The sequence below is a fragment of the Meriones unguiculatus genome, chromosome 6 (genome assembly GCF_030254825.1).
Source record: "Meriones unguiculatus strain TT.TT164.6M chromosome 6, Bangor_MerUng_6.1, whole genome shotgun sequence".
Taxonomy (NCBI): Eukaryota; Metazoa; Chordata; class Mammalia; order Rodentia; family Muridae; genus Meriones; species Meriones unguiculatus.
In genome coordinates this window covers 64,021,700-64,093,788 of record NC_083354.1, presented here as the reverse complement: position 1 = coordinate 64,093,788, position 72,089 = coordinate 64,021,700, and the positions used below count along the sequence as shown (strand labels likewise).

General features: G+C 42.4%; 1 pseudogene; it reads left to right on the top strand.

Annotated features, from left to right (window-relative positions):
- Positions 1 to 22,767: 22,767 nt before the first annotated feature.
- On the top strand, positions 22,768 to 55,387 carry LOC132654867 (baculoviral IAP repeat-containing protein 1b-like; annotated as a pseudogene).
- Positions 55,388 to 72,089: the final 16,702 nt, after the last annotated feature.

Genomic DNA, 72,089 nt, shown 5'->3' with positions numbered 1-72,089 from the left:
CCTCATATGTATATGTGTTTGGGGCTGACCAGTTGGGACTGGATATCCTATCAGGGGCTTGTCCCTCTTTCAGCAGCTGTTCACTGCCCAGACTTCTTACAGCGGGGAGGCCTTGTGACATTCCCTCATCTGCACTGGCATGTCGAGCTTGTGTCATTCTGCAGGTCTTGTTTAGGTGGGCGTATTGTTGATATTTCCCAGGGGCAGCTTCCCTGCCACAGAGGTAAATGAGCCCCTCACTGTAGAGGCTCCCGGCTTTTCTGAGGGGTAGGAGTGCTGATTGCTTTTCTCCCGTGGCAGCCTGCATAATACCTTCAGATACCATGAGAGCTAATCGTCAAGGAAGAGGTTTCCAGACCTCTTTGAGGCTGATCCCTCCAAGGACTATGTCCAAAGTGTGTGACATCTTTAGCAGTAGGGTCTTTTACAAGTTCTAGAAGGAAACCAAGGGCAAAGGCAATAACCTGCTTTTGGGATTCTTGTGGGAGACTCAAAGGGAGGTTATACATGTCTGGCACTGGGATTTTTATTAGATATTCTATAACTCTTTGGAACAGCATCACCTCATGTTTTATAACTTAATTTAAATTATATACACATACATACATATATATGCAGTTTTAAAAACATAAAATAATGTTTCCTTATGGCTTTTTCAAACATCCCTAGAGTTACTTATCCACCATCCCTCCCTTTCCCTCTGAATTTTCCTCTATCTCTCTCTCTCTCTCCCCCCTCCATTTTCCCCTTCCCCTCTTCATAGCATCTGTGTCCTATCCCCCTCTCTAGAGCCCCCTCTCCCCCTGCCCATGGCCTCTTCCTACCTGCCTGGGTTTTGCACTTACTCCAGGTTATAGATTCACATCTAAGGTTCAGAACTGGGGACCACAAATAAGAGAGAACTTGCAGCATTTATCCTTCTGGGTTTGACTCTGCTCACTCAGTATATTTTCTGCTTTCACTGTTTATCTGCAGATTTCATGGTTTCATTGTTTTGCGTCTTTAGAGCTGAATAGAGTTCCACTGCCTGTGTGTACCACACTTTCCTTATTCACCCATCAGCCAACAGAGATTTAGGCTGTTTCTGTTCCCTAGCTATCGTTACTAGAGAAACCATGAACGGGGCTGAACAAGTCTGTGGAGTGGCTTGCTGAGTCCTTTGGGCACATATGCTAAGGAGGGGCATAACTGGGTCAAATTGTAGGTTGATTTTTAGCCTTTTGAGGATTCTCCACGCTGGTTCCCAGAGTGGTTGCACCAGTTTGAAGTCCTGACTGATGGCTCCCTTTCCCCAACATTTTCTCCAGCAACTGATGTTTTTGATCTTTCCCATTCTGGCAGGGGTAAGATGAAATCCCAAAGCAATTTTGAATTACATTTTCCTAACTGTTAAGGATGCTGAATACTTTAAAGATATTTTGTGACTATTTTTACTTATTCTTTATTGATTTATAGCTCATTTCTTGATTGGGTTATTTGTTTTCTTCATTTTTTGAAGAATTAATAAATGGACAAGATATGTTGTATTTAAGTATTTGTGTGTGTGTGAAATGACAACAGTCAAAGAAAAAACAGTCATTAGTTTGGGAAGGATTAAAGGTGGAGAGATTAAGGAGGAACTAGAAGGAGAAAAGGGAGCTGGGGGAATGATGTAACTTTTTATTAACTAAAGCTTTAAAAAGAAAGAAAATTCTCCACAGTGTTGTCTATTGGCTAATATGATGAAAGTATGTTATTTTTAAGAATTTAATTGTTATTTATTTTTTTCCTAAATTTTTTAATTATTATTATTAATTACACTTTATTCATTTTGTATCCCCCCATAAGCCCCTCCCTCCTCCCCTCCCGATACCATCCTTCCTCCCCTTTCTGCATGCATGCCCCTCCCCAAGTCCACTGATAGGGGAGGTATTTCTCTCCTTCTTTCTGATCTTAGACTATCAGTTCTCATCAGAAGTGGCTGCATTGTCATCTTCTGAGGCCTGGTAAGGCTGCTCTCCCATCAGGGGGAGGTGGTCAAAGAGCAGGCCAATCAGATTATGTCAGAGGCAGTCCCTCTTCACCTTACTATGTAATCGACTTGGACACTGAACTGCCATGGGCTACATCTGTGCAGGGGTTCTAGGATATCTCCATGAATAGTGCTTGGTTAGAGTATGAGTCTCTAGGAAGTTCCCTGTGTTCAAATTTTCTTGTTCTGTTGCTCTCCTTGTGGAGTTCCTGTCTTCTCCAGCTCTTGCTCTTTCCCACTTCTTACATAAAATTCCATTCACTCTACCGGACAGTTGGCCGGCATCTGCTTTGATAGTCTGCAGGGCAGAGACTTTCAGAGGCCCTCTGTAGCAGGTTCCTAGGTTGTTTCCTGTTTTCTTCTTCTTCTGATGTCCATTCTCTTCGCCTTTCAGGATGGGGATTGAGCATTTTGGTTAGGGTCCTCTCTTTTGCTTTGTTTGTTTAGATGTACCGATTTTAGTGAGTTTATCCTATGTTGTACGTTTATACGAGTGAGTATATGCCGTGTGTGTCTTTTTGCTTCTGGGACAACTCACTCAGGATGATCCTTTCCAGATCCCACCATTTACCTGCAAATTTCATAATTTCCTTAGTTTTCATTGCTGAGTAATACTCCATTGTATAGATGTACCACAATTTCTGCATCCATTCTTCAGTTGAGGGGCATCTGGGCTGTTTCCAGCTTCTGGCTATTACAAATAAAGCTGCTACAAACATGGTTGAGCAAATGTCCTTTTTGTGTACTTGAGCCTCTTTTGGATATATGCCTAGGCGTGGTATGGCTGGATCTTGAGGAAGTGCTATTCCTAGTTGTCTGAGAAAGCGCCAGATTGATTTCCAGAGTGGTTGTACAAGTTTATATTCCCACCAGCAGTGGAGGAGGGTTCCTCTTTCTCCACAACCTCTCCAGCATGTGTTGTCACTTGAGTTTTTGATCTTGGCCATTCTGATGGGTGTAAGGTGAAATCTCAAGGTTGATTTGAGTTGCATTTCCCTAATGGCTAATGAGTTTGAGCATTTCTTTAAATGCTTCTGTGCCATTCGATATTACTCTACAGTGAGTTCTCTGTTTAGCTCTGTTCCCCACTTTTTAAGTGGATTACTTGGTTTGCTGTTTTTCAGCTTCTTTAGTTCTTTATATATACTGGATATGAGTCCTCTGTCAGATAAAGGGTTGGTGAAGATTCTTTCCCAATCTGTAGGCAGTCGCTTTGTTTTGATGATGGTGTCCTTTGCTTTACAGAAGATTTTCAGTTTCAGGAGGTCCCATTTATTGATTGTTGGTGTTCTGTTCAGGAAGATCTCTCCTGTACCAATGAGTTCTAGGGTATTTCCCACTTTTTTTTCTAGCCAATTTAATGTGTCTGGTTTTATGTTGAGGTCTTTGATACACTTGGACTTCAGATTTGTGCAGGGTGATAAGTATGGATCTATTTTCATTTTTCTACATGTAGACATCCAGTTGGACCAACACCATTTGTTGAAGATGCTATCTTTTTTCCATTGTATGGTTTTGACATCTTTGTCAAAGATCAGGTTTCCATAAGTGTGTGGGTTTATTTCTGGGTCCTCTCTTCGGTTCCATCGATCCACCATTCTGTTTCTATGCCAGTACCATGCAGTTTTTAAAACTGTTGCTCTATAGTACAACTTAAGATCAGGGATGGAGATACCTCCAGAAGATCTTTTGTTGTAGAGGATTGTTTTAGCAATTCTGGGTTTCTTGTTATTCCATATGAAGTTGAGCATTTTTCTTTCCAGGTCTGTAAAGAATTGTGTTGGTAATTAGATGGGAATTGCATTGAATTTGTAGATTGCTTTTGGTAAGATGGCCATTTTTACTATGTTAATCCTGCCTAGATTTCTTTTGGTAAGATGGCCATTTTTACTATGTTAATCCTGCCAAGCCATGAGCATGGGAGATCTTTCCATCTTCGCATATCTTCTTCTAATTCTTTCTTCAGAGACTTGAAATTTTTTTCATACAAGTCTTTGACTTCCTTGGTTAGGGTTACACCAAGGTACTTTATGGCATTTTTGGCTTTTGTGAAGAGTGTTGTTTCCCTAATTTCTTTCTCATCCCTTTTGTCTTTTGTATACAGGAAGGCTACTGATTTTTTTGAGTTAATTTTGTATCTGGCCACTTTGCTGAAGGTGTTTATCAGCTGTAGGAGTTTCCTGGTAGAGTTTTTGGGGTGACTCACGTATACTATCATATCATCTGCAAATAGTGATAATTTGACTTCTTCCTTTCCAATCTGTATCCCCTTGATCTCCTTCAACTGCCTTATTGCTCTAGCAAGGACTTCCAGCACTATGTTGAAGAGATATGGAGAGAGTGGGCAGCCTTGTCTTGTCCCTGATTTCAGTGGGATTGCTTTAAGTTTCTCTCTGTTTAGTTTGATGTTGGCTATAGGCTTGTTGTATATTGCCTTTACTATGTTTAGATATGTGCTTTGTATCCCTGATCTCTCCAATACTTTAAACATGAATGGATGTTGGATTTTGTCAAATGCTTTTTCAGCATCTAGGGAGATTATTATGTGTTTTTTTTCAGTTTGTTAATATGGTGAATCACATTGATAGATTTCCGTACATTGAACCACCCCTGCATACCTGGGATGAAGCCTACTTGGTCATAGTGGATAATATCTTTGATGCGTTCTTGTATTCGGTTCGCAAGTATTTTGTTAAGTATTTTTGCATCAATGTTCATAAGGGAGATTGGCCTGAAGTTCTCTTTCTTTGTTGAGTCTTTGTGAGGTTTAGGTACCAAGGTGACTGTGGCTTCATAGAATGAGTTTGGTAATGTTTCTTCTGTTTCTATTTTGTGGAATAGTTTAAAGAGAATTGGTGTTAGCTCTTCTTTGAAGGTCTGGTAAAATTCTGTGCTGAAGCCATCTGGTCCTGGGCTTTTTTGGGTTGGGAGACTTTTGATGACCGCTTCTATTTCTTTGGGGGATATAGGACTATTTAATTGATTTACCTGGTCCTGATTCAGCTTTGGTAAGCCATTAAGTTGCTTGAATGAGCTGTCTCTAATTTCTTCTTGAAGGCACTTAGTGCTATGAACTTTCCTCTTAACACTGCTTTCATTGTGTCCCACAAGTTTGGGTATGTTGTGTCTTCATTTTCATTGAGTTCTAAGAAGACTTTAATTTCTTTCTTTATTCCCTGACCCAGCTGTCATTTAGTAGCAAGTTGTTCAGTTTCCATGTGTGTGTAGGCTTTTTGCTATTTCTGTTGTTATTGAGGTCCAGCTTTATTCCATGGTGATCAGACAGGATACAAGGGATTATTTCAATCTTCCTGTATCTGGTGAGGCTCACTTTGTGACCAACTATATGGTCCATTTTGGAGAAGGTTCCATGAGGTGCTGAGAAGAAGGTAAATTCTTTTGTGTTTGGGTATAACGTTCTGTAAATGTCTGTTAGGTCCATTTGATTCATGACCTCTGTTAGAGACATTGTTTCTTTGTTTAATTTCTGTTTTGTTGACCTGCCCTTTGTTGAGACTGGGGTGTTGAAGTCTCCCACTATTAATGTGTGGGTTCTATATGTGGTTTAAATTTTATCAATGTTTTTTTTACAAATGTGGGTGCCTTTGTATTTGGGGCATAGATGTTCAGGATTGTGATGTCTTCCTGGTGGAATTTTTTTTTTTGATGAGTATGAAGTGTCCTTCCCTATCTCTTTTTATTCATTTTGGATGAAAGTCTATTTTATCAGATATTAGAATGGCTACTCCTGCTTGCTTCTTGGGTCCATTTGCTTGGAAAGTCGTCTTCCAACCTTTAACCCTCAGGTAATGTCTATCTTTGTGCCTTAGGTGTGTTTCTTGTATGCAACAGATTGCTGGGTTTTGTTTACATATCCATTTTTTTAAATCTGTTTCTTTTTACTGGAGAGTTGAGTCCATTGACGTTGAGAGAGATTAATGACAAGTGGCTGTTAGATCCTTTGATTTTGATGTTGGCTGTGGTCATAAGGTTGTGTGCTTGGTTGCTTTTTATTTTACTGTAGTAAGGTTAATTATTTCCTGTGTTTTCTTGAAAGGTGCTAATTTTTGGGGCATGTATTTTTCCTTCCAGTGTCTTCTGTAATGCTAGATTTGTGTGTAGGTATTGTTGAAATTTGTTTTTGTCATTGAATATCTTGTTTTCTCCGTCTATGAGGACTGAGAGCTTTACAGGGTATAGAGGCCTGGGCTGACATCTGTGTTCTGTTAGGGTCTGCATGATATCCATCCAGGCCCTTCTGGCTTTCATAGTCTCTGTTGAAAAGTCAGGTGTGATTCTAATGGGTTTGCCATTGTATGTTACTTGGCCTTTTTCCCTTGCAGCTTTTAGTATTTTTTCATTGTTCTGTATACTTACTGTTTTGATTATTATGTGGCGGGAGGATTTTCTTTTCTGGTCAAATTTGTTGGGTGTTCTGTAGGCCTCATGTATTCTAATTGGCCTCTCCTTTAGCTTGGGGAAATTCTCTTCAATGATTTTGTTGAAAATATTTTCTGGGCCTTGGAGAACGGAGTCTTCTTTTTCCTCTATACCTATTATTCTTAGGTTTTCTCTTTTCTTATTGTCTTGCATTTCTTGGACGGTCTGTGTCAGGATATTTTCGGATTTAACATTTTCTTTGACAGATACATCGATTTCTTCCATTGTATCTTCTACACCTGAGATTCTTTCTTCCATCTCTTGTAGTCTGTTGGTTATGCTTACCTCTGTAGTTCCTGTTTTCTTCCCTAGATTCTTCCTTTCCATTATTTCCTCCATTTTTGTTTTCTTTAATTTTTCCAGTTCTATCTTCAGGTCTTGAGTTGTTTTGTTTACTTCCTTCACCTGTCTTATTGTACTTTCCTGTTTTTCTTTTAGTTCCTTCAACTCTGTTTCTTTTATTTCATTCAATGCTTTAAGCATTTCCTTTTTAAAGGCCATACACTGTTTGGCTGCAACTTCCTCTATTTCTTTATGTATCTTATTTGTTTCCTCTGTTATCATCTCCATGAGCATAGTTGTTAGGTCATCTTCTTTGATTTCAGTTATGCTGGTGTGTCCAGGGCTTCTTGCCTCTGGGTAACTGGGTTCTGGAGATGCCATATTGCTCTGTCTTTTGTTGCTTGAGGTTTTATGCTGGCCTCTACCATTGTGCTATCTTAGGTGTTTGGGGTTATTTTCTGGTGGTTCCTGGGGATCCTGTGGTGGAGAGAATCCCCTTGGCAGAAAGCAGGTTTTTCCTGAAGGAAGTCTTCTCAGCTTTTTGGGTATAGTCCCTGGATGGCTGGCATTTTTTTCAGGAGTTGCTGCTGCTCACCTCAGGGATAGAGACCTGAGTGGTAACTGGTCTTTGCTAGTCGAGAGGGTTCTCCTCTCACCCAGGGAAGTCCTGAAGACAGCTGCCCTGTTTCTGGTTTTTTTTTTTTGCTGTAAATGTAATGATCAGCTGCTGTGACCCAGTTGGACATCTGGCGTGCAGCAACTGTTTGTGCCTGTGTCTGGAGCACAGCTGAGTGATGGCGGCTCAGCCTCGCTGGTCTGCAAGCTTTTTCCAGGGAAGGATTGGGTGATTTAAGTCAGTACAGTTTCCTTCCTTCCTTGTGGATTCTCTGGAGACAGGGTCTCCCAATCAATTTTTTGCCCTGGAGCTTACTGCTTTGCCTCTGCCAGCTAGCTCATGCACAGAAACTGCCTGTGTCTGCCTTTCTAGCCTTTGGGATCCTGGGCTTCTGCCTAAAGTGGGTAATTTTCCCGAGACTTTTTCGGGGTTGGGGTGTTGGCTGAGTGCTCTGAGATCAGACCAGCCATTTCCCTCCCTGTGTGTTTGCACCAGACAGTGAAACACAGTCTCTGGTGCCCTGGAGCCCACAGTTCTATCTGGGGCAGCGAATCAGGCGCGCAGGCAGGACTCTGTGCCGGAGCCTGGGTCCCTGGCTCTGGCTCCTGGCTGGCTCCTGGGGTGCCTGCAGAACCCAAGTCTTTTCCAGGGGATGTCTGGGTGACCTAAGGTCGGTCCCAATCGTTTCCTGCACTGTTGGGTTATCTCTCGACTGAAAATTTCAGTCTCTGATAGTGTGGTGCATACGGTTCAGTCTGGGACCGTGACCAGAGACACTGGCTTATGGTTCAGGGCTGGGGCTGGGGCTGGTGGCCGGCGGCCAAGCATCTGGCAGAACCGGGATCTCTTCCGAGGTTTAGCTGAGTGAGTTAAAAGCTGATTGAATCCCCCACCATGGGGTATCCTCTCACCTGGGAAACAGAATCACCTGTGTTTTATCGCTGTGAGTTCTGATTGCTGGTCACTATGCCGATCCTGCTGTGCTGTTGCTCAGAATGAGAGTCCTCCCGGCGCCGGCATTTTGCCCCCTCTGTTATTTATTTTTTAATTTAATTTAATTTTATTAATTACACGTTATTCACTTTGTATCTCCCCATGAGCCCCTCCCTCCTCCCCTCCCAATCCCACCTTCTTTCTCCCTTCTTCATGCATGTCCCTCCCCAAGTCCACTGATAAGGGAGGACCTCTTCTCCTTCCTTCTGATCTTAGACTATCAGTTTTCATCAGGAGTGTCTGCATTGTCATCTTCTGTGGACTGGTAAGGCTGCTTCCCCCTCAGGGGGAGGTGATCAAAGAGCAGGCCAATTAGATTATATCAGAGGCAGTCCCTCTTCCCATTACTACGTAACCCACTTGGACACTAAACTGCTATGGGCTACATTTGTGGAGGGGTTCTAGGTTATCTCCATGCCTGGTACTTGGTTGGAGTATGAGTCTCTGAGAAGACCCCTGTGTTCAATTTTTCTGGCTTTGTTGCTCTGCTTGTGGGGTTCCTGTCCTCTCCAGATCTTACTATTTCCTACTTCTTACATAAGATTCCATGCACTCTGCCCAACAGTTGGCCATAAGTCTCAGCGTCTGCTTTGATAGTATGCAGGGCAAAGCCTTTCAGAGGCCCTCTGTGGGAGGCTCCTAACTTGTTTCCTGTTTTCTTCTTCTTCTTCTGTCCATCCTCCTTGCCTTTCAGGATGGGGATTGAGCATTTTAGTCAGGGTCCTCTCTCTTGATTAGTTTCTTTAGATATACAGATTTTACTAGGTTTATCCTGTTATATGTCTATATGAGTGAGTATATACTGTGTGTGTCTTTCTGCTTCTGGGACAGCTCACTCAGGATGATCCTTTCCAGATCCCACCATTTACCTGCAAATTTCATGATTTCCTTATTTTTCATTCCTGAGTAATACTCCGTGGTGTAGATGTACCACAATTTCTGCATCCATTTTTCAGTTGAGGGGCATCTGGGCTGTTTCCATCTTCTGGCTATTACAAATAAAGCTGCTACAAACAAGGTTGAACAAATGTCCTTTTTGTGTACTTGAGCCTCTTTTGGATATATGCCTAGGAGTGGTATGGCTGGATCTTGAGGAAGCGCTATGCCTAGTTGTTTGAGAAAGTGCCGGATTGGTTGTACTAGTTTACATTCCCACAAGCAGTGGAGGAGGGTTCCCCTTTCTCCACAACCTCTCCAGCATGTGTTGTCATTTGAGTTTTTCATCTTGGCCATTCTCATGAGTGTAAGGTGAAATCTCAGGGTCGCTTTGATTTGCATTTCCCTGATGGCTAATGAAGTTGAGCATTTCTTTAAGTGTTTCTCTGCCACCCGATATTCCTCTACAGAGAATTCTCTGTTTAGCTCTGTTCCCCATTTTTTAAGTGGATTACTTGGTTTGCTGTTTTTCAGCTTCTTTAGTTCTTTATATATACTGGATATTAGCCCTCAGTCAGATAAAGGGTTGGTGAAGATTCTTTCCCAATCTGTAGGTAGTCGTTTTGTTTTGGTGACAGTGTCCTTTGCTCTCCAGAAGCTTTTCAGTTTCATGAGGTCCCATTATTTGATTGTTGCTCTTAGAGCCTGTGCTGTTGGTGTTCTGTTCAGGAAGTTATCTCCTGTATCAATGAGTTCTACGGTTTTCCCCACTTTTTCTTCTAACTGATTTAATGTGTCTGGTTTTATGTTGAGGTCTTTGATCCACTTGGACTTTAGTTTTGTGCAGGGTGATAAGGGTGGATCTATTTGCATTTTTCTACATGTAGACATCCAGTTAGACCAGCACCATTTGTTGAAGATGCTATCTTTTTTCCATTGTATGGTTTTGGCAACTTTGTCAAAGATCAGGTGTCCATAAGTGTGTGGGTTTATTTTTGGGTCTTCTGTTCAGTTCCATTGATAAACATTGTTGGAATAATGTTTTTTTTAATGTACACACCTTACCCTTGTTCATTCAAATATTGATTTCTCCCCCACCCCCAACTCTCTGGTTTCAGTCCAGATATTGCATTGTGATACTCATTCTAAGCATCCTGTCTCAACTCTAGTGTAAACAGGACAAAATAAAGCAACTAGATACAATGTAATGAATGGGAGGAGGCAGAGGACAGGAAAGAGGGGAGGAGCTAGAGAGCAGGAAAGGTGTGAGAAGAGAAGGAGGAGAAGGGGCATGAGGAGAGCTAGGAGAGCAGAGCTGGAGGAGAGATCTTGGAGGACGTGGAGCATGAACCAGACCTAAGATTTCACAAAAAGCAAATATAATGTGGGAAATCTAAATGTTAGGAAACTGAGGGCTTGGAGGTTTAGGAGGGAGTAAATATTGCCCAGCATTGTGTTCTAGGTTAACTAAAAATCCAGTCTCTGTGTGGTTATTTGGTTATACAGCTGCTGAGGATTAACAGCAGCATTACCAGAAGATAAACCAATAGTAAATATTAATAACCACTTAAAACACACCATTCTGTTTCTAGGCCAGTAGCATGCAGTTTTTATTACTGTTGCTCTATAGTACAGCTTAAGATCAGGGATGGAGATACCTCCAGAATATCTTTTGTTGTAGAGGATTGTTTTAGCAATTCTGGGTTTCTTGTTATTCCATATGAAGTTGAGAATTTTTCTTTCAAGGCCTGTAAAGAATTGTGTTGGTAATTTGATGGGAATTGCATTGAATCTTTAGATTGCTTTTGGTAAGATGGCCATTTTTACTATGTTAATCCTGCAAGACCTGACCATGGGAGATTTTTTCATCTTCTGACAACTTCTTCTAATTCTTTCTTCAGAGACTTGAAATTTTTTTCATACAAGTCTTTGACTTCCTTGGTTAGGGTTACACCAAGATACTTTATGGCATTTGTGGCTATTGTGAAGGGTGTTGTTTCCCTAATTTCTTTCTCAGCCCTTTTGTCTTCTGTATACAGGAAGGCTACTGATTTTTTTTTTTTTTGAGTTAATTTTGTATCCGGCCACTTTGCTGAAGGTGTTTATCAGCTGTAGGAGTTCCCTGGTAAAGTTTGTGGGGTCACTCATGTATACTCATACATGATACTCATGTATCATCTGCAAATAGTGATAATTTGACTTCTTCCTTTCCAATCTGTATCCCCTTGATCTCCTTCAACTGTCTTATTGCTCTAGCAAGGACTTCCAGCAATATGTTGAAGAGATATGGAGAGTGGGCAGCCTTGCGTTGTTCCTGATTTCAGTGCTATTGCTTTATGTTTCTCTCTGTTCAGTTTGATGTTGGCTATAGGTTTGCTGTATATTGCCTTTACTATGTTTAGATATGTGCCTTGTATCCCTGATCTCTCCAAGACTTTTAACATGAATGGATGTTGGATTTTGTCAAATGCTTTTTCAGCATCTAGGGAGATTATCATGTGGTTTTTTTTTTTCTTTCAGTTTGTTAATATGCTGGATCACATTGATGGATTTCTGTATATTGAACCACCCCTGCATACCTGGGATGAAGCCTACTTGGTCATAGTGGATGGTATCTTTGATGTGTTCTTGGATTTGATTTGCAAGTATTTTGTTGAGTATTTTTGCATTAATGTTCATAAGGGAGACTGGCCTGAAATTCTCTTTCTATGTTGGGTCTTTGTGAGGTTCAGGTACCAAGGTGACTGGCTTCATAGAATGAGTTTGGTAATGTTTCTTCTGCTTCTATTTTGTGGAATAGTTTGAAGAGAATTGGTGTTAGCTCTTCTTTGGAGGTCTGGTAGAATTCTGTGCTGAAACCATCTGGTCCTGGGCTTTTTTGGGATGGGACCTTTTATTTCTTTGGGGGATATAGGACTATTTAATTGATTTACCTGGTCCTGATTCAGCTTTGATAAGTCGAATTGATCAAGAAAATTGTCCATTTTCTTTAGATTTTCAAATTTTGTGGCATATAGTCTTTTGAAGTAAGTCCTAATGATTGTTTGGATTTCCTCAGTGTCTGTAGTTATGTCCCCTTTTTCATTTTTGATTTTGTTAATTTGGATGGTGTCTTGAAGAGTTTAATTTAGCCAGAATATAACTGCATTTTCAAATAAAGATTTTGACTGGGAACTGAATTCAGGTACCAGGAATTATCACAGAATGTACACCTGGCAGAAAACAAAGTTAACTCTCCTAGCAACAGCCTCCAGGAAATATAACAGAATAAATGCTTCCTAGAAAATAGAGACAAACTCCTTGGCAATAATCAATGGGAATCAATTGAGAATTGGGTGGGAAAATTCTCCCCAATGTTTCAGATTTGGTTTAGAAAAATAGCCATTGTGATTATATGCCTTAGCCATTGTGATTGTGTGCCTCAGAAAAGGTCACCCTGCCCTGCTAAACTTCAACGAATTCTGTAATGCCACAGCTTGTGCCCCCCTGCTTGCTGCCATGGAAACCCCCTGCTCACAGACTTTCCCTTTAAAAATCCTGTTCACTCAGAGCTCAAGGTCCCACTTCTCTACTGCTGCGTCAGTGAGACTTGGGTACCAAGTTTGATCGCTCTCATAATAAAGCTCTCTTGCAATTGCATCAAGTCATCTCCTTAAGATTACTTGGTGGTCTCTGAAGGTCCCGTGAACCTGGCATAACAGTCTCTCTGCCTTTTAGTTAGCTTGGCTAAGGGTTTGTCTATCTTGTTGATTTTCTCAAAGAACTAGCTCTTGGTTTCATCGATTCTTTGAATTGTTTTATTTGTTTCTAATTGATTGATTTCAGCCCTGAGTTTGATTATTTCCAGCCATCTGCTCCTTTTTGATGTGTCTGCTTCTTCTTTTTCTAGGGTTTTTAAGTGAGCCATTAAGTTGCTTGAATGAGCTCTCTCGAATTTCTTCTTGAAGGCACTTAGTGCTGTGAGCTTTCCTCTTAGCACTGCTTTCATTGTGTCCCACAAGTTTGGGTATGTTGTGTCTTCATTTTCATTGAGTTCTAAGAAGACTTTAATTTCTTTCTTTATTCCCTGACCCAGCTGTCATTTAGTAGCAAGTTGTTCAGTTTCCATGTGTGTGTAGGCTTTTTGCTATTTCTGTTGTTATTGAGGTCCAGCTTTATTCCATGGTGATCAGACAGGATACAAGGGATTATTTCAATCTTCCTGTATCTGGTGAGGCTCACTTTGTGACCAACTATATGGTCCATTTTGGAGAAGGTTCCATGAGGTGCTGAGAAGAAGGTAAATTCTTTTGTGTTTGGGTATAACGTTCTGTAAATGTCTGTTAGGTCCATTTGATTCATGACCTCTGTTAGAGACATTGTTTCTTTGTTTAATTTCTGTTTTGTTGACCTGCCCTTTGTTGAGACTGGGGTGTTGAAGTCTCCCACTATTAATGTGTGGGGATCTATATGTGGTTTAAATTTTATCAATGTTTCTTTTACAATTGTGGGTGCCCTTGTATTTGGGGCATAGATGTTCAGGATTGTGTTGTCTTCCTGGTGGAATTTTCCCTTGATGAGTATGAAGTGTCTTTCCCCATCTCTTTTTATTAATTTTGGTTGAAAGCCTATTTTATCAGATATTAGAATGGCTACTCCTGCTTGCTTCTTGGGTCCATTTGCTTGGAAAGTCGTCTTCCAACCCTTTACCCTCAGGTAATGTCTATCTTTGTGCCTTAGGTGTGTTTCTTGTATGCAACAGATTGCTGGCTTTTCTTTATGCATCCATTCTGTTAGTCTGTGTCTTTTTATTGGAGAATTGAGTCCATTGATATTGAGAGAGATTAATGACCAGTGGCTGTTATATCCTTTGATATTGATGCTGGCTGTGGTCATAAGGTTGTGTGCTTGGTTGCTTTTTGTTTTACTGTAGTGAGGTTAATTATTTCTTGTGTTTTCTTGAAAGTAGCTAGTTTTCTTAGGTTGTATTTTCCCTTCTAGTGTCTTCTGTAACACTGGATTTGTGTGTAGGTATTGTTGAAATTTGTTTTTGTCATTGAATATCTTGTTTTCTCCGTCTATGAGGACTGAGAGCTTTGCAGGGTATAGAGGCCTGGGCTGACATCTGTGTTCTGTTAGGGTCTGCATGATATCCATCCAAGCCCTTCTGGCTTTCATAGTCTCTTTTGAAAAGTCAGGTGTGATTCTAATGGGTTTGCCATTATATGTTACTTGGCCTTTTTTCCTTGCAGCTTTTAGTATTTTTTCTTTGTTCTGTATATTTACTGTTTTGATTGTTATGTGGCGGGAGGATTTTCTTTTCTGGTCTAATTTATTAGGTATTCTGTAGGCCTCTTGTATTCTTATTGGTCTCTTCTTTAAGTTGGGGAAACAATCCTCTGTATTTTTTATTTATTTCAGTGATTTAAGCATTTCCTCTCTAAAGGCCACAAACTGTTTGGCTGCAACTTCCTGTATTTCTTTACAGATGATGATAATCTGTTTGAGTTTATCTTCCTCTAGGTCTTTTCGAATTTTATTTGTTTCCTCTGTTATACTCTTCATGAGCATACATGTTAGGTCATCTTCTTGAATTTCAATTATTTCTTTTCTGGTCTAATTTATTGAGTATTCTGTAGGCCTCTTGTATTCTTATTGGCCCCTCCTTTAAGTTGGGGAAATTCTCTTCAATGATTTTGTTTAAAATATTTTCTGGGCCTTGGAGCAGGGAATCTTCTTTTTCCTCTATTCCTATTATTCTTAGGTTTTGTCTTTTTATGTTGTCTTGAATTTCTTGGATGGTCTGTGTCAGGAATTTTTTAGATTTAAGATTTTCTTTGACAGATACATCTATTACTTCCATTGTATCTTACACACCTGAGACTCTTTCTTCCATCTCTTGTAGTCTATTGGTTATGTTAACCTCTGTAGTTCCTGTATTCTTCCCAAGTTCTTTCTCTCCACAATTTCCTCCATTGGTGTTTCTTTAATTTTTCCAATTCCATCTTCAGATCTTGAGCCATTTTTTTTATTTCCTTCATCCTTCTGACTGTATTTTCCTCTTTTTCCTTAAATTCCTTCAGCTGTTTGTTTGAACAATCCTCTGTTTCTTTTATTTCTTTCAGTGATTTAAGCATTTCCTCCCTAAAGGCCACAAACTGTTTGGCTGCAACTTCCTGTATTTCTTTATAGATGGCCATAATCTGTTTGTTTTTATCTTCCTCTATTTCTTTACAGATGGCCATAATCTGTTTGAGTTTATCTTCCTCTATGTCTTTTTGCATTTTATTTGTTTCCTCTGTTATATTCTTCATGAGCATACATGTTAGGTCATCTTCTTGAATTTCAATTATGCTGGGGTGTCCAGAGCTACTTGCCCCTGGATAACTGGATTCTGGAAATGCCATATTGCTCTGTCTTTTGTTGGTTGAGCTTTTATGCTGGCCTCTACCCATTGGGCTATCTTAGGTGTTTGGAATTAGTTTCTGGTGGTTCCTTGGATCCTGTGCTGGAAAGAATCCTCTTGGCAGGAAGTTGGTTTTTCCTGAAGGAAGCCTTCTCAGCTTTTTGGGTATAGTCACTGGATGGTCAGTGTTTTTCAGGAGTTGCCACTGCTCACCTCAGGCATAGAGACCTGAGTGGTAACTGTGGTCCTTGTTAGTCGAGAGGACTCTCTTCTCACCCAGAGAAGTCCTGAAGACAGCTGCCCTGTTTCTGGGTTTCTGCTGCTGTAACCTGTGTGTCCTGTGGTTTGGTCAGTTTTGTTAGGGATAACTGGTTGCCCCTTGGAGCAGTATCTGGGGGTTGATCTCGGGGATTCCGCACTTCTGTAGGTCTGAAGTTGGGGCTCTGTGCCCCAATATCCAAGCTGTAATCTGTGGCAGGTGGGTACCGCTCTCCTGGTAACAGCAGACTATCTGGTGCACAGCAGGTCCCTAGGTTGGGCTGGTCGGCAGGACCTTTTCCAGGGATATACTGGGTGGCCTAAGTCCATCCCCTTTTCTTTGTTGCCTGTGAGGATTTCTCCTGACAGTGACTCCCAGTCTCTGTTGCCCTGGGGCTCACAGCTCTGTCTGTGCTGGAGAGCTGGGCATGCAGCAACTGTCTATGCTCGCGGCTAGAGCCCAGTTCAGTGATGGCGGCTTGTATCCACCGGTATGCGAGACTTTTTCCAGGGAAAGACTGGGTGACCCAAGTCAGTCCCGTTTTCTTCCTTCCCTGTGGGGTTTTCTCGTGACTGGGACTCCCAGTCTCTGGTGTTTTTGTGCCCACCGATCCTGGGAAGGTGATCAGGACACGCAGGCGTGTGGCTCTGGTCTGGCGACCTAGTGCCCGCCCGACCTGGGATCTCTTCCAAGTTCTGACTGGGTGGCCTGAGCATGGACCCGACTGATTCCCACACCGTGGGGGTTTCCTCTCACCTGGGAAACACAATCACTGTTGTTTTAGGGCCCAGAGTTCAGTCTCTTGGTCGCTGTACAGAAAAGGTTGTCCTGCTCTTCAGACAAGATGGCGCCACCATCTTGTCACCTATTTTTTATTTTTTTAATTGAAATTACACACGCACACCCTCTTCTACTAACCATACACTTACTTCTCTTGGCTCCCTCTTGAAACCATGGTCTCTTTATCTTAATGGTTATTGTCGCAGTATTATATGTGTGTGTGCATGTACGTACCTAAACATAAAAATGCAACCTCTCTAGTTCTTTTGGTGTTACTTGTTTGCACAGGATTTGAGGGCCGACTACTTGGTATTGGATAACCAACTGGGGGCTCATCTCAGGGAATACTATTTCTCGTGTTCTCAGTGTTTCTTAGTTATACAAGGTTTTTTTTATCTGGGGTAAGACCCTGTGAGAGTCCTTCCTTTCAAGCCAGCATATATACTGGTGTTGTCATTGGCCGGGCCTTGTTTAAGCAGCCAGATTGTTGAGGTATCCTGAGTGAAGCTTCCCTGTCATTTTTAGGAGACACAGTCTCACAGCAGACTTCCTGGTCCTTTGTATCTTAAAATCTCTTGACCTCCTCTTCCAAGATATTCCCTGAGCTTTAAGGGCACAAGTCATGTTGTAGATGTATCAGTTGTGCTTGTGCACCCAAGATCATGTGCTCTCTCGGTTTCGATTGGCTGATAGTCTCTATAATGTTCTCTGGTGAAGGCATTTTATCAATTGAGGCTCATTCTGCCCACATGACTCTAGCTTGTATTAAGTTGACAAAAATACTAACCAGTGAGTTAGGGCCATTAATATTAAAGTTAAAGTTGTTATTGAAAGTGTATGTTCATTGCTGTCATTTTGCTGTTTACGGTGTTAATCTTTTTTTTATTATTATTTCAATTATTATAAAAGTTTACTTTCTTCAGTTGCTTGGCTATGCTTATTTTCAGTTCAAAGAATTGCTCCTCTGTTGGTCTGGTTTACTGGAAAAGAATTCTTTTATCCTGTTTATACTTTGAAAAGTTTTTCTTTGTCCTTCAGCTATGAGAGATAGTTATGCTGCATACAGTAGTTTAAAATGGTGTCTTACTTAGGCTCTCTATTATTGCGATGAAGCATCATGACTAAAAAGCAAGTTGGGAAGAAAAGGGTTTATTTGGATTACACTTTCCCATTTTATTCCACCATTGAAGGAAGTTAGGACAGGAACCCAAACAAGACAGGAACCCGGAGGCAGAAGTTGATACAAAAGCCATGGATGGGTGCTACTTACAGGCTTGCTCCACACAGCTTGCTCAGCATGTTTTTTTACAGAACTCCCGTCCCAGGGATGGCACCACCCAAAATAGGCTGGTCCTGTCCATCAATAATTAAGAAAATGTCTTACAGCCTGATTTTATGCAGGCAATTTATCAGTTGAAGTTCTCTCTTCCCAGATGCCTATAGATTGTGTCAAGTTGTCGTAAAACTAGTTGGCACAGCCACTGGCCTTGGATTCTTCTTCTTCTGTGCCTATAATTAGAAGATTTTGGTATTTTCACAATGTTCCAAAGTTCCTGCATGTTCCTTTCATGTAGTTTTAGAGAGTTTACGCATTCTTTCCCTGAGTGGTCCAGTTCCTCTACTTTATCTAATATTCTAATATCCAATATAAGAATAGTCCTAATATTCTCTCTTCTCTTTGATACATTCTATTGGTAAGGCTCCAATTTAATTTAGCTGAGCAGCCATGTTTCATTGTACATATGATTGCAACAATCTGAAGTTGAACTGATAGTGCCAGTTAACCAGCCTAGCTGGTTAAACTGAGAAAAACAAGATCTAACATAAATTCCTAGGATTTACTTGCATTTCTCTTAAGAAACCCAACCTACTAAGTTAATTTTCTAGATACAAGATAAAGAATGGGGGGCACAAATATTGGCTGAGCTCTTTGAGAAATCACATATGTTTGAGAATTTTGTAACTTCCTCCTTGAATGGAGTGGATGTTGGGGAGGAGTTAGATGTGTGGTTTGAATGAAAGCAGATTCTTTGGGAACTTCAAATAATCATTGTCCAAAAGGTTGTGGTGGAGTCTCAGAACTCATGTTTAAAGAAGTGTCAGATACTTATTTGTGCCTCGGACAGCCTCTTGATGGTCACCCACATGGCCACTAGGATGCTGGGCTCGGAATCCATGAAGACTCCTGACCACTCTTTTCTCTTGGGAAATCAGTTCTCAGTTCATAAGCAGATTTTAATTCCTATTACAGAGAGACATGGAGTTCTGATATGTGAAATCCCATTGCAAGAAACCACAGGAGAAGAAGCAGGACCCTGACCATATTGAAGGTAAAAGGAACTCAGAAGACCATTAGCAAAGCCAGTGCCTGACAGACACCAAAATCCTTAAGAGGATGCATGTGGTTTACCCAGCTATTCTTATTTCAGGAATTTACTCTGGGGAAATTTTTTAAATGTTGGAAATATTTATTAATATCATTACAAGAATATTGAATATTGAATTCATCTTTATGTATGAAGAAGGACAATGGCTTAAATGATCCACATTTGGGGAGTAATTAAACAATTATGTATGAACATATTTTTAAAAATGGAAGAGTTGGGGAGCAAGATGGATGGCTCAGTGAGTAAAAGTACATATCTTATGAGCCTAATGGCTTGTGTTGATCCCTGTATTCCACTAGAGAGGGAAGATGAAAGGAATTGAAACAACCTCTAAAAGTCCTCTGACTTTCAAAGAGCTCCGAGGCATGTGTGCACTTACACCACACACACATATAGACTCACACTTCTCATACACTCATACACATTCACATTCACACACACATACTCATACATGAAGTGTTGTCAAGGAAACGAGAATTCGTTTTAAGGATTCTGAGTCTTGTAACAACAAATTAAAAGGACTCAGAAGGAAACTTGAGGACCATTTTATTAGTGTCTGATCAAAAACAACAAGTAGGACAAGCTGTAAATCTTGGTAACTGCCAGGAGGAAAGAGATGGGGGGGGGGGAAGGCCATACCTTTGGAGATGGGTCCAAGAAAAAAGGCAGGTTTGACAATCAAGGTCAGTAACCATCTGGACAGAGAGTGTGTAGGGAGTCTGCAGAGGAAGGGAGTCCAGAGTGTCAAGAAAAGCATGCATAGATTTTGGATCAGTATGTGAAAAAGAGATAGAAAGCAGAGGAAAAGTTAATACTTTTAACTTAGAATTCAGAAAAGTGGAGAGGCTTAGCTGTGGAAGCCACTACATAGGGGTGAGGGCTTCTGAGAAGTGTATCTTCTTTCTGAGGGGATAAGTATTCCTCCCATTTCTTTACCTTGTCTTCCAGTGACTCTGGTGTGGACTCCCAGCCAGGTGATTCATAGGCTTAGCTAGATTTACTCTTAAAGGAGAACACAGTAATAAGCGAATTGCAATATTTGGAACAGTGGAGAATGTCATGTCTCTAACTGGGGCCAGAAGTAGAACTCAGATTTCATTCCTTTATCCAAGAGGAAACAGCTTTGCGATGGAAAGTGGTGTCCAAATCCAGCTGTAAGGGAGGGCTCCATCAGTTCCATCAAAGGCTGCTAGTCTCTATTTGACTACCTAGCATTGGCATCTCAAGTGTTGAGACCCTGGAATCGTTTTACATTTGGTGTCAAGTCAGTCTGGCTACTTCTGGCTTCCGGTCAAGGAAACTTCTTGTTTTCCAGTTACTTGAGCTCAGACTGCCTGAGTAGCTTGTATCCTCTAGTCTCATGAGAAGTATGGTGGAAGAACATGTATGGTGATGCAGGCCTGTTAGCTCAGCACTACAGATGGAGAAAAAGGAAGATAGCCACACATTTGATGCTAACCTGGTCTCTATATTGTGTTCCAGATTAGTTTGGGATATACAGTGAGCCCCTGTGTCAAAAAATGTAAACAAAACCAGCAGGATGGTGGTGGCACATGCCTGTAACCTAGCATTCAGGAAGCAGAGGCAGGCAGATCTCTGTAAGTTTGAGGCCAGCTTGGTCTACAGAGTGAGTTCCAGGATGGTGAAGACTATACTGTGAAACTCTGTCTCAAACAAAACCAAAACCAAAAACAGATGACAGTGCTGGCTGGGCCTGCTGCTCAGTGGTGGGTACTGATTAGCAGAGCCAAGGCCTTGGGCTCGTTCCTACAAGCACACATAGCCAAAATTCAATACATTGCAAATATTTGTCAATTTTACACTGTAAAATAGTCTGTATAGTCTATTGTAGTCATTTCAATAATTGTGAGTCGGAAGAATAGGGAACTGGGTGAAGAAAGAGGTTCCAGAAATTAACAAGAAAGGTGTAAGGCTGGAAGCCCTTCCCCACCTGGGCTTCATTAACAAAGGGAGCATGTTCATGAAGAGCTAGCTTTGTAAAATCATCAGGGCAGTAAGGTTCTATGCAAATTTCATATCAGATGTCATGCTTAGCCACTTCCATCCTCTCTTGGCACCAGGTCATAGCCCAGGTCTGGTTTGATTCTGAGCTCATCAGTATCTCTCCTTTAATAAGGACTCTTCACCCTATCACTATCCACATGCTCTCTACAACCCATTGTAAAGAGTTTTAAGAACCTATGAACCCCAGCAGCTGCCTCCCAGACTCAAATCCATGCCTGAAACAGGGAGCATCCGGAGATCATATGAAGCACTAAGATTGGAGAGTGAACATGACAAAAACAATGTGTTTGGAGGCTGGAGAGATGGCCTTACAGTTGAATGGATTTACCCTTGCAATGGAGCCAATTTTGGCTCACGACCCCGAGGCCAAGCCACTCACAACTACCAGTAACTGCAGTTTATGGGGGCCCAACACCTTTTCTGAAATATATACACACATACTTAAAAATAAAATATTCAAGAATAATTTTAACTGAATGATATTATCAGATTGTAACTCTCAGGCTACATAATTGTGCATATTTTTTCTTTAACATACGTGGTAAACCTATGTCATTGTCTTTATACTTCAGAGGTGGAGCTGAGCATGGTGACACATATCTCAGCATCCAAGAGGCTGAGACACTGGGTTTATCATTCCAAGTTCTTGGCCTCCTATAGAAGGATTCAGAGATAAAGGGTCCCATGGATTTGCACAAGAACGAAATAATCTTAGCTGGAAGGAAACAGTGGCACAGACTTTTACCTTCAAGACTGATAGTTGACCACGTGAGTGAGAGTGTTTAGGGAGTCTCATCATTGTTTAGGGATTTCTTTTATGGGGCTCAGGAGATGGAAAGGCTGGTTGCTAAGTAAGGGCCCTCTGTTTTGACTGGTGGATTTGAATTATCCAAGTCCTTGGTCATTGCGCATGTCACATGTATGTCATAGAATGTGTGTGATTTTAAGTATATATGTGCCTAAGATAGAAAATAGAGGATTTTCCTTAAACATTAAAGACACAGTTTTGCCTGCCTGCATCTGCACCCAAATCCAGGTCAGTTTGATCAGCCTTTCCAATCCTCCTATCCCAATACATTGGGAATGTACTTGACTAGAGACTGACTAAAGTTGATTACTGTTAGGGACAGGGAAATATATACTGTTGTCCAGAGATGAGGCTACAAGCTGTGTCTTGAAGGAGGGGTGTGCAATGAGTGTGTACAGGTGAAGGACTTAGGAACACCAAGCACATTATTACAAAACCAAATAGGGTACCAGACCAAATGCTCTACTATGCTTGTCGGCTTCACCCTTAAGTGCAAGATTCTGTCTAAGAAAAACAAGCAAACAGTCAAACTGAAGGACACTTGCAAGGCTCCATGAATGGAGCCAGCTCTCTGTGTCTAGTTCACTGCCAGTCCTCAAGGCCTAGCCCATTGCTTGACACACAGGTAAGTGCTTAGCAAATATTTGTTGATTGAGTGAGTGAATATTGATGTTTCATAGTTTTTCAAGCAACTTCTGTCTTTCACAAGTGGAGATCAGATAGCAACATACAAAAGTTGCTGGTCTTCTACCTACCATGTGGGTCCTGGGGAACAAACTGAAATCATTGGGCCTGTGGCAAGCCTCTTTACCCACTGAGCCATCTTCCTGGCTCAGAGACACAACCCTTTATAATAAAGGTATTGCAGACACCAAAATCATCTGCGTTCCTGTCTCATTTAGAAAATGGCATCCCAGGGAGAAGCCTGCGAGGAGAGAATTTATGAGTTTGATGATGATTTGGCCTCTGAGTGCTCTGCTCTTCTCAGTGTGGACGCACTTCGGATCTTAAAGAGACAGCATGAAGAAGAGCACAAAGAACGAATGAAGATGAAGAAAGGTTTTAACTCACAGATGTGCAGTGAAGCCAGAAGATTAAAGACTTTTGTTACCTATGAGTCATTCAAATCATGGACGTCTCAGGACATGGCAGCTGCTGGGTTTTACCATACCGGGGTGAAACTTGGGGTGCAGTGCTTTTGCTGTAGCTTAATCTTCTTTAGCACCAGACTCAAGAACCTTCCTATAGAAATCCACAAGAAATTACGTCCAGAATGTGAGTTCCTGTTGGGCAAAGATGTCGGTAACATTGGCAAGTATGACATAAGGGTGAAGAGTCCAGAGAAGATGCTGAGAGGCGGCAAAGCACAGTACCAAGAAGAGGAGGCCAGGCTGGAGTCCTTTGAGAAGTGGCCTTTTTATGCCCATGGGACCTTGCCACGTGTACTCTCCGCAGCTGGCTTTGTCTTTACAGGTAACTGGGTCTCATTTTGTGAGGTGTTTCTATAAAAATTTAGTTTCCAAACTAATCAAGAGGAAGGACTCTGAACCATCTCTCCAACCTTTCTTTTCTTTTCCTCCTTCTCTTCTTCCTTTTTACACTTTCTCTTCTGTTCTTGTTCTTGTTCTTCTTGGACTTGGTCTTCTTATTGTTCTCCTTTTTCTTCTTGTTCTTATCCCTGTTGTTCTTGGTCTTCAACTTCTTCATCTTCTTGTTCTTCTTGTTGTTTTTATTTTTCTCTTCTTCCTCCTCTTTTTTTTCTCCTTGTTCTCCTCCTTCTTTGTCTCCTCCTCCTTTTTCTCCTCCTTCTGTTTCCTTTTCTTCTCCTCATCCACATTCTTCTTATTCTTGTTGTTCTTCTTCCTCTTTCTTTCTCCTCCTTCTCTTCTTCCTCCTCCTTCTTTTACTACTTCTTCTTAATCATTCCTTATTTGTTAATTGTATATTAAAGATCTAGTTCATTAAACTTTAATAATTTTACTTCCGCTATAATTTACTTTAGTGTAGCATTATTAACTTGCCAAATATGTATAAAATAAAAGGTTTTCTGTAAATATGGACACATTTCTGTAAATGTGGGCCTAGAAATATATTAACTGAAGGTTGAGGTGTAGCTCATTACTTGAGGCCTAACTGAGGATGTGAAAGGCCATTGGTTTAGTCCCAGCACTGGAAAACAGAATAAGAAGACTCCAGAAAACACTAGCTCCATTCATAAGGACCTGAAAATGGATTATGAGATAGCTTAAATCCACTTTCTTCTCATTTCACAAATATTACTATTTATATGTTTCCTTGATTAATTTAATTTCTATAGTTTTGGAAGGGTTTGTTTTTACTTATTTAACTCTCATCCATGAGGCAAACTATCCTCAAGAAGACTACAATTTGAAATGCCTCAGCCACACACAGGTGTTAGGACAGATGTGGATGACAATTACAACAGGATCTGTGGGTGTTGAGTACCTGCTTATGCTATACAAGGATTGAACACTAATTCTAATTCACTCAGTTTGCCCTTTCCCCGTGTTTGATAGTTGAGTTCACTGAGGCTCAGAGAATTAGAGAACTGTGCCTTTATTTCCATAGAGGTGACATGGCAAAGCTAACTCTTAGACCTTCTGACAGCATTATTCCAGGTAGTTCTAGCTTTTGCCTACTTCTCCATCACTTTGGTCCTGAAAGCTAAAGAGCAGCTTCTATGTGTAAGAAACTGGCATGTTGAGGGCTAAGTCTATGGAGGATGGCCATGGCTGGGAAATGTAGGTCCAGAGCTTAGAACGGGGTCATTTAGGGCAGTGGGATGTGGCCAGGGATTCAGCCAGAGGGGACATGGAAGAGCAAGCATGCTGGGGTCTGTGTTGCTCTGGTTCAGTATGATCAGCTCCAAGACACACCTGGTGCCATCGCTTCCCTGCATCTGTAGGTGAAAGGGACACTGTGCAGTGCTTCTCCTGTGGTGGATGCCTGGGAAACTGGGAAGAAGGAGACCATCCCTGGAAGGAGCATGCCAAGTGGTTCCCCAAGTAAGTTTCAAACGCTTGTTTCTTAAAGATTTCAGCTTTTATTTCTGTTTCTGTTGCTTGATATTTAGCAAAATAAAACTGGAGATAAAAGAACAACCTTGTTGGAGTACCACATGAGTTCTGATCTTTCTCCTGTTCAATATGGGGTCACCCTAGAAATTTTCAAGCAAGGAAATCTGGTCACATAGTGAAAAGCTTGAATCATATCAACTTAAATGGTCCTTTTCTCTTTTGTGTTATTTTGCTTTTTATCTTTTCATTTTCATATTTCCTGTGTAGTATGTTGGTGCATGTAGACTGTGTTAATAAGTGTGGTGTGTTGGTGTGTAGTGTACATATGTGCCCTTGTGCATTCCTGTGGAGGTCACATGCTAACCTAGCCCACCTTCTCATCATTCTTCACCTTATCTTTTGAGACAAGCCACATGGGATCCATCTGTCCACATCTCTCCGGGGTTAGGATTAGTGACATGGTGGCCTGGTCCCTGCTTTTATATGGGCAACACAGATTCTAACTCAGGGCCTTAAGCCTAAGCTAAGGTACTTTACCTGCTGAGACAATCCCCAGACCCAATTGTTTACTTCAGTTTTAATATTTGGGACATTGAGGATGTGCATTAGTGCAGGCACCCTCGAGGACTTACTGAGAGGCAGCCCCTGCAGAGGGCATGGGCTGACAGTTGGGGTGCAGTTTTCTCAGAGGGAGAGCTGCATGATTGGAGAGGTTCTTCTGAGCAAGGCTCCCTTCCCATGTCTCAGTTCCTCATGAGTCAAAATACACCTCTGTGTGTAACTGCAGTTCTGTGGTTGAGCAGGGTCTGTGGTAAGAGTGACCCTGAGAAGCTTCCATTTCACTGATGTTGGCACTGCATCAAAGTTTACAAGATCAATAGAAATCAAACCAAAATTAAAGGACTGCTTTGCTCAAATTCCGCTGCTCGAATGAAAATTCACTTCAGTTTGGGAAGACCTTAAGTTGTAGGCCACAGATAGAGGTATATCCTATAAGTCAGCCAATCAGGCAGTAACTTGAATTTCTTTCCCCAGGGAGAACATTTTATGAATTCCTGGGTCAGAAGAGAATTACCCATGGTATCAGGTAAAACCTCAAGCACATTCCAATGGCTTTGCTTGTTTCTTTTTTTTTTGTGTTCTCATTCTCTCTCTCTCTCTCATGCTCAAATGTGTGTGTGTGTGTGTGTGTGTGTTGTGTGTGCCACATGTATACACGTGCTTTTGGAAGATAAACAAGAGCGTCAGATCCCTTGGAGACAGAGTAACAGGCATTTGTGATGTGAGCTGCCTGATTGTGGGTCTTAGGAGTTAAACTCAGAACTCTTGGAACAGCAGTAAGTGCTCTTAACCACTGAGCCATCTCTCCAGCCCTCATCATCTTTCTTTAAGAATTATTTTCATAAGTTATTTCTGTAATAGTGAATGACTTTGGTTGTTTTGCTTTCTTAAATGGCTCTGTGTGCTGTTAAGAAGTTAAGGAATATCCACATTAGAATGAGACAAGAGGCCTGAGTGTGTTGCTCCCTTGCCTAGCATGAGCAAGTCCTTAGGTTCCATCCCAGCACCCACAGGAAAACAAAACCTGAGTGTTAGGAATCTCGCTGAGTTGGGGAATATCTGTATAGCAAGTAGGACAGGCCCTGAGTTCAGCCCCAGCAGAGGTCAGGTACGTGGGGACAAGGGATAGTGGACATGACAAAAACAATCATAATACAGCAAGAATTCCATGGTCGCCTGAGGCTGCTCATCCCTGGAATTCCTGCTCTTGGAAGGTGGAAGGAGACACTTCTGCCCAGGTAGGACTATGGTAACAGGTTAGAGGCCAGTATGGGCTGCATGAGGTTAGTGCCAAGTGTAGAACTCCATGCCTGTGATCCCAGCACTAAGAAAGCTGAGGCAGAAATAGGATGAGTTTAAGGATGGCTTAGCTTAGCCTACATGGCAATGCATTGTGTCCCACCCCCTAAATAAGCAGGAGGTGAAGGGATGTCTCGGATGTTAAGAACATTTGTTGTTCTTGCCGAGGACTCAGGTTCAGTTTAAAGTGGTAGTAGTTTACAACAATCTGCAACCCCCTCTCACAGGAATCTGACTTCCTCTCTGGCCACCAGAGAGGTCTCCAGGCACACATGTGGTAGACATACAAAAATGTAGGCAAAACACTCACACATGTAGTGAGGATTTTGGTTTCTTTAAAAACACAGACAGTTATAGGAATATGTTTTCATTTTAATCGCAGATGTGAGATCTGGGGCTGCTTTAGATTGTCCCCAGAAGCTGACTCTGATTTGCCTCCTACTTTGGCTTGGGTGTGATTTGGCCAACTGCAGGTAGTTTCTGCATGTGTAAGACTTTTGGAATTCTGGGGACTCTTGAGTGAGTATAGAAATACTAGAGCTGTCAGCGGGGCTGTGGCTGCTGCTCCTCCTGCTATGGTAGAGGCGCTGGCTGCTGCAGCTGCTGCTGGTAGTTGCTGGCTGGTGCTTTTGGGGTTGGTTGCTCTCTGTCACGTGGTTGTGTGCAGAGATGAGTGGAAGAAATTGAATATTGCTCCAAGGAAATCGATGCCCCTAACCAGCAGGAAGTATTCTAACAGTATTGAAGCCCCCTTTCCCCTGTAACCTTCTTTCTCTTTTACCTAGTGTTGGGGGTTTGGAAGGGTGGAAGAAGGGGGCAGAACGGTGGTAGATAAAAGAACCCAATAAAGTACTCAAATGTCTGGCTACACATACATACATACATACTTACAAGCACGCACACGGCATCCTTCTGACTGAAAACACCATTTTCCAATAAGTTGTTAAAATAGCAAACACTATGGAGAAAAGGAGAAGCAGTGTTCTCTAGGTCTTGGGAACGCAGAGCTGTGTCTTTGGCCACATGAGCAAGAGTCTACAAGAAGGGTGACATTGTGGACATAGGAAATGGGTTTCTCAGAAGAAGGCTTGCTCATGAATGCTGCCTTAGCAAAATGAAGAGTCTACAGTGCTGCCCAGCGCACTCTTGTCATTGTTAAATGAGCAGGTTAAAAGAGAAACAGGGAAGGTTGTCCTCAGACTTCCACAGATGTGAGTCCATATATGCAAACGGACTTGCACACACATGAAACACTCCGAATTGTAAGTCTTGAGACAGTTTCCTGATGTAGTGAAAGAAAATGATGAGATAAAGAAGGAAACTAAGGAAAGTCTGAATTGCCAACCTGCTCTTCAGAGTACACAACCAGAAAGCACACTGGTGAGCACTGAGGAAAACAGTATAACCTATTCCCTATGATCTCAGGGCTTAACGAAGTCAAAAGTAAAATACAAAATGTTTCTAAACTCTAAGGTTTTTTCTTAATTAAATTAAAGTATAGTATTCTCTGTGCCAATGAAATACTTAAAGCAAAGGGAAAAAAATCCTAATCCTAGGATGAAATGTGAACACGGGCAGGCTTTCATCTTGAAAAACTTGTCAGACCAAGGTAATGGGAATTTAATTTTCACATGCTCACAGCATGGAGAAGACATGTACCAGTGTCCAGAGACCAGGGTGAGGTAAAAAGTCTAATGGAGACCCCCCATACATGTGGTCATCTCAAAGAGCAAGCTGTCATAACAAATGTTTTTAAGGGAGCCACAGGGGAAATGACCTTTCTCAAATCTTCACAATGATTCTGGAAATAGGAATCTCCTCTCAATAGTGCTCTATCCCAATGCTAGATGACCAGGGGACAGTCTTAAGTTACATTTTAACACACTGACCATGCACAGAAATGAATAGAATGAATGGAATACCCCAGTCTTTGCCCAGCAGTTCTAACATGGTCTTTCTTGTATCTCTTATTTCTTCCTGCTCTTCTAACCACCCTTAATTAGGCTGACACAAGCACACATCATAAGATCATCCCACCTATACACACAACTTACTTGAACTTTGTTATCAAAGCCTGCTCTTCTCGCCCACATCTTTTCTCCAAGCTTACTGCAATGACAGCGTCTTTGCTAATCAAGAAGTGAGGAAGGACACTTTTAAGGACTGGCCCCACGAGTCACCTGTGGCTGTTGAAGCTCTTGTCAAAGCAGGCCTTTTCTACACAGGTCAGTCGGGGTTTTACCCTTTAATTTTACATTTCTATGTGTGAGTGTTGCCTGAATGTAAGTATGGGTGTCACAGGCCTGCCTGGTGCCCTCAGAGGCTAGCCAGGGTGTTGGATCCTGGAACTGGAGATATAGTTGCCGAGAGCCAGCATGTCGTGCTGGAAACAAACCTGACTCCTTTGCAAGAGCAGCCAGTGCTCTTTATGCTGAGCATCTCTTTAGCACCCAAGTCAGAATTTTGTGTCTGACCAGTAGTCTAATCCTGAACTTGCACTTTTCTTTATCTTCATTTGTCATAGATCTCTTTGGGGCCTCATAAGACCTTCAGTTTTCCATAATTCCCTCGTTGTTCAGCCTCTGGGCTTGGGGATCCGGAGGTCACTTCATCCTACAGGCCTATTCCACTGGTACAAAACTCACCACCCAGTCTTACTGCATTGTCTTCTCTTGCCAGCCTTGCCTGAGTTTCACCGATGAAGTGCTCCTATTTCTAGGGGAGGAGAGCTGGCAATAATGTGAGCAGAGACAGGGATTCTTCATAACCTGCCTTGCATACAGGCTCCTAAGTTTGCTCTTCCATCCTGCCCCAGCTACAAGTATATTCTTCCGATTTACTCCGTAAGCAATTGCTTGTTGATTGCCTATGTCTGTGAATGTCCCGTGTTTCCTCATTGTCCAGAACAGACAGAAATCTCTGCTCTCACGGAGCTCCTACTCCAGTTCCTGATGGCAAATATTTCAGGATGATGGTTTGGGACAGGTTTCATCAAAGCACACCGTGCACAGGAACCTTCAGCGACTGTTGCTGACTGTTGCTGACCACCCCACGGAAGGACCAAGAGTCCTGTGTGAACTCTTGCCTCCTGTGCATGGTATTGCCACATAATCCAACTGGAGGAGCAAGCAGGATTTCACCAGTGAAATCTGGAGTCGAATTTGTGAGTTGACAGGTGTATGTGCTGTTGAGGTGACCCCATCTCCTTTTCCTAGGGAAAAAGGACCTTGTCCAGTGTTTTTCCTGTGGAGGATGTATGGAGAAGTGGGAGGAAGGTGACCACCCATTAGCAGACCACACCAAGTTTTTCCCAAAGTGAGCAAAGTGAATTCTCTTGACTTTGAACTCACTTCATCTGTTATTCCCTCACTGTCCAGGTTTGTTATCTGTGGGTAGTGTCTGCTCACTCTCTGGTTCCCACTGCAAAGAATACATCCATGTATCTTCATTTCTTTCCTCACATGAGAGTCTCTCTGTCTAACTAGACATCATAGTTAAATCTTAATTTAGGTTGAGTCAATATGCACACATATTTCTCTATGTAGCTCATGCTACCTTAGAAATGCTATGCAGTCTATGTTCAGCTCCTCAGGTGTGTTTGGTGTGCAGCCAATGCATACCTCAAAGTGTTCTAGATTTATTTAAGTCTAATTATTAAACTTTAAAATGTAAAGTTTTAAATAACTATCTGGTCTTGAGATAGAATGGAAATAACATCCCAAGTCCTTAAAGTATTCTTTAAAAATGTTTTGTTAGTGTATGTTAATTATATAAAATAATGACATTTTAATATATGTACATTTATGACCTTTACACACAAAAGTATATATATTACAGTGTATGACAATCATGTCACCACCATCCTTCCATTTATCTTCTCTTATCTCCCTCTGTCTCCACTTAATCCTCTTCTTTCTAAAATCATGTTTTAGAGCAGCCCAGGGCTACATATCAAAACTTTTATTCAACTTAAATAAATAAATAAATCATACATACATAGAATATTTCCATTTAATTTTAAAGGTAGAAGACTAGTGACAGCAGTGGTCACTTTTTTCTTTTTCTCTTACTTTTTAAAGTATTTGACTTTATTTTTTATTTTTATTTTTATTTTATTTTATTTTTTTAGTATTTGACTTTATGTGCATGGGTGTTTTGTCTGTATGTATATCTGTGTACTACTTGCATACCTGATGCCCACAGAGGTCACAAAGAGGGCATCAAATATCCTAGAACTGAGTTACAGGAGGCTGTGAACTGCCTGATATGGGTGTTGGGAAACAAACCTGAGTCCTCCTCAGGAGTAGTGACTGTTCTCCCACTGAGGCATTTTCAGGTTCTACTTCTTCTTTTTTTAATTTGGAAGTAATATGCAGAAAATTGTGGAGACTGCAGGGGCTGTCTTCTCAGTCCCAGGGATGGTAAGTAGGGAGGAAATCTAGTTATATTTAAAACTTGTTTTATAATGTGTCAATGAAGTTTTGTTTTGTTATAATTACAAACTAGCATATGTAATGCATATCTACTGTAATTACGTATCTGGTTGAAAGGACAACAATAAAGCCTAGGAGCTGAGCGCTAAAGTCAAGAAGTCAAGGTCTCTCAGTGCCTTAGAGGCCACCGTACCAGTCCCTTGTCCTGGTTGATGCTGTCCTCCTCATTCAGGGGCAAACAGTCCTGATTTTCAGTTCACTGTCCTTTTACCAAACACACGCACAATCACACACACACACATCTACATAAACCTTCAGCTTTGCCTGCTCTTCTTTGGTTGTCTTTTGTTTCTTTTTTGTCTTAGCTCTATATTTGCTGTGTGTGTGTCTGTATGTCTGTTGGAGAGACAGACAGACAGACATAAAAGGAGAGGGATAGAGAAAGATTGAATCCAGAGTGTCATGATTGCTAACTACACACTAAACCAGTGACAATCTCCAGAAACTCTTGGTTTACCCATATTTCCCCCTAGGATGAACCGAAAAGCGAGCAGTACATTGCTACTGAGCTATAGCTCCAACCCTTATATTGTTTGACACAATGTTCTATTATGTCTACAGAGAGAGTCCTAGCACAGTCATGGCTACACAGAGAACCTCTGTTAAAAAAAAAAGGCAATTTAAGAAAATATTTCACTGTGTAGTAGATCTTGATTTTCAGTATAGCTCAGATTTCCCTTGAACTCCCATGTTCTTGTCTCCATCTCATGAATACCAGAAGAGCAGGCATGTGCTATCATAACACCTGGCTTAGTGACTCTTTGTGTTGGGGAAGGGCAGCTGGAGAGAGGTCTTTGTGGCACAGTGTCAGATAACCCGGGATGGCCTCTAACTCAGTGTTTAGGGAGGATGGCCTTAAACTCATCCTACTGCCTCCACATCCCAAGTGCTGGATGACAAGCATGCTCCACCACACCCAGATCTTGTTTAGATAGACAATGACAAGATATAAAATGATCACTGGCAATCACAACCATATCCTTTCATCCAAGTGTCTCTCTAAGATACCCCAGGGCTCTTAGTTGCTAATGGGAGTCTGGAATAAACATAAATTCAGACCTTAACAAGAACAGAATTCCAGAGACTTACAACAAGGTCAAAGTGCAGACAGTAAATGACAGGGTGTGTTCATTCCTGAGGGAACACTCAAGGGCCTTTGCAGAAGAGGGGCCCAAGAGGAGGCTGTAGAGGAATTTGTCTTGGGTTTGTCTTGTTTTGTGCACAGCAGGGTCCTTCCCTCAGGAACTCACAGTTGCTGTGGTTGCCTATCCATACAAGCCTGCCCCAAATCCAGCCAAGCCAAGCCCCACCTGCAGGAGGGGAGCTGTTGACACTTGTTTCTGCTGGAGTCAGTCTTCTTCAGCCCGTGGGCCTTGAGGTTTCCTGACCTCTGCTGGATGGCCCTGTGTCCACTCACACATGAGCAGCACTAATTGAATTCAGTTAAAAGAGGATACAAAGCTGGGAGCAGACCTGACTTTAGGAGGAGTCTGGGGAAACTGAAGAAAGGCACTGGGGGTTGATATAATTCACATACGTTGCACACATTTCTGTGATTTCCAAAGAATAAAATACTTTTTTAAAAAAAACAGGCTTCCAAACCGTGGCTCAGAAAGCTCTGCACTTTGATCAGCACTTATGGATGAATGACAGCAACACAGGGAGAACCTCAGCTGAGCAAGCAAATGACCAAACTCAGTAAAAGGGAAAAAAATGGCCCAGGTGGCAACAGGTGCCAGTCAGGCTCCTGGTTCTGGGATAAAGTTGGCTTGATCTTGTGTGATCTTATTCAGGTAACCACAGATGAGGTTTCATGAATGTGATGGTCAATAATGCTCAGCAGGCAGCATTTCACAGCAGTTCAAACACTCTTTCCCAGATATCTCCAGAGCCTCTGTGTGAGGTTGATATAGATGCCTCATTCAGAGCTGAGAACTCGATCATCAATTATTTTCTGTACTGCAGTGAAAAGCTTATCTAGCCAAGGTTCAAAGCAGCATCATTCTTTTTATAGGAACATAAATATTTAGAAGACAATTTGACAGGATGTCCATTAAGCCAGATTGCATTAGTCGACCCTGCTCTGCTAAGACCTTTATAGACTTTCTGGGCATTGTGCTTTTGACCGGGTTTAGTTTAGGTTTTTGTTTTCTTTCATTTTGTCTTTTTGAAATAGGGTCTCACTGTGTTGACCTTTCTGTTCGGACCTTACTATGTAGATCAGTCTGGCCTTTGACCCAGAGATCTACCTGTCTTTGAGACCCAAGTGCTGAGATTTACAGGCCTGCACCACCAAACCCAGCTTGACCACATTTAGTGCATCTGTGAAGCAGCCTCAAGCCCAATTCAAAAGCAGTTGGCCTCATCTTGTCTGGTGCATGATGGTGATGTTGTAGAATGCAGGTGGCCCTCCTCCCCCAGCAGACTGTAAAGCCTCTTCCTGTACTGTGACAGGGAGACAGCAGGGAGGAAATTCTGAGTCAGTTCCAGCTTGATTCCTCTCTATCCTGAAAGCAACATGTTCTGTGTATTCAAAAATAGGTCTGTAGTTCTGTCCAACTTATTTTGTGAGACAGGTCTCTCACTAAACCTGGAGCTGGCCAATGAGACTTACTGGCTGGCTAGTGAGCCCCTACGGTCTTCCTGTCTCTCCTTCTCAGGCACTAAGATTACACTGTCCCTATTGCCTCGCTGTTACACAGGTGCTGGAGATCTGAGCCCAGTCTCCATGTTTGCCCAACAAGCATTTGCCAACAGTGCCATCTCCAAGCTCTGGCTATCACACAAATTTTATTGTTTATCTAAGCTTTTATCTTAATGTGAATTTCATGTAGTTGGCACACTCAGATCTTGTGGGTTTGTTTCTGACAGTTTGACAAGAGTTGATATGGTTAAAAACTACTGTTAACTAAATTCTTAATTGTACACTTTGTTTAGTATTTTTTAATGTCCTTTGTTGTTCTTTTTCCATGACTCTAGAGTTTTCTCATTAGTTAGTCTTTAAACTTTTATTTATTTTTACCTTGTTCACTTAGGTAATGTGTGTTTGTGTGTGCACTGTGTGTTCTACATAGGGCCAAAGGGAGACAGGGAGTATCCTCTCCTTTATGTCACCCTTTTGTTCCCTTGAAGCAGGGTCTCTCTCTGAACCTGCTAGCATCCAGTGTGTCCTAGTTATCCTCTTGCCTCTGCACCCACAGTGCTGTGTCACTATTTTCTATTCTTTAAGATTATTTCAGCTGGTTTCACGAACAGGCACTAACTCTGTTCTCACCCCAACACATTCCCTGAATACCCTCACCATTACTTTACAAACCACATGCATTTTTATTGGAACCCAGAGACTGAAGGTTATTCAGGATACAAGACTGACAGAATCACTGAAAATCTTCGCTTTCTGCTTCATGCTTAATGTTAGACTAGGTTGCTTAGCAACCTCTGATGTCATCACCTGCCTCTGCCAGGTGCAAGCCAGGCATGCTCCAGATATAAATGACCCGCCCATTACTGCTCTCTCTCTCTCTGGCTTTCTTTTTTATTTATATTTTTATAAATTACAGTTTATTCACTTTGTATGCCTGCTGTAGCCCCTTCCCTCTTCCTCTCCCAATCCTTTCCTACCTCCCTAATCTCCTCCCATGTCCCTCCCCAAGTCCACTGACTTTCTTGCTTTTTCTCCCTCCCTCTGTTTCTTTCTGGGGCACCCCTCATCCCTTCTTTCTTAACCCTCCCCCTTCCACGACCGACTTCCTTCCTTATACCAAACATGCTGGGGAGGATTTGTTATTATAACATTGGTGCTGTGAAACTCAATTGGTGGGCTCTTCCAGTAGTGTCTGGGTACACGGGAACGCCTCCCACCTGTCGTGCCACCTGCAACACATTTGTGCTCCAGTGTCTAGTTCAAGACTCCAGCGGGTCTTGAACTAGACACTCACTCTTTACATAAGTGGCTGGTGTGGGTTGACAGAACCTTCTCTTTGCCAAAGAAACCTCGGAGCTAAAGCCAGTCCTCAGACCTGGTCCTGATCTTCATGCTTTTTTTAAAAAAGCAAATACAAATCCTTATCTCATGGAACTATTTTATGACTTTTACCTTCTCTGCATAGTTGCATATTTCTTCAAAACCTGAAGTCCTCTGCAGAAGTGATTCCAGCCCCTGAGAGCCACCATGCACTTCTGGAAGCCATGGTAATGAGCCCCGCCCCTGCTCTGACTCAGTGGACCCTGGTCTCAGGCAGGTAGGCCTGAGAACTTGAACTCAGTTTTACCTTATGATCAAAATGGATATTTGGAAGTAAAATGGCTTCTGATATGCTAAAGGAGATAGCAGTTGTTAACAGAAGAGCTAAAGTTATGCTAAGAACTACAGTAGGTCTCAACGGAGGAGCTATAGTTATGTAAAAAGTTTAAGCTGATTACAATAGAGAAAAATAAAGGAAAACAAAACAGCAGAGCAATTTTGAGTTCCCTTGATAAATCTCTTGTATTTGGAATTTTTATTTCAAATAATTAATTAGATCCTGACTGCAGTTTTTCATTCCTCTTCTTCTCCCAGCCCTTCCCCCACACCCCTATCCACTCCTCTTCTTTTCTTCTTCAGAAAATGGGAGGCTTCCTGTGGATATCAACCGCCTTGGCATATCAAGTTATAGTAGGCACATTTTCTTCTGTTGAGGCTAGACAAGGCAGCCCAAATAGGGGAAAGGAGTCCAAAGGCAGGCAACATAGTCAGAGACATCCCTTTCTCCTGCTGTTAGGAATCCTACAGGAAGACTAAGCTACACAACTGTTACGTACATGTAGTGGACCTCGATTAGTCCCATGCATGCTGCCTGGTTGGTGGGTCAGTCTCTGTGAGCTCCCATGGGACGAGTTTAGTTGATTCTGTAGGTTTCCTTGTGGTGTCTTTGACCCCTCTGGTTCCCACAATCCTTCCTCCCCTTCTTCTTGCAGGGTTCCCCAGGTTTCACCCAGTGTTTGGCTGTGGGTCTTGCATCTGTTTCCATCAGTTGCTAGGTGAAGCCTCTTTGATGACAGTTATACTAGGCTCCTGTCCACAAGTATAACAGAATATTATTAATCATGACAGTGGTAGGCTCCCTCTCAGGAATGGGTCTTAAGCTGGACCAGTCATTGTGGGGTACTCCCTCAATTTCTACTCCATCTTTACCCCTTGTAAGTCGGACAAATTGTAGGTCAAAGATTTTGTGGCTGGGTTGGTGTCCCAATCTCTCCATTGGATGTCTTGCCTGGTTACAGGAGATGGCTGGTTCAGGCTCCATGTTCCCCATTGCTAGGAGTCTTAGCTACGGTCACCCTCAGAGATTCTTGGGAGGTTCTATTGCCTTAGGTTTCTAGTTTGTCCCAGAGAGACCCTCTATTGCAGTTGACTCTCCCAGTACTTTCTCCATCCTCCCCACACCTGATCTCTCCTGTCCCCATCCCTACCTCTGCCCTGACCCAGTCTCCTCCTACCATCCACCCACAATGCCTATTCTATTTCTCCTTCTCCGTGAGAGTCACACAACCCCATTTGAGCCCTCCTTGTTACTTAGTTTCTTTGGGTCTGTGGATTGTATCATGGTTATCCTTTACATCACAACTAATATCCATTTATAAGTGAGAACATACCATGTTTATCATTCTGGATTATCATACCAGGATGGTCTTTTCTAGTTCCATCCATTTGCCTGCAAATGTCATTCTGTCATTGTTTTTAATAATACTCCATCATGCAAATATCCCACATTTTCTTTAGCCATTCTTCCATTAAAAGGCATCTAGGTTGTTTCCAGTTGGCTATTATGAATAAAGAGGCAATGAACATGCTTGAGAAAGTGTCCTTGTGGTAGGATGAAGCATCCTTCGGTATATGTCCAGGTGTGGTATAGCTGAGTCTTGAGGTAGATCTATTCCCAGTTTTCTGAGAAACTGCTAAATTGATTTTCAAAGTGACTCTATAAGTTTGCATTCCCACCAGCAGTGGAGAAATGTTTCCCTTGCTCCACGTCCTCACCAGCATGAGCTGTGCCTTGAGTTTTTGGTCTTAGCCATTCTCAAGGGTGTAAGATGAAATCTCAGAGTCGTTCTTATTTATATTTCCCTGATGGCTAAGGATGTTGAAATTTAAGTGCTTCCCAGCCATTAGAGATTCCTCTGTCAAGATTTCTTTGTTTAGATCCATACTCCATATTTTAATTGTGTTATTTGGTTTGTTGATGTTTAGTTTCTTGACTTCTTTATAAATTTTGGATATCAGCCCTTTGTCAGATGTGGGGCTGACATTGTAAGTGCAGAGGATGTAACTCAGATATCATATGGTTCCCTAAAACCATATGACGTTCCATAAAAATGTCTTTAGCTCTGAATAAAATGAGGTATAGTAAGACGTTTGGAGTTCAAGAAAAGGAAAAAAAATGGTATCAAAGCCAAGGGTGTGTGTAGGCTCATGCCTATAATACCAGTAGTTGGGAAATGGAGAAAGGCAGACAAATACTTCAACGTTACCCTTGGCCACATAGGGAATTCCAGACCAACTACACTACTTGACACTGTCAGGTAAAAAGTGTGTGTTTAATAATCTGTCTGCATCCATCCCTGTGTATGGTATTAAACATGTAGTTACTAATGACTAAGCAGGGAGGAATGCTAGATGAACTTTGCAGGACTCTTCTTGTCCTAGACATTACAGTTCTGATAACTCACAAAGTTATCACCCATACAGAAGATGTGTGCAAAATGCATGTACCATCTAGGAACATGACTACTGCACACGTGTGAAATTTATTCTTTCATACCTGGACTATGCCTTCCTTTTATCAGAATTGAGCAGGCTAGGTTTAGAAGATGTTTAGAAGATCCTCAGTAATAATACAATGCCCACTCTTAAATCAAGACCCAGTTATGATTTAATAAAGGATTTCTCTTTCAAAGGAAATCACAAGTGAAAGCAATCACGAGGACCCAGTTCATCCCACCGAGGCTGGTAGGAATATGAAAGCACATGGGATTCTGTGTATTTGTACATTGGACAGGAAAGCATATTTCTAATTGTCTGAGGAGCTCCTAGAGGAGAGCACTGAGGTGAAGGGAGTTGTGGGTGAGAGAGTCAGTGCTCCCATGGCATCTTGAGAGTGAATGCAGGACTACCAACAGCAGTCCTCATGCCAGATCCAAAGCAGCCAGTGTTAAGGCATCATGCAGCAGGCTGGTCTCCTGAGATCCTAAAGGGAAATTAGGGTGCCAGGATATCCAAGTCCCTGTCAAATGAGAGGCCTTAGACATAGTACCCCACATTCTGATGCTATGGAAAGATCTGAGAGGGTCTTAGGGTATGGAGGGGGGTCATGGGAAGGAGAAGAGAGTCCTAATCCACTCTTAGCAGACAAACAAAGCAATCAAAGAGATGTAAAGATACAACTTCCTCTGCCTCCCTTCTCTCCACAGGCTTGGCTCTGAGGGAAGCCCAGTGGTTTCAAGAGGCAAAGAGTCTGAGTGAGCAGCTGCGAGGTGCCACTTTCTGCCACATGAATTTGCCAGAGGTGTGCTCCAGCCAAGGTACTGACCACTTGCTTGGCTGTTATGTGTCCATCATTTCAAAGCACATCAGCAGGCCAGTGCAAAGGGCCCTGACAATCTCCGAGGTCTTCGCCAATCTCAGCTCGGTCATGTGTGTGGAGGGGGAAGCTGGCAGTGGGAAGACAATCTTCCTGAAGAAAATAGCTTTTCTCTGGGCGTCAGGGTGCTGTCCCCTGTTGAATAGGTTCCAGCTGGTCTTCTACCTCTCCCTTAGTTCCACCAGACCAGACCAGGGTCTGGCCAGCATCATCTGTGCCCAACTTCTAGAGGCAGGAGGCTGTGTTAGTGAAGCATGCCTGAGCAGCATCATCCAGCAGTTAAAACACCAGGTTCAGTTCCTGTTGGATGACTATAATGGGTGGACTCGCTCCCCCAAGCCCTAGAGACGCTGATTACAAAAAACTACTTGTCACTAACCTGCTTATTGATTGCTGTCCATAAAAACAGGGCCAGATCCATCCGTCCATGTCTGGATAAAATTCTAGAGGTCAAAGAGTTTCCTTTCTATAATACTGTCTCTGTATTACGGAAGTTCTTTTCACATTCTATAATCCGTGTACAAAGGTTTTTCAATTACTTTGGAAAGAATGAACGTCTGAGAGGAATTCACAAAACTCCTCTCTTCATGGCAGCAGTCTGTACTGACTGGTTTCAAAATCCTTCTGACGAGCCCTTTCATGATGTGGCCTTTTTCACTTCCTATATGAAGTATCTGTCCTTAAAGTACAAAGCTGCAGCTGAGGCCCTCAAGGCCACTGTGTCCTCATGTGGGCAGCTGGCCTTGAGGGGGCTTTTTTCTTCATGCTTTGAGTTCAACAATGATGACCTCACAGAGGCTGGAGTGGATGAAAATGACGACCTGACCACCTGCTTGATGAGCAAATTCACCGCCCAGAGGCTGAGACCAGTCTACCGGGTTTTAAGTCCTCTCTTCCAAGAATTTCTTGCTGCCATGAGGCTCACTGAACTCCTGGGTTCAGACAGGCAGGGAGACCAATACCTGGGAATTCATTATTTGAGACAAATTAACTCGCCCTTGAAGGCTCTGACCACCTACAACAACTTTTTGAAATATGTCTCCAGCCACCCTTCATCAAAGGCAGGGCAGGAAGTTGTGTCTCATTTGCTTCAGTTGGTGGATGAGAAAGAGTCGCTGGAGAACATGTCTGACGATGAGGACTACATGAAGCTCCACCCGGAAGCTTCACTATGGATGGACTCCATTAGAGGATTGTGGCAGTTATATCCTAAAGTTTTCTCTTCATTAATTTCAGAGTATTTAGTGAGCATTGCTTTAAACTTTGCTTATGAAAGCAACACAGTTTCTGCATGTTCTCCATTGATTTTGCGATTTCTTCAGGGAAGAACACTGACTTTAAAAGTATTGAATTTACAGTACTTTTGGGAGCACCCAGAAAGCCTGTTATTATTGAAGAGTAGGTCTCAATAAATGGAAATAAGTGGGTACAGCAAATATATTTGTCATTAATAGAAAAAAGTTTGGAAATTTACAGCCACCAACTGTAGATCAGGACTATGCATCTGCCTTTCAACCCGTGAATGAATGCATTGGCTGAAAAAGAAGAGATCATGAGGAACTATGCGGATATCCGACACCAGGCCCCACCAAATATCAGTACTGGCTATTGGAAACTGTCACTCAAGCCACACAAGATCCCTAGGTTGGAAGTTGCAGTGGCCAACATGGGCCCAGCAGACCAAGCACTGCTCCGGGTCCTAATGGAAGTCTTCTCAGCTTCACAGAATATTGAGCTCTGCTTGTCCAACAGCAGTGGCTTTCTTGAAAACATCCACCCTGCTCTGGAGCTGAATAAGACCTCTGTCACCAAGTGCTCCGTGTGCAGGCTGGAGCTCAGCACAGCAGAACAGGAGCTGCTTCTCACCCTGCCTGCCCTGCAGTCTTTTGAGGTCTCAGGGACGAACCAGTTACCAGGTATCCCTGAGTGTGCTTTCACAAGCAGTCTGGCTAATTCTGTTTCCTTGTAGGCATAAGGTTAATGTGTAATTCAAGTTCTGATTTCTGTACTCTCCACATCTGGTTGCAGTCTTTGTTCTGAGAATCTCCCACCTCAGTATTGTGTAAACACTGCTCCCCAGTTGTTGCCTGATAGGCTAATAAAGCAGCTTACAGCACAGTACTGAGAAGTTACTCTACTGTTAATCCTCTAGGCTAATCTGGCTTCCTCCCCATGTAAATCCCCAAGATACTTGCACTTATGGCATTTTCTGCTCCAGCTGCTCTCTCCTCGTGTCTCATGATGAAGAATTCAGATGGAAATCTATAGAAGCTCAAGATTTTAAAAGGCTTAAGGAGGAAAAACAAGTTGTGGCTTACACTCACCATGCATTGAACAAATACTTAATAACTGGGCCACACGGAATTGCATAACTCCAAAAGACTGGAGAGATTTGATGACAGCCATTCTAGAGCCTAGCTCTTAATTTCAATGGCTGGCATGGTGGAAAGATGAGGCTTCACTTATGCATTAATAAAGTAGGACAAGAGGAACTGATATTGTTAAAGATGATAAGGAATGGTTATATGGCTCCTGAATGCAGGTTATCCAAGGCAATTCCTTAATTTCAGAAAACTTACTAAGGGACTTCACTCAAGGTCTGACAGAAAAAACAACATGAACCATTAGTTTCCTGCCCACCAAAAGAGGATTATTCTAAAAAAAAAAAAATAAATAAAAATAGAAAATTCAAGGCCTAATAGGACAAACAGTGCTACTAAAAACTTAGATATATCATTTAAAGGAGATAAAGATGCTCCTAGGGGATAAAACAAGAGGCACTAAAGATGAAAATACAGATATTTTGGCAAACGCTATAAATGATAAAAGGCCAAAATTAGAATTACAGTTCGATATCATTGAGGTGGAAGGATTAGTGTCTTCTGGAGCATATGTAACAATAATTTTCCAAGACTCCTGGTATCCAATTTGGCCACTTAAAAATGTATCTACACAGCTCCTGGGAATTGTGTCACTGTCGCAGGTAAAATAAAGCCTAAAATGTCTTAAATGTGTAGGGCCAGAAATCCCAACGGGAAAATTAAGGCCATATATGACTGATGCAGCCATGAATTTATGGGGGAGGGATCTATTGCAACAGTAAGAAGTATGGATTGCCATTCCTCCAACTGCAGGGACAAGCAATAAAATCAAGGATGTTCCTGACAAAGGTAGTAAAACTGTCCAAGTTGTCCATAAACAGAACACAGCACGAGCTGATTCTCCAAGGTCATATGGAGGAGACCCTGTTGACACAACACCAATGGCCTTCCTGCTAAGGCTGACTAACCAACCTATTCGAATAGAACCTATGAGAAAAGAGAAATTACAAGCAGCTTACAGCCAAGAGCTGAGTGGAGGAGAGAATAAGGATGGACTTCTTGCCCTCCAGGAGGGGAAGAGTTAGAGGATGAAGTGGGGAATTTCCAGCCATGGGCAGAGGTCCAAGAGACATGAAGAGAGAGCAGCTGGAGCAGAGAATACCATAAAGTGCAAGTATGTCAATGATTTACGCAGGGAAGAAGCCAGACTAGCCTAGAGGGTTAAGAATAGAGTAATGACTGCTCAGTATTGTTGTGTAATTTGCGTTATTGACATACTAGGGGACAACTGGGGAGCAGTGTTCACCCAACATGGAAACAGGAGATTCTCAGAACAAGGGTTGCAACCAGATATGGGGGGTGGGGTGTACAGAAATCAGCATTCAAATTACACAATAACTTTATGCCTCCATTTTCTCATCCTTAGTTTTAGATGAATGAAACTTCAGTTTCATCTCTTCATAAATGTTCCTTTGTAGGAGAAGTTTAAATGCTTTCATTGTTTGGGGCAGTGCATAGATCATTGGAAGGTCCTGAATGACAGAATGGGTTTCACATAATTCAAAAATAGCTTCCGTGTTTCATTGCTTGAGAGGTTGTAAGGGCACTTGAACTGCTTGTTATTAGTCAATGTTGGACTGTGTGTGCGATGTTGCTGAAGAGATATCTGCATTCTGGGTGCGAGAAGGAGGGGGGGGTTAGCTTCTCCAGAAAAGGAATTAAAAAGTAGGAACAATATAGTCTTACTTCTGTTTCTGTTGCTGTAATAAAAGATTCTGACCAGAAGTGACTTGGGGGAAGAAAGGGTTTATCACATCTTACACCTCCCGGCTAGCACAGTTCACCCCTGAAGGATGTCGCAGAGGGAATGAAAGCAGGAACCTGGAGGCAGGAACAGGAGAGACCAGGGAGGACTCTGGCTTCCTTTCCATGGCTGCTTACATATCTGCCTTCTTCTTCAACTCTTGACCACCTGCCCAGAGCAGCACCACCATCCCCACCGAGTTGGCCCCTTGCTCATCAATCATTAATTTAGGGGATTTTTTTCCAAATTTAGGATCCTCTTCCCTAATAACTCTAGCCTGTTTCAAGTTGACAGAAACCAACTAGGAAAAATATCTCCTATTAGTTGTGTTTAACATTAGGTAATATTTGGTTATTTTCAGTACAGGCTTCACCTGACTTTCATTAAATTTGTTTATCATTACTTAGAAGTTTTGATAATCCTGTAAATGTTCGTTGTTTTTTTTTAAATTTCATAATCATAACTAGTCTAGTTCTTGTCTTTAGCTGTGTGTTACATGCTTAGGAATGCTTTTCTTGTCTATATCTGAATGTTTTTTTGTTTTTTACTGTGTGTGTGTGTGTGTGCCTGTGTGTTTGCAGATGTGTGCATGGACACGGAACCGTGTCAGAGCATGCATATAGGGGGGCAGAGACAACCTCAGGAAAGCCATTTTTCCCTTCCATCCACCCTGTGGCTCTTAGGGATCAAAATGAGGTTGGCAGGCTTGGTACAAGTCCTTTTTCTCACTGAGCCGTATTCCTGTGCCATACACCCCTCTTGTTTAGGAATTTCCTGCTCATATGGCATTTGAGACAGAGGCTCAGTGTTCTGAGACAGATCCCTTCTACAGGCTAGGCTTCCCTGGGACTTATCATACAACACAGGCTAGCCTTGAGCTATGGTAACCCCCTTTTTTCAGTCTCCCAACCACTGAGGTCACATCTGTGAGCCACCACACCTTCTTTGTGTTTAACCTGCTGAGGAAATTCCCCGCTGTGTTTCATGGTGGCTTCTTCATTATACTTCCCCACCCACAAGGTGCAAATCTCATTTAGTCTTATTTTTCCCTTTCATCTGCTTCATCGTAAATATATTCTAGTAAGTCAGTAGTCATATTTAAGGATCCATGGTGAAACCCAAGGTTGTGAAAATTACTTGTTCTCTTCTAAGAGTTCTAGTGTTAGTTGTTATAGTTGTCATTAGTTCACTTTGAGTTAGCTTTCATGAATTGGAAGTGAGAGTCCAACTACACCCTTTTAACATGTGCAAATTCAGACATTCCCATGCTGTTGGATGGAGAGAAGCTTTATTTATTTCGTAAGTTTAGAGACCAGTATGGGGCTTTCCCTGTAGTTTATGATCAGCAGATACTGTAGCTGACAATATCTTCCTGGATGTGCTTCCTAGACTGGTGTTAGGAAGTCTGAGAAACTTCATCTTGAAAGCATGAAAATGGCTGAAGGTCGCAGCACACTTGAGAACTTCCAATGGGGACCTTGAGTGATGAGAACTATGTGCTGCTTTCCAGATCAACTCTTTGCTAACTTGAACAAGTTCCCAGGCCTGAAAGAACTGTCTGTGAGACTAGATGACAAAGCAGATGTGCTTTCAGTCCTTCCTGGAGAGTTCCCAAACCTCCACCACGTGGAGAAGTTATCCATCCAAACTTCTAAGGAGTCTGACCTCTCCAGACTAGGTAAGGATGGTGCTTGGATCTCCAGCTCATGTCTCAGCTGGAAAAGCTACTTGGCGGGTAATTGGTAGAACCGTTAACTAATCATCAGTTAAACCTTCCCTGGGCTTCACAGCGTGAACTGTGTCCATGGGAAGGTGTGGGAACAGCGCTCTTCCTCCTTAAGAGGGCAGAGATTTATTTGTTACCCGTGTCTTTAACATGTGGGGAACTGTTCTCAGCCCTTCACAACCGCTGACTCAGTCTTCACAGCCCCTGTGTGAGAGAAGGTATGAAGATTATTGCTGATTGTCAGCTGGGGAAATGAGGTCAGCGATGGCTCAGGGCTAAGGAAATGTGTCTCCAAACAGAAGGTTTGACTGCACAGCCTGAGCTTTACACTCCTAACACTTCCTCTCCTGTTGGTAGGACCCTGCTGTTTGAGGTTGCAATCTTCCCAGTCCAGATAGCCATTCTGAGTTTGGCACTAGATGAAGGACTTCCTTTTCCCAGCAGGGCCTTCTACTCTCTGCCTGACCTCATCTGGAAAGTATCTTTAGGCATAGATACCTCTAACCATATCTGATATATGGCTGTTGGCACAGTTGCTCTCCCCTCCCTGTGCCCATATGATAATTAGGTACTGTGTTCCCATTCTTATGATAGGAGCATCCTGTTTAATGCAAATCAAGAATCCTTGAAGTGCCAATTATGTACATGTATCCCGAGAGCCCTCACCAACTCCCCAAGGAGTATAAAATTGTTCTCTTGAATTAAAATTGAACTGTCTCCCTGAAGTGGTTCCCAGAAGGTATTTTCCATCATGCTAGCGGCCTTCAAAGGCCTGCATCTCACCTTTTGCTCCTCCTGCTTTCATTGGCTTGTGGTCAACAGTTCCCCTGGAAGGAGAACCACTGCTGGCACCTAACATGGGGCATAACCCCAGCAACAGAATTCATATGTCACTGGAAAACTTTCATTCAGTTCCTTATAGAAAGCTATTCTTTCATATGACTGTGTCAATTAAACACAACAGAGCCCAACAAATATAGTCTGAGCTCTAGATACTTGCCACTGAGTCACTACGTTATGAATGTTGTGTCATTGCCTGTTTAATCACTGTGGCTGGAACTGATAGATTGGGGGTCCAATTCTGATAGAAACATTCAGCCTCTAATTTCTGAAAATCTTTCATATTTTACAGTGAAATTGATTCAGAACTCTCCAAATCTTCATGTCTTCCATCTGAAATGTGATTTCCTTTTGAATTGTGAGTCTCTCATGGCTGCACTTGCTTCCTGCAAGAAACTCAGAGAGATTGAGTTTTCTGGACGATGCTTTGAAACCACACCATTTGGTAAGGACTGTACAACTTTGACTTCAGATGCTCCTGTGCACAGTTATTCAATACTCTAGGATTACAATGCAATGGTGTCGTGGGAACTGTAACCACACCTGATCATCAGTGAGGCTTTCACAACAGTGAAGTGCATCTGTTTACAATTTAAATCTTTCATTTTCAGAGCAGTGTCTTCTACTTAGTCATAGTAATTCTGAATATTATATCACCTTTCATCACTTTTTAGATACTCCTTATCTCAACAGTACTGCTCTGAGTCATAGGTAATGTGTTTGACCCAACTAAATTTTATTTTTCCTTTCATAATCAACATATTGCCAAATTTTGTTTCTCTGAAGACATTAGATCTTAATTGCCAAAAATTTCCAGATAAGAAAACATCAGAAAAGTTTGGTAAGTTTATAGAAGCGTTTCTTAATTTATTATTTTCCTCCCCCTCTTCCTCCTTCTCCTCCTCTTCCTCCTCCTGCAGTGAACTCACAACAAATCAAGGTGTGTACAGTTGTCCCTTTACTTCCATGACAGTTAGGTCCAGGAGCTGCTGCTGCTGTAAACACTAGAACATCCTCTCCTCTATGATACAAAATGGTGCAGTGTTTTCCCATGACCCCACACACATTCATATACTTTAAGTAACTTTTCCATTGCTTACAATGCCTAATGCCATGTAAAAAAATGTTACATTGTGTTTTTCTTTTTTTAATTTTAACTTTATTTTATTTTTAATTATACTTTATTTACTTTGTATCCTCCCTCTAGTTCCCTCCCTCCTCCCCTCCAAATTCCTCCCTTACTTCCCCTTCTCCAAGCATGCCCCTCCCCAAGTTCACTGGTAGGGGAGGCTTTCTTTTTCTTACTTCTGATCCTAGTCTGTTAGGTCTCATCAGGACTGGCTGCATTGTCTTCCTCTGTGGCCTGGTAAGGCTGCTTCCCACTCAGGGGGAGGTGATCAAAGATCAGGCCAATCAGTTCATGTCAGAAGCAGTCCCTGTTCCCATTACTATGGAACCCACTTGGACACTGAACTGCCATGGGCTACATCTCTGCAGGGGTTCTAGGTTATCTCCATGCATGGTACTTGAAAATCTGTGTTCAGATTTTCTGGTTCTGTTGCTCTCCTTGTGGAGTTCCTGTCCTCTCCAGATTTTACTCTTTCCCACTTCTTTCATAAGATTCCATGCACTCTGCCCAAAGTTTGGCCATAACTCTCAGCATCTGCTTTGATAGTCTGCAGGGCAGAGCCTTTCAGAGTGTGTTGTTCTTAAAGTAAGGAAGAGGGGGAAATGTCTGGATATGTTTAGCTCAGACACTTTAAAAAAAAAATTGAACCTGTGGTTTGTGGAATGTGCTTATAGGTCATGCACCAGCCATGTTGGTCCTTTGGAGGACACCATGGTGATACTCAGTCTCACCGCCAGATACTATTACTCTCATGCATCCTCATGCTTAAACTCATTAAATACAATACTCTCAGACTCACTGACATCTTAGGATAGAAGTTGGTCATGGTGGCACTGTGTACCTCTATTGTTGGACACCCATTCTAGATGTGTTCTACCTGTTCTGTTTCAAAGGTTTCAGAATCTACACAAAAACTTCTATTTATGTTAAGAAAACTAATCTGTGATAAACCATACTGAGCACAATGATGAGTATAGACAATTTATATACTTGGGTTTTTTTTTAGTTAAAAAAATGTTAGAAGGCCAGGTGGTGGTGATGCATCCCTTTAATTCCACCACTTGGGAGGCAGAGGCACGTGGATTTCTGAGTTAGAGGCCAACTATTCTATAGAGTGAGTTCCTGGATAGCCAGGGCTACATAGGGAAGCCCTGTCTTGAAAAACAAACAAACAAAAGAAAGTTTAGAAAAACAATATGGTTTCATGGGAAGCACTAATGGGGAAAATGGAGGCAATGGCAATACAGGGTGGAGAGCTCTGTCTTCACAGTGCTTCCCAGACTTTTGTAGGAGAGGTGACCCCCCCCCTTCCTCTTCCCTTCTGCAGAGGCAGCTGCCTCGTGTGTTTGCTTTGGCCTTGGAGGTGCTGGTAAAGCAGCAGGGATAACATCAGGCACTCTCAAGGCTACTGTCTCAGGTTGACTGTGTAAAACTCACATTGCAAGCATCAAGTTTCCCCACTGCTGGAAAAGAAAATTACAAGTATTAAAGCAGAATGCTGGTCAGTCTAAGGAAGCAACGCTTTGAATTCCTGTGCCCAGCTTGTTAATGAAGCCTTAATGGAGTGGATTATATTTCCTTTTTTAAAGATGAGTGCACACACATACACACAAACAGTCACAAAGTGAATTTCAGGATTTCCCTCACAGAGGTCAGCCAAAATTATAGCTTTTTCAGGAAGAAGGCTGGAGATAGCTCAGCAAGTAAAAGGCCTGGCACCAAGGCTGATGACCTGAGTTGGATCTCTGGGGCCCAAATGATGGAAAGGAAAAGAGCCTACTTCCAAAAGCTGTCCTCTGATCTCTAAACCCCTAAACCCATACTGTGCTACATGTATGCCAAAGTACATGCACATATGCACTCTCAAGTATGTACACACACACACACACACACACAATACATATAGGTACATGCTGGAGTGCAGCGCCAGCGGGTTCAGAACCTGAAGGAGGAAGTGTGCAGTCGGTGAATGAAGACTTGCATCAAGGGATGCAGTTCACACACTCTGACACTGAGACAGCTCAGGCCACCCTTACTTAAACATCCATTTTTTAACAGCTGAAAAGGTTTTACATTCGTTTTCTCATGCACAGTCTGTTTTAAGACCTTCCTATGTGTAGCAATAATGTGCACACTGTACTTTTTCCTTCCTTCTCCTCCTCAATCTCCACAGTTTCCTGCCAACCCATGAACTGTGTCAAGAAAGAGGAAACAGCTTCAGCAAGCAGTTACTATCTAACCCAACACACTGGTACTTAACCAAGTGACCATGGTTGGCAGCAATTGTGGTTGCAGTATAAAGAGATGATAGATTACAACACAGGAAATTCTGATTTAATTGTTGGCAACTGGCATCTTCTCATACCCTAATCAGGATATTTAATTCCTTTAATGCCCAGGGCTCTCTGCAAATTAGCAACCTGAATCAATTCCTCACCCTTGCTTGGCTTGCCTCTGAGTGTTCCTATTTCGTCTTGGACCTAGAGATCCATCAAGACCTTCCTAACTTTTTGATAATCACATAGCTATTGTTTGGAACAGGTTGGTGGGCAAATTGTTGTCAGAACCAAGTTTCTATGTGGAGAGAACATCCAGACAATAGCTGATGTACCTATACCAGGCCCTCACGTTGGCTCAACCACATCATCATTAACACACTCCCACAATCCTCAGAGACAAACCAGAATCAATCACAGCCTGATCTGAGCCTTGCAAATGCAAGGCAAAAGTGAACCAAGCATTCCCTCGGAAAAGGCCAGGAGATTCTGCACTAATATCCTCACAGGTGCTTGTCATGTGGAGACCCAAGTCCTCAGGCCTTGTAATAAGGGGAGCCGCCAGCATCACACTCACGCACCATTCCCAGAAGAGGCTTGGCCGCTGCCAAATATAATTTAAGTTGTTTTTCAAATGTCAAAAAGAAAGAACCACAAATTGGAAATATGTGTGCAAACTCATAGTTTGTTATTCTGTAAACACACAAGGATCTATATACATATATAGACATCTAGGTATCTACATACAGGTATCTCTTAGGACTGTCACAGCGACTGTCTTTTCCAGAAAGTACTTTTCCAGTGTTCAGCTGCTCATTTCTTTTCTTTTTCTTTTTTTAATTTCATATTAGTTTATTTACTTTACATTCTGAGGGTCACCCTCCCTCCCCACCTCCCAGTCCTCTCTTTCCCCTCCTTTCCCCTTCCCCTTTTCCTTCCCCCAAGAAAAGGGGAGCCCCCCTCCCTCCTGTATTAACCTTCCCCAGCACATTAAGTCACATTAGGTCTGCTCTTATCTTCATCCCCGGAGGCCAGGCAAGGCAGCCCTACCGGGGGGAAGTGATCCAAAAACAGGCAATAGAGTCCATACTAAAAAGAGTACCCCCTCCATTCACCAGGTGACCCATGTGAAGACCAAGCCGCCCACTGGCTGCAAGTGTGCAGGGCCCTAGGTCCACACCATGCATGCTCCTTAGTTGATGTCTCAATCTCTGAAAACCCCCATGTGACTGGGTTAGTTATCTCTGTTGGTCTTCCTATGAGGTTCCTGTTCCCTCCAGGTCCTTCCATCTTTCCCCCAATATTTCCTCAAGACCCCTAGAGTTCCGCCCATGCTTGGCTGCAAGTCCCAGCATCTGTCTTGATCTGCTGTTGGCTGAATCCTTCCAGAGGACCATCAAGTTGGGCTCCTAACTGAAAGCATAGCAGAGTATCATTATTAGTGTCCGGGGCTAGCTTTTCTACTGTGGGGTGTGCTCATTTCTTTTCCATTTTAAACAGTTTTGTTTTCTTGTCACAGAGCTAGGATAGTTTCTTGGGTAGATCTTAAATAACCCATTTAAGAGAAAGACCACTTAGAACGTGGGAGTGGTTCTAAGTGCCCCTGATCACAGCTCCTGGGAGGATGAGACAGGAGATTATGAGTTCCAGGCCAGCCTGAGCTATAGGGTGAGACTTTGTCTTTTAAAAGCCAAAATAAATCATTTAACCCAACTAAATGAGGCTCACACCCTGTGCATACTAATGAAACTACCATCAGGGCATATTTTTTACACCCAGCTTTGCTGGTTTAAGCAGATATGACAAGAAATTTCCTGAGGTTTCATAGGTGGCCCAGCAGAGCTGCTGGCTACCCATCTTGCTGTGATTTTACAGAAACGATGGAGTGAAAAGAAGGCTCAGTTATTTGGCATGTTTGTGCCTGTGGACGTGTGTGCATGTTGGTGGCACAGGTATGGAACCCAGGGTCCCAAGCATGCTAAGCAAGCACTGTGTCATTGTGTCGATTGCCCAAATCTCTGGAGTTGCTTTCTAAGTACTCTTTCCTGAAAGAATCAGAGTCTGTGGATACATCGTTCATTCAAGAACCGGAACAGGAAAAGCCAAAGATGAATCTGGAATATTGGTCCATGCCAGAAAGTTTTCAAAATAGTTTCTGTGGGTCCTCAGGAGTAGACTTAGTGATCATGTGATCTACAGATTATCCTGCTAAGTAAGAGTGAACTTGGAAAGGAAGGCTTTCACAGTAGTGTACCATGCTTTTAGTGTTTAGTGTGGATCTCCTCGGTGTGAAATCACTGGAGTGATGGCAGGAGGAGGGATGATAAAAAGGGGGTCAAATCAGAAGAGTGAGTGACCTGATGCCAGAGGAAGCTTGGCTGCAGGAGAGAAAGTGGAAATGAGGAGACAGCCTGGACTTGGGTGAAGAGACAGGTTGGGGAAGATGCAGAGAGCAGCAGGGAGCAGCTGTGTGCTGACCCCTTCTCTTGATCTTGGAGAAGACCATGATGCGTAGGACCTATTAGCGGTGGGGTCTCCTAGAGTACAGAATACCTGGGTCACAGCTGCTCATGGTGGAATAGTAATGGAGGATGACTTGCTGTGTCTCCCACAGCACTGGCCCTGGGTTCTCTCAGGAACCTGGAGGAACTGCTTCTTCCCACTGGGGACGGGATTCACCAAGTGGCCAGACTGATTGTCCAGCAATGTCTGCAGCTTCAGCGTCTCTGAGTTCTTGCCTTTCATGACACCTTGGATGATGACAGTGTGCTGGAAATTGGTGAGTGTAAAAGCCACTAATATCACTGGAGCTGCCTGCTGCAAGTGTATACAAAAAGTGTGTGTAAACTGTCCAACCTACTTCCTCGTTTCGTCTTTCATGCTGCTGCTTCTCATGCCTTTTTGCAGATTTAGGTTCATCCTGGTCAAACTGGGAAGGTCATCAGCGTCCTTTGGGAGCTATAGAAGCTATTCAGTCTGTGTTGGGGATTGAACCCAGTGCGTCACTCATGCGTCCTGGGCCAGTGCTCTGCCACTGCACCACAGCCTAGTCGAGTCTTCTTTATGACACTTGGTGCTTCACAAACCTGGCAGTATAGTCTACTTATTGCTTGAGTGATTACAATATGTATAGGAAGTCTGCACTATAGAGCCGGACAAGAGTTTGGCATTTTGAATAATAAAATTACTTGTGTCCTAGAGCCGGGTCCATTTGAAGAACTTTTAACAATAAGCACAGAAGTGTCTGGAGCAAGAGGCAGGAGTTAGCTCCTAAAACAGAGAGCAGACAGGACAGGAAAGGTTCTCCTAGAGTGGGCATCATGGGTTCGTTGCAAACACTGGGTTTCATCTTATCACTTCTCAGTACTGTTACTCTACAAACAATATTTAAAATGGTGATTTAACCAAGTGTGTTGGCATGTGCCTGAAATCCCAGCTCTCCCCGAAGGCATAAGGAAGGCAGATCACTCTCTGTAAAATGAAGACCAGCCTGGTCTGTTCTGTGAGTTCCAGGCCAGCCAGAGCCACATAGTAAGAGCCTGTCTAAAAAATGAATAAATAGAATAGAATAAAATAAAGGTAATTTAGCCAGGCATGGTGATAGTACAGCCTTAGAATTGCAGCACAAACAGGCTGAGGAGGAGAATTAAGACATCAGGTTGGGGCTGGAGAAATAGCTCCGAGATTAAGAGTGATTGCTCTATAACCATGAGAACCAGATTTAGGACTCTGGAGACTGCTGGCTTTTAGCCTAGTTGAGTAAATGCAAGGCTCAGGTATAGGGACAAACCTCTGCCTCAAGGGAAATGTTGTAATATGATAAAGACAACCGATGCCTTCTTCTGGCTTTCCCAGGCATCATGTCCACCTATACAGTGTGTATATTACATGTACACATAAGACTTTGTCTCAAAAACAAGGAGGGAGGGTAGTAATTTATGATTTTCTTAAGAGTTTTATTTCTCTCCCCTTCAGAGGAAATCTGGGCAACATTAGCTTGGATGGCTTCTTTCTTTCTCTGTTTTTTGTTTGTTTGTTTTGTTTTGTTTTGTTTTGTTTTTGTGTGTGTGTTTTCCAAGACAGGGTGTCTCTGTGTAGCCTTGGCTCTCCTGGACTCGCTTTGTAGACCAGGCTGGTCTCGAACTCACAGTGATCTGCCTGCCTCTGCCTTCCAGAGCATGGGGAATATAGGCATTTGCTGCTGGGCCCAGCTTTGTATAGCCTCATTCATCTCTGTTTATTATAAATCAATATTTTGCCTCACTCCTTTCTCTTACATTAGGTCTCAGACCCAGAATCTTAAATTTTGAAGCAATAACCTCTGACCTTCTCCCTCTTGAGAAAAGTCCATCATTCAAAGCAATGAGAAATATCCCAACTATCACTGAACAGCCCTACTTAGGGCACAGCTGACACATGAGGGCTTCTGTCTTTAAAGTCAAGCTATAGCATGATTCTTGGTGAAATCAAACCTAACACTTGCCCAAATTAGGGGACACGGTTGTGACAATTAAAACTGAAGCAAAAAACACTGCTAGCAAAAACCCCATTTCCAGTCATAGACTTGGGTTGAGAACTTACTCTGGCCTGCCCCAATTTCCTCCAGAGCTCTAAGGAACCAGGAAGTCATTTGGGCACACTGGAGCACAGACACAGGGAAAAGACAAGCTTTTTGGAATAGCACCTACCCTTCTCTGCAAAAGGGGAGGCACTGTTGCCACAATTTCTCAGTCCCTTGTACTATAACCTCTTCCTATGTGTCCTGCCTTTGTGTATGTCGTCCTTTGAAACCAGAACAGAAGTCCTCATTGCCCAGACAGCTAAAATGCTCTGTTCTTGACTTCTGGTTTCTTCTTCTTCCTTGCAGTTTGGCCAGGTGGTTCCCTATCAACTTGGCAGCTGTTCAGGGCTTTCAAAGAAATATCTTTAAAACACATTTAAAGCCAAACATTGTGGTATTTCCTTTAATCCCAGCTGTCAAAAGGCAGAAGAAGGCAGATGTGAGTTCTAGACCGGTCTCAGCTAAATAAGTGAGTTCTAGGACACCCAGGGCTGTGTAGTGGGACCTGGTCTTGGAAAAAAATATGATTAGCAATTTTCATTGGTGGTGGGTGTGAGGTTAGTTACAAATAACTTTGTAAGCTTTACTCAAGTCTTCATAGCATTGTGTCTTTATGAATATTTTTGTCTGCTTTCTTTCCAGCCAAGGGAGCAACCAGCAGAGGCTTCCAAAACCTTGAGAACTTAGACCTTTCAATGAATCACAAAATTACAGAGGAAGGATATAGACACTTCTTTCAAGCCCTCAACAACCTGCCAAACTTGCAAGAGCTGAACATTTCCAGGCATATCCCAGAACGAATCCAAGTGCAGGCCACCACTGTCAAGGCGCTGATTCAGTGTGTGATGAGACTGCCCAGACTCACCAGGCTCAGGATGCTCAGCTGGCTCCTGGATGAAGAGGACATGAAAGTGATGAATGCTATGAAAGAAAGACACCCTCAGTGCAAATGCTTGATTATTCACTGGAAATGGATAGTGCCATTCTCTCTTGTCATTCAGAAGTGAAGGATGCAGCTGAAGGCTACTGACAGTTCTACAAACCCAATATTCGAATACATTTTACTTTAACTGACTATGGGATAATCCCAGCATTTAGGAGACTGAGGCAGGGAGATCAAGAGGTTGAGTTCACCCTGGGTTACATAACTAGTCCTTACTTTGGACCTAAATCAAAATCAAACTGTTTAATAACTATTGCATATACAAGAATGGCCAGGCTGGTAACTGTTTGAAAGTCTGCATGCCTACATTAAGCTATGATGAACAGTGTCTTGGCAGTCCTTACATAGTCATGTTTAAAGATTAGAGCTTCAGTCACGTTCATACAGAAAACCCTCCATTTCCAAGGTCAACCAGAAGGGAGGGGCTGGGGAAAGAACACTGATCTATGTAAAAAGCACAGCATGGAAGGAGTATTTGATGGAGGTTAGAAACAGTTTTAGTATTGAATTAGTCCCACACATGATGAAGCACGAGTCAACTTCACCACAGGATGCAGCTGCCTCTTTCCAGGAGATGCTCTGGTCTTTGCAGGGCTTTTGTGTGTTCACCAGCCTTGGTGTGGCCATGCTAGCTTATGCCATCTCTCCTTTGACAACACAAGGGAAAATACGGGCTTAGAGATGCTTTTGTTCTAGAGGCTCTGGGGAGTTACATATGTTATGATAGCTTTATAACTTTTCTGGAAATCCACTCTGTTCAGGGTATAATCTCTTTAGGTTTTAATCTTATACCCTGAATTTCTGGGTATTTTAAACTTGATTGTGATAATTATTTGCCATTTCATAACTTTCGCCTCTCTAGAGGCAGTGAACCTGGAAGAAGAGAACCAATAAATAAGGTAGACTAAAGTCTCATTCACTGGCCAATTTTACTCAGAGCATCAGACAATTTATACTCTGGTAGACAAGAAAAAAAAAGTACTGAGTAAAGTTCTCATGAGTTTAAGCTGTATATAATCATAAGGACAAGCTGCATTGTAGCAAAAACATTTTTCTGTGAACAGCAGTTCTCAGCCTGTGGGTACTGACCCCTTGGAGGTCAAACAACCCCTTCACAGAAGTTACTCAAGACCATCAGAAAACATAAATATTTATGATTCATAACAGTAACAAAATTACAGTTATGAAGTAGCAATAAAAATGATTTTATGATTGGGGGTCACCACAACATGAGGAACTGTACTGAAGGGTCACAGCACTGGGAAGGTTGAGAACTGCTGGTAAAGAGGCATACAAAGGATACTTAAAACATGTAATAGAATAGCAGCAAACAATGCGTAATCTGATGGAAACCTTCTCCTATTCACTACATCTGGGAGGGGCACAAAAACACATTCCAAGAACAATTCCATCTTTTGAAGACATTGACGTCACAAGACACTTGTTTTCTTGGAGTGTTCTCATAAGCACTCAAGAATTCTCACACGATTCCCATCCTTAGACCATATTCCAACACATAATGTATATAAAAACACCTATACACCTTAAATATATACGCTTTTTATTTTTGCGTTATGAAATAAAGCTTGGAAAGGTTGAACATAAAAAATAATTAGCATTGGTTATCTCTGAGGACTGAGGAAGGTGGCATTCTTGATTATTATTTTTCTCCTTTTTGTATTTTTTTTTGTTTTATAATTGCTTGTTACTTTAATACTTAAAGTAAAACTTTAGGGTTGGAGTGTAGTTCAAAGTGCCTACAGAGTATTCTTGAGACCCTAAGCACAATCTCCAGAACTGCCAAAGAGAACATAAGAAAATAACTATAAAACTTAAGTAAGCTAGGGCTGGAGGCTCAGCAGTTAGGAGCACTGGCTGATCTTCCAGAAAACTCAGGTTCAATTCTCAGCAGTCTCATGAAGGCTCCACATTGATGTACATACAGACAAAACACCCATTCACATACATAATTTTTATAATTAAATAAAGTATCTTGTCATCAAAACAATAGCACACCCTCCCTCTGGGGGATCTGATCTCTCTGCTTATCTGATATGTCAAGACTTTTGTAATCAGAAAGGTTTTACATGTTATATCAGAGTCCACTGAAGACCGAAATCATGACGCCATTACCATAGGGAAGTCTGAGGAAAGTGCGATGCAGTCGTGAGCTATGAGGACTGGGATGAACAGAAACTGGCTTGAAAGGAGTAACTCTGACCACACTCAAGCTCTTCACTGTAGGCTGAGAAACCCTGCTGTTTAGAGCAATGCCTTGCAGGACAAAGCCATGACACCAGAACTTGCTGGTACCCTGGAGCTGCAGCCTGGGATCTGCTGGGCTGTATTTGCTGCAAGAGGCCTCAGAATGCACAGCCAGCCATGTGTGCTGCCCCGGATGTCTGCGGATGGAGCCGCGCAGGGAAGGCGGAGCAGGTGTTTCCTGAGGCCAGTGAGGAACCCCATTAGTAGCTCAGCTGCTGGTAACAGGACACTTAAGATGCGGACTGCAAAGCAGTCACTGAATGTACTAGTGTAAGAAAGTCCTCCCTACCTCTCCAGAACTAGCAGAAGCCCTGGCTCCCTCGGTGTCTCAGCAGCACCCTCTGCTGACAACACTGCATGCAGCTTTGAAGGGACCAGTGTCCAGATCAGGAAGCCTGTACTGCAAGAATGCTGAAATGGGAAATAGGCAATGACATGGTAACCGCTTGAACTCATTATATGCAGTAGCACAGATGGGGAAAACCTAGGTAAGCTGTGTACACGAGTGTAACGCAGCTACTCTGTAGGCTGAGGCAGAAGTTCCAGGCCAGCCTGGGCCATCTAGAGAGACACTGTCTCAAAACAAAATTGAGGAAGTGCTAGGGATGCTGCTCTGTGGTCTGGCATTCCTAAGGCCCATAGTACTGCAAAGTCAAAAGAAACAGGGGCTAGAAAGATGGTTCTTGCAGAGGACCCAGGCTCAATTTCCAGGACCCACATGACACCTCACAATCATCTGTAACTCCAGTTCCAGGGCATCCAATGTTCTTTTCTGGCCTCTCTGAATACCAAGCAAACATATGCACATGGTATACCCACACACACACACATACAGAGAAGAAACACCCATAGCCATAAAACAAAAACAAAAGCCTTTAAAGAAAGAGTCCTAATAAGAATTCAATGGTTCTGGTTTATTCCTCAGCACTTACAAGGAAAGAACAAAGCTACTGAAATGTGTGTTTCTGATCACATACTCCATGTACCAACTCCCTGAACCCATCCAATGGGCTGCCTTTCTGAACACTGTATCTTCTTAGAACATCTGCTTTATTTTAAAGTTAATAAAAAAAAAACAGAAAATCAATTTTACATCAAAGCATAGTTTACATCGAGCGCAAGTGAAACAAGTAACAAGAAATAACTGTGAAGTCATGAAAATAGATATTAAATATTTTATTAAGCACCAAAGAAAACAAGTCTAGAAAACAGCTTTCTCTGGAAGGGTACTTCACAAGCAGTGGTGGGTTGTTTTTGTTGTTTTTTTGTTTTGTTTTGTTTTGTTTTTATTTCATGCTATCTACTTTATTTGGGTTCTTATAACTCTACCTTCCTTCAAACTCCCCAGCACTAGGTAAGAGAGAAATGTTAGAGGGGAAAGAGGAGGTAGACCTCTTTAGACTTAGCTTGTTGGGGCAAGTCCAATATCTGTAGTCAGAATATCCAGCAGTGCAGCACATGCAGCAGCAGGACAAACCACGAGCAGCAGTGGGCAGCAGCTGCCCACTTCTTTCTCAAAGCCCCATCTCTCTCTGGGCTCTGGCATTTATACCCTCTCAGATTCCTCAGAATTAAACTATCTGCAGCTGGCAAAGATGACGCCCTTCTTAGAGCATGAGACAATCATAGTTAACAGCTGTGGACAAACTAAAGCAGCCCAGTATCCCACACCTGGGGTTAAAACAAAATCATGTTTATATAACTGAGTTTTGAAAGAAACCAAAACTTCCACTACAGTTATGTCCTCTCCCCCAAGCTTTTAACTCCCAGTCCACCACAACAGCTGTTTTAGCATCACACAGACCTACACACTAATACATTCGTTGCAATCCGAATCTTATCCTGTTACTAGCAGCTGAGCTACTATTGGGGTTCCTCACTGACCTCAGGAAGCACCTGCTCCACCTTCCCTGAGGCATCACTCCTGCTTTCCTCCTCAGAGAGCTGCAGCTGAGCCCTCTGCTGTTTCCCCTCTCTGACCACAGGGGAAGTGGGGGTCTGAGTTCTTCTGACTTTGTCTCTGTTAAATGCACTTCCTGGACCACCTCATCCAGCTGAATGGCTTTGAGTTCCAGGTCTACACTGTCTCCTCCATCTCCACCTCTAGCCTGAGACTCTATTGATATGACTCCAAAAGGCATTGAAATATCACATCTCCAAAGCTAACTCCCCTTCACCAAAGTACTCTTATTGCACATTTTCATCTCTTAAAACTCCCGCTTTATTTCTCCACTTGCTTTGTGAAACCCATGAAGTTATCCTTAGCTCTTCTCTTACACCACATATAATCTGACAAATCCTGACAAAATACTGTGGGTTCCACTTCCGTGAAGTCTGTGGTGCACCATCATGCAGCCAGAGGTTCCTCGTGGAGGTCAGATCATGCACTGCCTCTGACTCACTCTTCTCTACGGGGCTCACAGTTCAAGGAAAATGCTGTGGAACTGTCTTCACAACAGCCTGACCCTTGGGCCCTGCTTATTCCCATCTCCTTAATCTCGCCTTCCTTCTACTCCTTACTGGTCCTTGAATATTCCACACACATTCTTATTTTTTTGAGACAGGGTTTTTCTGTGTAGCCCTGGCTGGCCTGGAACCTGCTCCATAGACCAGGCTGGCCTCTGCCTCCCCAGTGCTGGGACTCAAGGTGTGTGCATTTTTTATACAAGGGCCTTTGCCTTTTGTTGTCTTTTTCTTTTCCTGGGATGTTCTCTCATGCCATGGGTTAGAAATGTTTTGAGTATTCCTCAAATGTTCATGTGTTAAAATGCAACCCCCCACTGTGAACTACTCGGAGTGGGAACTTAACCTACTGTGTTTGCAGCTGGAGGTATTTAGGTATTGAAGGTATTTAGGATAAAGTCATCAAGATGACACTCCAGCGGTTGGGAGCACTAGCTGCTCCTTCGGAGGACTGGAGTTCATTCCCAGTTGGTGGTTCGCAACTGTCTGTAACTCCTGTTCCAGGGAACCTGACACCCTCACACAGACAGACATGCAGGTAAAACACTGATGCACATGAAATATAAACAAATGAAAACATATGAAGCTCCCACTGAATCCTGGTGGTTTTCTGAGAATCCAAATATGAACACATACACACAATATATGCACTAATCATGCTCTTTGCCTTTTGCAATATTATGCCTGATTCAAGCTCAGCACACTAGACAAAATCATCACCCCTGAAGCTCCAGAATTGTGAGCCAAAACAAATCTTTCTAACTACTCCTCAATAGGCTTCTTTCCACTTTGTGAGAGGCGAGACCACACATGTACATATGGGCACACATATGGCCATTTCCACGTGCCCTTTGTCTTTGTCCCGTATTACTCGCTCGAGAGCCTGGGTGTGGAGTTAGGCTGATGGCCAGTACACTGGTGATCCTCCTGCCATTACCTAACCATTATCCATGCTTTTACTCACCCGAGCATCTCCACTGCCTTGCTCTCTCTGCTTTACTGTATGAGATGTGATCTCACTATGTTGGCCAGGCTGGTCCCAAAAGATAAATTCTACCTCAGCTTTCCAAGTAGCTGGAACTACATTACACCAACATTCAATGCATCCTTCACCAAGAGCAACTCCCAGCATTTAAACAATGTTGAGTATTTGCTTGAATGAATGACCTCAGTTCAAATAAACGTATTAGGTGCTAAAGGGAGTTAAAATTAGTGTTAATATCCAACGTCTGGTTAGGTTTAATGGAAATGTTAATAATTAAATTTAAACTCCCAATTAACTAAGTTATGCTGAATCTATAATAGCTAGTAGTTAAGAAAGGTAATGTTCTCTTCTAAAACCTCAAGTCACAGAACATATTTTGCAAAGCTACTTACTAGGTATTGACAATTCATTAATTTAATCATGCTGACTTGACAGCTAACATGCTAGGCACAGAGGGAGCTTAGTTAATTTAGTGTACCTAGCCAAGACTTAGCAAAGGATAGCATTTGCCATATTCTGTTTTTAAAGTAGTGGAGATCACATGCAGTGCCTTGCATGTGTGCTCTACCAATGGGCTCCATCTTCAGCATAAAATGCTGATCATATTTAACCTCCAAAAGTGAGTAACCCAGGGAGAAGCCTGAGTGCTTAAACATTAATCCTTACCATAAGAATATAATGGAGGTGGTACCTGGAACAGCAAGGCCATGATGGGAAGAGAATGGCATGGGCAACTGGGTCAGGAAGTAGACATGATTAAGGAACATCATGGAGAGAGAGGGACACTAGAAGGACAGACAGAGAAAGGGAGGTGCAGAGAGAACAGCATGGCTTCTACAAGACAGAACTCAGTTAGGGTGTGGTAACACCTGCCTGGGAAGCCAGCGTTTGGGAGGCTTGTGAATCACAAGCAAGCCAGGCTGAAAACAAGACTGTTTCAATGAAGAACAGAGCTGGCAAGGTGGCTCAGCAGGTAAGGGCGCCTGTGTTGTAGTAACTAAAATGGGGTTTGGGCCACATGATGTTTATTATTAGCCCTATAATTATCGAGGCAGTATTATTTAACCCACTACCACAATTAATAAGACACAGGCACCTGTCAGATTTTATAATTTCCTCACATTGGGCCAGGTAGATATTTCACCTACGCTGTCTCAATATCCTCACCATCCACTTCCCAGCCCCCATCAAATGCCATCTGCCTTAACCATTCCTTTCTGAGCTACCTTCCACCCATAATCTTATAAATACATGGCTTATATTTTTGATCTTGGTGTTTTCTCCATCCGACCATCCGGGGTCCTTCCTCCTGGCTGACGTGGTTCCTTCTCCACCCTAACCCATACTGGTATCCTCCTTCCTCCTCTCTTCCTGTCTTTCTGTGTTCTTCCCATGATTTTCCTCTTCCCAAAGCCTGGGAACCTTAGCCATAGCTACCCCATTCTGCCTTGTCCAGGTTTTAGGCCTTTAGTCAACCAATCAGGTATAATGCCTTAGGCAGCTTTACACAACAGATAGGTTTATCCAGATCTTGAGGGCGAGTAATTAGCATCAAAACACAAGCATCAGACCAACCTCCAACACACCAGGCACCAAATGACCTCAGTTTAATCCCTAGCACCTACATAGAAAAAGAGAAGACTTCACAAGTAGTTCTCTGACCTTATATTTGGGCCACAGAAAACACACACACACACACACACACACAACCAAAACAGACCTTCGTTCCTGCCTGGTCAGGATAGCCCCTGCGACTTGAGTTAGCTTTTGTCCCCCTATCTTGGATTACCAATTTGTTCTACTTTCTGCAATTACCTTTTACCCAAGTAATAAGTCTGGATAGTTTTCTTTCTGTATCTTTAAATAGACTCAATTTCACTGTATATATCCTAAAGGAAAATAGTTATAAAGTCAAGACTTTTTTAAAAAGGACTTTTATTTGTTTTTAAAGGAATTAATAAAAATCTTGACACACTAGGAAACTTACAGTCTACAGCTGTGCTCAGACAGTTTCGGCACACTGGCTTCCATGCATTACATCTCCCCGTTTGCTCCTCAATCCATTTATGCTCTAAACACGCTCCACTGGTGATTCAGGCGTGGACCCCAGAATGGAAAAATGCTGATGACGTCACTCAAACAAGAGTCCACAAAATGACAGTGACACTTCTGTTCTTATGGACCAGGGACACCAACGTACCATCTCCTAGGGAGAGAGCTGAACCTGAATTTGAAAGAAAAGTCTAGTCAGTTATAAAATACAGAAAAAGAAACTGCATGGGCACTTATGTATACAAGTGTGGAAGTCAGAGACAACCAGTAAGAGCTGGTTCTTTTCTTCCACCCTGGGGACTGAATTCAGACCATCAGGCCTTTGGCCTCCAAAACAATCTTGTCAGTCCCAGATCATATTTTTAAAAAGAAGGCAAAGAATAAAATATGCTAATATAAACATAATATTGGTTTAAAAATTAAGAAGTACTATATTTGATCTTTCCTACTAGAATTTAAACATACTACAAATTATCAAATCTTTTTTATTTTTCCTCATTAAAAAGTAGTGACTGAGCCAGGCATGATGGCACAGGCCTTTATTCCCAGCACTTGGGAGATAGAGGCAGGTAGATCTCTGTGAGTTTGAGGCTAGCCTGGCCAACAAAGTGAGTTCCAGGACAGCCAAGACTACACAGAGAAACCCTGTGTCATAAAACCAGGAAAAAAACAAAAACAAAAACAAAAAACAAGCAAACAAACTAAAAACAGTGACTGCAACAGCATAATGAGTATTTTTTCTTCTTTTAATATCAGCTTCAACTGACACATTTTGTGGTTAATCTTGGCAGGTTTCTTGAAGTGTGAGATCAATGAATAACAATTCCCAGTGATGTTAAAAATAACATAAAAGCTTTAGGTAATACTTATAGAACTGGTTTTTTTTTTGCTTGTTTGTTTTGTTTTTTAATTTTCCAAACCATGTTTCTGTCAGAGTAAATGAAAGTACATGAAAATGATGAATTTTGTAATTTAAGTTACTTCTAATTTGATATATATATTTTATTTAATTCTTCATTAATTATACTTTATTTACTTTGTATCCCCCCTGTGGTTTCCTCCCACCTCCCATCCCAATCCCTCCTTTGTTCCCCCCTCTGCATGCATGCCCTTTCCCAAATCCACTGATAGGGGAGGTCTTCCTCTCCTTCCTTCTGATCCGAGTCAATTAGGTCTCATCAGGAGTGGCTGCACTGTCTTCTTCTGTGGCTTGGTAAGGCTACTCCCCCCGCAGGGAGAGGTAATTAAAGAGCAGGCCAATCAGTTCATGTCAGAGACAGTCCCTGTTCCTATTACTATGGAACCCACTTGGATACTGAACTGTCAGGGGCTACATCTGTGCAGGGGTTCTAGGTTATCTCCATGCATGGTCCTTGGTTGCAGTATCAGTCTCAGGAAAGACTCCTGTGCTCAGATTTTTAGGTGAATACTTTTTTATGACTATGTATTTCCATGTAGTAAAGCTAGAAATTAGTTACTTGGATTATAATATTAAGTGTCTCTAAAGTTAAAAATGAATTAAAATGTTTAGGGCCTCCAGAAAGTTATAAGAATTATATATATATTATATATATATATATATATATATATATATATATTATATATATATATATATAAACAGGTACCATTCCAGGGCCATGCCTGTTTGTTGCAGGATAATTGCTTACACTGTGAACCCCGAAATTCTGTTATTTACTAGAAAAACCTATTTCTAGTGGTGTGGTGTGGCTTAGCCTTGCCACACAACTTTAATCCAAGAGCTTTCTGCTTGAACACTGTGAACAGAATTAAATAAGGTCAACCACAGTAAAGAGGTGGAGCAAGCAACCAGTTGATAGGAAGTGATCATAGGAGTATTAAGAAAAAACCCCAGAGAGTAAGAGGTAGTCAGGTGGATGGATAGAGATGCACAGGAAGTAGAAGGGAAGGACATTTAGTTTAAAGGAGGTTGTTTGAGAACCTTGAGAGATGTCTGCTGAGAAGGAAAATCAGCTGGGTGTTTTCTCTTTCTGATCTAGCAGGCTTTCACCACAACATCTGGCTCCCAAGCCTTCATTGGTAAAACCAAACGATGGAGATTTTGTTAAAAACACCTGTTGGGAGGTAGAGGCAGGCGAATCTCTGGGAGTTCAAGGTGTACAAATCGAGTTCCAGGACAACCAGAGCTACACACAGAGAAACACTGTCTCAAAGAACAAAAAACAAAAACAAAGAAGGACAAACAAACCGAAACAAAACACAAAACAAAACCTACCTGTCTTCTTTCTGCCATGATGATCATGGACTAATCCTCTAAAATGGTAAGCAAGCCCCCAATTAAATGGTTTCTTTTATGAGTTGCCTTGGTCATAGTGTGTCTTCCCAGCAATAGAACAGTAACTAAGACAACAGATAATACAGTCTACTGCACACTGCATTACTTATCAAAAGAGCAGGTGGGTCTGGAGAGATGGCTCTGTGGTTAACAGCATTTACTCTTATTCTTGGAAGACACAGGCAAGTTATAACCACCCATTTAGAACAAGTTTCAACAAGCCCTCTTCTAGCTTCAAGGGCACCAGCCATGCACATGGAACATAAACATACATGTACACAAAACCTCCACACACACAAAAAGTTTAACCTAAAAATTACATGTGGATCTGGTGGCAGAATATTTGCTTACTACTTTTGTGTGAGGACCTCGCTTTAATCCCTATCACACCCCTCACCCAACACGCACACACAAGCACCCAAGCCTGACTGGGCAATGATACTGCAATTATCTTCACACTCTACACCAGATGGTAATCCAAGTATAGTGGTGCAAAGTATAATCCTTGCACTATGGATACTGAGGCAGGCAGCTTGGAGTTCAAGGCCAGCCTAAGACTCTTTGTTTTGTCGACATAACCAAACCATCCAGCAAGTATTTGGAAGATGACACTTTGACACCATGAGAATTTGATTATATGGGGATAATTCAATATTTAATCTAATTTTTGGCAGACTTTAGTGGGGCTGGAGAGGACACAAAAGTTAAGAGCACACGCTGTTCCTCTAGACTGAGTTCCATTCCAGGACCATGACAAGCAGCTGACAACCACATGTAACTCAAGTTCCAGGGGATTCAACACCCATTTCTGTCACCATGAACCAACCTCACCCCCAACACACAGGGACACATGCACATGTGCAAATCCAAAAAACGCAAGAAAACAAAAAACAAAACCTGTTCCTATAGTTTACATAAACATTAATTTGTAAATGTTCAATACACTCATTTCCCACAAACTTTAAGAGTTATACAAGAAAATAACAGACTTACTGCTTAATTTGTGGGTGAGCTCTTTCCTTCCTTTTTATTTTGTCTGAAACCCTGTAAAGAATGCAAATAAAAAGTTAAAAGAACAGGGAACACACTAGATAAATGTGTGCATAAACATTTCAGGCCAAGTTTGATGCCCAGCCTGGTGATGCAGCTTTGCGAGCCAGCATCAGGAGGCTGAGGAAGTAGGACTGGGAGTTCAAAGTCATCTTCAGCTACACAGTGAGTCCAAAGCCAGCCAGGGCTACAGTAAACCCTGCCTCATGTAGGGAGTGGTAGCCCATGCCTTTAATTCCAGCACCAGGAGATAGAAGCAGGCAGATCTCTGTGAGTCCAAGGCTAGCCTGGTCTCTCTTTAAAAAAAAAAAAAAAAAAAAACAGAACAGAATGAAGCAAAAAAATAACCCTTAAGCTCAACTTAGTGATATATGCCTAATGAGCAAGTGCTTAGGAGACAAAGCAAGAAAGCAAGAGGACTGTGATATGAAAGCCAGTCTGGGCTAGTACAAAGTTGTGCTGTGCTATACATAAACATGCTATGCAACGACAAACAAACAACAACAAAAACCCAGGAGACTGGGAACAGTTTGGTGCTAGAAAAATAGCATATTCATAGCAACATATTTTTTAAATTTAAAAAATTTTTATTTTATATGTATGGGTATTTTGCTTGCATACACAGAGTACCTGTGCAGGCTAGAAGAGGACATGAGATCTAGCAAAACTTGAGTTATACACATTACGAGCAGCCATGTGGGTACCAGGAATCGAAATTGGGTCTTCTAGAAAAGCAGCCAATGCTCTTGATTGCAATGACATCTCTCTATCCCAGAAACATTTTTTACAGCCCCAAATTGACAAGATAGTCATTAATAGTAGACTAGAGTAGCCAGGTATGGTGGCACATGCCTTTACTCAGGGAGGCAGAGGCTGGTGGATTACTGGGAGTTTGAGGTCTTCAAAGACCAGGACAGCCAAGGCTAGAAAGAGAAACTGTCTCGCATCAGGATGCGAGGCTAAGCACTGCACTCAGGGTCAGCCGCTTTCGACCCAGAGAAGAACATGTCTGATTGCATGCGGGTTGATGCCCCAGGTCCCGCCTCTGAGAAAAAGGTATCGGATGGGTCTGATGCTCTTTGGGTGGATGACACCTAAATGAACATCAGTACAAAGTCCCAATTTATTTCTAATATCAGAGATCAGACCTCTACTCTTGCCTAATGTGTCTAAAACAAAAAGGGGGAACTGTAGAGAGCTGCGGAATGCTATGCCTTAAAGATGGAGCTGGTTTCCGCCTTCCACCTTCCTGATGGTGAGTGCTCTCTGTCACGAACAACTCCACATTTGGCTAAGGCCGAGGATCTGGCTTGCTTCCATGTATGTGGACCTATCTGCATTGCCCACGTGGCACACCTGGGTTGGCTACACAGAGGCTATTTAAGCTGTGGGCTGGCTTTCCCCAGGGTCCGAGGATTGTACAAGGTTCCTGAATAAACTGCATTGAAAAAAAAAAAAGAGAAACTGTCTCAAAAACAAAACAAAAACCAAGACAAAACAATAACAAATGTTGTTCTTGTAGAATGGATAACAGAACACTTATGTATTTATATACAATGGAAGGCAAGAGCTACACCTACACACAAGATTTAAACACTGAACTGCAAAAAATGGCCAGGCTGAGGTACAGCTCAGTGATACAGCTTGGGAAGCATGGGCAAGGCCAAGGATGTGATCCCAATACCCACAGATAAACCACGTCTTGAAAAAACACAAACAAACAACAAAACCAGACCTTTGAAATTAACTACAATCATATTCAGGAGGGCTGATGAAACATGTCAATTTTTAAACTTTAAGGTAGTCTTAAAAGCTGCCTTAAATTTTTAGGCTCCATAGAACAAGCCACATTTGTAGTCATTCAAGAGCTGGCTTTAGGTGCAAAGCTCAGCAGTGTACACCTTCACAGAACATGTCAGGACATTCCCAGGGAATCCTTGCCATATAATAGCCAGTATGATAGCCGCTCATGTACCAAGAGATTAGCATACTGCCCAGAGCATCAGTGTCATCGAGACAATCTGGAGATATGGGAAGGGGTGGAGGAATTATCTGGAAATGGAAAAATCCAGTTAGAAAACAATGAAATCCAGGGATTCACTCTACACAGAAAAGAGTGGATATTAATTGAATCTTTCCCACACCCCAGGGGATGCCTTCTACTTAATTTTTTGAAAATCTAGCACTGGAAGAAAGGAAACCATAATAAAAGACCAACAAATTTAACGAAGATCAAAAAAAGTTACTAAGAGTGTCTTTGTTCCATTATGAAGCTATGCATGAGACAAAACAGAGATTCAGTTTTCCCACAACACACACACACACACACACCATTTTCAAGACCACTGAAAGAAAAAATTTGAGCTAGGACATCTGCCTGACTTCCACCCAAATACAGTCTGCCCAAAACATATTCTTTTAACTACTGTTAATATCTTAAAAACAACAACAAAAAAACCTACTGTTAAAATCCCACTAGCGCCAGGTGGTGGTGGCACAGGCCTTTAATCCCAGCACTAGGGAGGTAGAGGCAGGTGGATCTCTGAATTCAGAGCTAGTTCCAGGACAGCCAGAGATTTTACACAAAGAAAGCCCATCTCAAAACCAAACCAAACAAAGAAAACAAACAAAAAAACCTCCATTAGGACAAAAAATAAAAACCCAAGAGTAAAACAATGACAAAGAGATGTCCATGAGAAATGACATGCCAAGAAGCTTGCACCCATGCTGCAGGAAACACAGCACTCATCTCCTCCATGAGCTGAGGACAGTCCTTCCTAACAGAAAGCAGCACCAGTAAACTGGATCCCAACTACTGAGGGAGGAAATATGCAAACCAGAGCTTGGAGGCAAGCCTGGAAGAGCACTGTCTGTGTAACAGAGGGCTTTCAAAACAAAAACATGAGGTCTACAGTTTTACTCATTAGAATCCAATCTTGGGGTGGCTTAAGGTAACACACTCATATCTTCACATGTAAGCAGGTTACTTGGGAACCCACAAATGTTTCCCTCCTTTGCTAGAACAAACTGCTGGTTAGGAAAAGAGAGTGTTCTTCCCTACCAGGGCTTGGTAGAAACCTGTGGATTCCTGACCTGTGGTCTTACTGTTTGTATCCCCCATTCAGTTGGGGTTATTGATTCTTACTGAACCCCTATGCCTTATTCTGGCATCACCGCATACTCAAAGAGAGCTGATAAAGGGAAGTCACTGCCCATCCCCGGGAGCTTCCATGCTCCTCCTTTCCTTGGCTAACTTAGAGGAGCCCTTACCAAGGCCCTCAGCTAATTGCCCAGCTTGTCTCTTCCCTGCTGTAACTGGACCATTCCTTCCCCTGTACTGCTCTGAAATGTTCTTCCCCACCCTCAGCCCTCCCTTATTCACCAGGGCTAGACTCCTAGCCCAGGCTTTTTTGTAGGAATACACAAGTTGACACACAGTGTCTCCCTAGAGTGTTATGTGCTGTTTAGTCCTGTGCTTCTCTCTTCTGTATGTGTGTGTGTATGTGCTTTGTGTACTCATGTGCACCTTGAGTCCCCAACTAGACTGTGAGCTCCCTGAAGGCAAGGGGTTGTCATTTCTTCTTCACCCCCTATTGAGTCCAGCACAGGGCTGTGATCCAGCTCTCAAGAAGACAGTTGTCAACAGGCTGATGAAACAAATGCTGGAGGTTGTTGGGGCGGGTGGAGATTGTGTGCAAGGGGAAAGTACACATGGGTTAGCTAGGTTGAGTTGGGCTGTGGGCTGACTCCTTGGATCCATAATGGATGCTCAAGACCTCTTGTCCTTGCATATTGGAGTTGGTAGGAGCAGGAGGAACACCATTCCACACAAAACATACATCATTGCTACACAGGAGTGCAGACAAGTGGACATCCAGGTTGGCTGGTCCTGGGCCCCTGACATTAAAAAAAATTGTGACTCAAATAAATGTTCTCTTCAACAGTTGCTATTTGGAGCAGTCCTTGAAGTACAAGGCTGTGGGAGGATACTGGCTTATACCTCAGTCTATATCTTAGCCTCCATCACTTCTGGGGAGTGTTTTATGCCAGGTCACATGAACTTGGTTTTCTTTCTTTCTTTCTTTCTTTCTTTCTTTCTTTCTTTCTTTCTTTCTTTCTTTCTTTCTTTCTTTCTTTTTATTTCTTTTTTTTTGTTTGTTTTTTCAAGATAGATTTTTCTCTGTGTAAGAGCCCTGCTGCTCTGGACTTTCTTTGTAGAGCAGGCTGGCCTTAAACCCACATAGATCTGCTTGCCTCCCTAGTACTAGGATTAAAGGCCCTGCTCAGCTCCTTGTACTTGTCTTTTAAAGTGGACTAGTAGCTGTTCTGCCCAGTTCACAAGCCCCAAAAGACCAGGAATAACTAGACTCTGCTGCAAATACATAAGGTTCTTTTTATTGTAAATTACAAGCTGCAGCTTGGGTCCACACACCCCCACTGCCAAAATAGTGGGAGAAGAGAGTGCTGCGCCCAGGTTAATTGGGTGATGTATAGATTCTGGTCCCTCCCAGCATGCCCAAGGCAGGGGCAATCCCTGCCTGGCAAGCATCTATTGGTCAAAATGCTACATTTTGAATTGATTGGCTATAGGAAGGTCCCCAGACCATAATCACCTGGTCTCCCTTCCCAGGGGGATGGGCCAGTTTCCTAGCAACTGTTATCTCTAGTGGATGGGGAAAGAATGCAGTAAGGCAGACCTTCCTCTCAGGGCATTACTAGACTTCTCCACCCACATATTTCAGGCCTTAATTAATAGTACCTGCTAAGTTTTAATCTTTTTGGTCTCTCATTTCCCCCTTTCCCATGATCATTTGAAGACCCAATCTTGGGTCTTCCAGATATGACCCCTTGTATCCTATAGATATGCCTTTTTAGAATGCGATCTGGGCACCATTAGTGTATTGCTCTCAAGCATTTCTTTATGAAAGCCATTAAGCAATTGAAAATACAAAGCCCAAAGATTCTCAATTGAGGATCTTTCTTCCCAGATGCCTCCAGGTTTTATTAATAAAAAACTATGCAGAACTTGCTTAAAGTGCATTGGGAACTTTTGAGTGAAAAAAAAATGATAAATATTTGATGGGATACACTTACATATGAACATTATACAATATGTTCCTTTTTAGAGCATAAATTAAGTATTTTATTTCTTCTGCCTGCATTTATTTATTTTTTAAATATGTAAGCTTAGTTTTATTTTATTTTCTTTTTTTCTTTTCAATGCAGTTTATTCAGGAACCTTGTACAATCATCTGACCCTGGGGAAAGCCAGCCCACAGCTTAAATAGCCTCTGGGTAGCCAACCCCAGCGTGCCATGTGGGCAATGCAGATAGGTCCACATACATGGAAGCAAGCCAGATCTTCGGCCTTAGCCAAATGTGGAATTGTTCGTGACAGAGAGCACTCACCATCAGGAAGGTGGAAGGCGGAAACCAGATCCATCTTTAAGGCGCAGCATTCCGCAGCTTTCTACAGTTCCCCCTTTTTGTTTTAGACTCATCAGGCAAGAGTAGAGGTCTGATCTCTGATATTAGAAATAAATTGGGACTTTGTACTGATGTTTATTTAGGTGTCATCCACCCAAAGAGCATCAGACCCATCCGATACCTTTTTCTCAGAGGCGGGACCTGGGGCATCAACCCGCATGCAATCAGACATGCTCTTCTCTGGGTCCAAAGCGGCTGACCCTGAGTGCAGTGCTTAGCCTCACATCCTGAGCATAACATTTTAGCTTTTTATGGTAGCCAACCATGCTTGGGGAGACTGTCCTGCTTCAATGGCTGTAAAGGCCTGAATGGTCATGGCTGCATTACGCTGTTGTGAGACTCTAATCTTGCAAATATACCACAGGCAAACCAAGGAGACCAACACCAGAAGGCCTGCTAACACTCCCATGCCCGCCCATTCCTTCAGATGATTCATGGCTAGAGCAATCCATGATGATAATCCTGTGGCTAGTCCTGCATCCACTCTGGTAGAATTTACTGTGATAATGGCCACTCACAGCTGCTCCATCGTAGTATCGAATTCTCCAGTCCAATTACCTAAAATATAGCTAGACAATTGTTTAGACAGATTTGCAGCACGGGAAAAATTCTCATATTGTATGCTAGTGACACAAAGTCCAGCATACTTTCATTGACAGCCAAGTTGAGCGATTTGCCATAAGGTATCAATTTGCTCCTGCACGAGGTCAATCCTCTGATTGAACACCATTAAGCCTCCTTTTAGTTGAGCATTAATTCCTTTTTGTACATCTAAGGCATGAGCTACATTGGCTAAAAGATTATTCAGGGTCTGAGCAGTCTGCACAGTATGACTCATGGCTAATGCCGCGGTAGTAGCTCCAACAGCTGCCAATGAGATGGCAGTAACAATGGTGGCTGTAGTTCCAAGATCCCTTTTCTGTCTGAAGAGAGTCATAGCATGAGGGGCATCAATGGGCACAGGCACCCAGCGAGGCATGCGAGTAACTAGGGCATACCTA